General features: G+C 38.8%; 1 protein-coding gene across 2 annotated transcripts; it reads left to right on the top strand.

Annotated features, from left to right (window-relative positions):
• The first annotated feature begins 25,166 nt into the window (after window positions 1-25,166).
• Window positions 25,167-56,874, top strand: gorab (golgin, rab6-interacting). Of its 2 annotated transcripts, XM_072273951.1 has the most exons (6): window positions 25,167-25,355; window positions 42,796-42,906; window positions 49,150-49,516; window positions 50,330-50,431; window positions 50,880-51,020; window positions 55,226-56,874. In XM_072273951.1, exons 2-6 carry the CDS (start codon window positions 42,882-42,884, stop codon window positions 55,686-55,688), a joined length of 1,098 nt encoding a protein of 365 aa, XP_072130052.1. In that variant the 5' UTR covers window positions 25,167-25,355; window positions 42,796-42,881; the 3' UTR covers window positions 55,689-56,874. The 2 variants fall into 2 exon arrangements, with proteins under 2 accessions (XP_072130052.1, XP_072130051.1); XM_072273950.1 differs by lacking the exon at window positions 42,796-42,906 and having other exon boundaries at window positions 25,168-25,355.
• Window positions 56,875-72,089: the final 15,215 nt, after the last annotated feature.

Raw genomic sequence — 72,089 nt, 5'->3', positions numbered from 1 at the left:
TAAAGTCTATCAAATCCAATTTACGTGCCTCTTCTGCTAATTGACCTTTAGTTTTACCACACATGCTTTGGATTATAATGTAATAAGGACAGAAAATGCTCGAAACAATCATCATATTAGGCAGCATCTGTGTGAAGTGAAAAAGAAAACAATTCAGGTCAAAGACCCTGCCTCAGAACCCTTCTCTCTGGTACAGTGGTAAGGCTAGTAGTGTTGCAGCCTCACAGTTCCAGTGACCTTGGTTAAATCTTGATCCGCAGTACTATTTTAGTAAGATTTCCATGTTCTCCCTGTGATCTCATGCAGACATCACAACATCTTGTAGGTCAGTAGCTTAACTGGCCACTGTAAATTGCCCTTAGTATGTGAACAAGTGGCAAAGTTTGCAAACACGAATACAAAAAAATGGTGTTAGAACGGTATTAAATGGGTGTTTAATAATTGACACAGTAGGAAAAATGGCATGCCTCTATGTTGCATCTCACTATAAGGGGAAGGGAGAGAAGGCAAGTTAGCTTCAAGTTGCAGAGAAGGTGGAAGAGGGATGAAGAGGACAAAGGAATATCTTGATAAGGTGAGGTCAGGGTTGTCATTATGTGAAAGTTTTGTAAGTTATCTGGTCATGGGGCAGTTAGAGAGAGGAAAAAGCTTGAAGCAAAAGCTGGAGAAGAGGGAAGCTGATAGGTTGGAAAAAAACCAGAAAAATGAAAAGATGGAAAATTCAAATCTATCAGATGTTCTCAGCATGCCAGGGTGTGTTATAGAGAGGGAGAGAATCTCAGCCAATATCACATTTGGATAACTTATAACAGAAATGACCCATTCAGATAAATAGATACATTATGAAATTTTACATTTTGAGTTTATCCAGAAGACTGCAATGTGCCCACGTGGAATGTGAGGTGCTATTGCGTAGGGGGCCATATAGTTATGCCAGTGGAGAAGGTATTAAACTAATTAGCAACAGGGAGCTCCAAATCCTGTGGACTGTGGACAAGAGAGAGAAAGGCAGTGGGTGGAGGCAGGGAAGAAAGGAATGGGGGTGAGGTAGAAGAGATAAATGGAAAGAGAGGAAAGGAAAAAACATTGCAGCTTAGTTCTAAATTTACAGCAGGGGAAAATAGTTTTAAGATGAGACCATGAAATAGTTAGTCCTGGGGTCAATCCCGAAGATTGAAGACCAAAGTCGGTAAGTTTTGAAGTTGAGGCCCGATGGTTGAAGCCCCTGGGTTGGCATGTCCAGGCTTTGGAGTCTCAATGTCTGTGAGTCCAGGCCAGGGATGACCCTCCCAAGATGTCGAGTACCAGTGTCCAAGATCCATGTCTGGAGTGAGGTCAGAGTCTGGAGTTCAAAGTCCCAGGTGAGTCCTGGGGTCGTTGCCAAAACATCGAAGCCTAAAGGCTTCAAATCAGTGAGTCCATAAGTGGAATTCCAATGATTGAAGCCCCTGGGATGGCAAATCCAGAAGTCAGAAGATCAACGTCTGTAAGACCAAGCCAGGAACCGGAGACTGGAGACCTGGAGGCAATATGTCCTGTGGATGGAGGCCAGTCTTATGTGTGTGAGAAGGACAAAAGTGGTTTGCCTTGCTGTTGTTGTTTTGTCTTGTTGCAAATGTGTGTTACCTTTGCTGCTTGAGTAACTCTGCTGACCAATGTGAGCATGCTATGTTGGGGATGGTGATAGTTGTGAGCTGCAGTCAGCACATCCTTTGGAGGTGTTGGTTGGTAACACAAAAAGACACATTTCACTGTATGTTTCAATGTACATGTGATAAATAAATGAATCTGAATCTGAATTATTCTTCCCAACAACATCATGTTGTGAATTATTTGTTGTTCTTTAACAACATTAACTGTAATAATGTTCTGAATATTTATACTAAACAAAATGTCTACACTAATAATTATCACTTTTAAACACTAATTAAAGCAGCAACAGTGAGTTGAATATTGTTTATTTTATTTTTCAATAAAAATCATTCCTCAAGCGTTTTAGAAAGGCAAAATTCTAATCAAGTCAAGTTATGATCTTTAGCTCAGCTGGCTTCAATATTCTCAATAGTAAAGGACACAATTGTCCTTCAAGGTTTTACTTGAAAGGAAATGTGTAAGGCAGTAGTTGTAGGTTAGAGAACTTAAAAACAGGAATAAGAAAAGGCCAGCAAAACCTCATTTAATCTATTATTCTTTGAAATCATAGCCATTCTAACCTTGGCATCCACATTACTCTACTATTCATTCTTCAGACTCCTTGGCTTTCCTGTAATTCAAACTTCTGTCAATTTCCACCTTGAATATAATGGAAAGCCTTCACAACCCTGGAGTGCAGAGTTTCAAATTGTTATGTCTCTGATTGAAGAAATTCTTCCTGTGTCCTTCTGAAATTAGTGTACAGTATCTTTATTCTGAAACCACCCCCACCAGGGGAAACATCTTCTCTGCATCCACCCTGTAAACCCTCTCAGAAACTTATTTGTATCAATAAGATTCTTTTATTCTTCTATATCCCTCTAAGTATTCACTCAACTTTTCTTTATTTTAGAATTAAACTTGTGAACCTTTTCTGCACTACCTCCAAAGCAAGCAAATGACTCCTCAAATATGGGAAACAAAATTGTATGATCTCAATATCAACATGCAAAATTGTATGTGAAAATGTTATAAATAAAGTTCTCTAGTTTTGACAAAAAGTTGCCGACACAAACTGTTGATTGTTATTCTTTCCACAGATGCTGCCTGATTTGCTGAGTTTTTTCCAGTATTATTTCAAACATCTGAAGTTTTGTTCATTTTTATTCCTTGATGTTACATTTGAAAGTGTTTTCAATAAATGCAATATTCCATTATTAACTCTAATTAGTTCATGTACCTGCAAAGTAACTTTGTGTTTCACATACAAGAATTGCCAGGTTTTCTTTTACTGACATTCTATAGCTTTACTTAACTTAAATACAATTTGTTCTTTCATTCTTCCTCCAAAAAGTGGATAACCTCACATTTTGTTCCATCGCCCAGTCCCTAATCTATTTTAAGTACCCTGGCTGGTTCCTTGTGCTGTCCTCGTAATTTATTAACCTATCTATTCCATATCATTAGTAAATTTGCCTAGAGTACACTTGGTACCTTCATTCAAGTCATGAATTGTAAATAGCCAAGATTCCATCACTGATCCCTCTGGCATCTCTAGCAAGTCGTTGTCAATATATAAATGACCCATTTATTCCAATGTTCTGTTTTCTGTCAGTTAGGCAATCCTCAATCCCTGAATTACATCCAACCCTTATTTTGTGTGATACCCTTTTAAATAGCATCTTATTGAATTATCTACTGTAAATTCAGCTGGTTCCCCTTAATCCATTATGCTCATTACATCTTAATAAAAACTTTGGCAAATTTGCCAGACACAATTTACCTTTCATAAACCTTGTTGACTATGATTGATTCTCTTCTGATTTTCTAAATGCTATGCTGTTACTTCCTTAATAATGGATTCAATATTTTCTCAATATCAGCTGTTAGGCTAATTGGTCTATAACTTCTTGCTTTCTGACTCCCTCCTTTCTTGAATAAGGGTGGTACATTTTGAATTTTCCAGCCTGCTGGGAACTTTGCTGAACCCAGGAAAATAGCTTATTACAGTTTCCACTTTTCCTGTAGCAACAGCCTAGGATGTAGGTCATCAGGTCAGGGGCACTAGTCAGCCTTCATTCCCCAGAATTTGCCTGGAAATTTATTCTGGCAATAGTTTTAAATTTCTCTCTATTGCCTCTTAAGGATCTATTATTATTGGGCGTTATCACTGTCTACTGCTGTAAAGATTGATCCAAAATAATTATTCAGAATCTCTGCCATTTCTTCATTTTTCCATTATTGAATTCCCACTCTCATCCTCTGGGCAGCCAATATTTATTCTGTCAATTTTTATTAAATATAGCTGTAGAAGCTCTTAATGTTTTACTTGGTAGCTTACTATCCTCTCTGTGAATTTAATTAATAATCTTATGGTGAATTCCAAAAGTTTCCCAATCCTGTGACCTCTAAGTGTTCTTCATCACCCTTTCTTCAATTTGATACAATCTTTAATTTCCTTAGTTAATTGTGGATGATTTATTCTTCTTGTTGAGTCTTTTTCCTCAATGAAATATACCTTTGCTGAAATTTATGAAATATTTACTTGGGTATCTGCCACTCCCGATCTACTGCTTTACAATTTAACCTGTTTTCCCAGTGCACTTTTGTCTTCATACCATTGTAATTGTCTTTATTTAAATTTAGTGCTCTAATTTCAGATACAAGATTCGTGTCATTAAACAGAATTTGAAAATCTATATTTTAATCACTGTATCTTCAGGAATTTTTCACTATGAAATTAATAGCTTATTCTACCAAAAGGGCTTGTGCTCTCATTTACACAATGTTTTACGAATTTGTCATCAGGGCTACCTTGTCAATTTGTCATATCTACATGATTATAATTTATTTATCTCTAAGTAAATAAAATAATTTGCCTTGAGAATTATTGTGTGCTTTCACATTAAAGAAATGCAAACAATAGCTGACTCACAGTGCTCTTTCTTAAGAATAGGTATAAGCTTTGGGACCTGGAAGTATCCTTTTAGCCATTACAATCCGTGGGTTGATATTGGTTTACATTTGCAGTTATAACAAATGATAGTGAGGATCTGGTTTTACAATCAGTGCACCTCTAACTGTCTGGTTTCTGCATTTTAGACCAGAGCCTAAACCATCATTGAAATTTTTTAAAAGAAAACTGGGACATAAAATCACTCTCCAGGAACAGGAATATTTTTTTAATGGACAAGAAATGTGCTTTTCATATCCTAACCTAAAATCTGGCAGCTTCATTTTTTCTGATAAACAAAACTGAACGAATAAAGGTCATCTAACAAATTGCTAGTGGTTAAATCACAGCATTAGCCGCTCAGTCCTAACAAGTCAGCCTCAGGCATAACGCTCTTTTAAACAATAGTTAATTTTTTAAGAGATTACCTCATTTCATTGGATCTTAGACCAGTAGTTTGGGCGAAACATAAACACTCTTATGTCAGCCTGTCAAGACAGATCATTTTATAATTTAGTGGAGAACAACAGCTCAAGGTTTCACATCAGTTGACTTATGATTACTGTGTTATTATATTTATTCAATGGTTCTGTATTGACATATATAGCATGATGCATAGATAATTATGAATATGAATTAATTTAGATCAGCTGTTCATGAAAGCATTTCATTTGGCAGTAATTGCAATGTAGTAAATATTTGGCATTCCAGTTTAAAGTGAACTTTGAGTCTGATTAAGCTGTTATATTTCTGCTAGTTTTAACAACAAACATTAGTAATAGGAAAACTTTAAAGTGGTGGCCAATTATAAAAAGCACAGACTTAGTTCAAACAGTAAAACAGCATTTTTATGTGGGAAATATTAATGAACTGCTAATAAACTGTTGGACTACATAAAAGAAGAAAGTTCTGAGTTCACACTATACTCACTCAGTGTGTTAAGTAATGCAATTGCTGTCAATGCCATGCCAAAACTGACCTCAAGTGCCATGGACCTGCCAGCCTTATCAACAGGCTCAATAGGAAGTGCATAGTCAACAGGAAAATCACGCTCAGCAGTGGCAACTTCCCAACATGAACAATTAAAACTTATTGAAAAAATGGCACTTAAACATGATACTGTGTATAATCACATAAGTATTACTCACAAGGAGTGGAACTTCAGAACGTGAAGCACTGTATTCTTAAATTGTGGTTTTTATTGTTATTTATTTTTACTTAATGACTTCAGTGCAGTTGGAAGTTCCTGTGTGTTTGAGGAAGTGAAAATTTCTGGGAATAAATGTAAGATTTATTATTGCTTTAGTCATATGGTAAAACTGTCACAGAAGACAAATTTCGGCTCATCTGGGCACATTTCCACAATAGTTTCCAACCGATTATCAAGGTAATGAGAGAAATCACTCCTACTGCTTACTTCTTCAGAAACATACAACTCTCGATCACCAGAACAGACTGACAGAGAGGTGGCATTTGACTGTTCTACCAAATCTGAGATGAAAGGAAATGCCCTAAATATTCAATCATAGTGGGAAAATGAAATGCTTATTTGAGACCATACATTATATCCAAATACAGCATCCCAAGCCCTACCTTTTCCAATAGACTTTTCTTTAATAAGGGAAGACTTCTGAGTTTCACTGACACAACCATCATTGTGGGCCAAAGGGCCTGTACTGTGCTGTACTGTTCTATTCTATCATCTTAAGAGTTAAATTTTAATTAGGAACTGTGGTCTCATCTGTGGATTTTCAGAATCTATGTTCTTTATGATGTGGTACATTTCATGGCTCCTCAAAGTCTCTCCTCTGCATATAATCTTCATTGGATCCATGGTAGAGTATTCATCTTTCACGTGATTGGAACCAGCTAAGAGATCCAGAATCACAGAACTACAACATGGAAGGATGCACTTTGAGCTCTAAAGTGCATACTAGATCTATATCAGACAAACTGACAAGTCCCACCTCCCTATAGCTCTACAAATTCTTTACTTTCAGATGCTCATCCATGCTCTTTTGAGTGCTACAGTTGAATCTGCCCCTAATGTATTCCAGACCCAACCATTCATTCAGCAAAAAAGCTTCTCATCATGTAACTATAACCATGGCTTTTATGATAAAAACCACAAGAGCCATTATATCATGGAAACATAATTATCGGCAAGTAACATACCTATCCAATTGGACATACTTTACCACCTTTTCATTATCAGTAAGTAAAAAAGAAGGAAATTCCAATGAAACACATGATGAGAACATCTCCACTGTAAAAACTGCTATGTGCAGGGGAGTCTATTGCTCCAGCTAATATGATTTGCATCCTTAGGACAGTGTATAACTTTTTTTGAAAAAACAACATACATTTAAGGAATTTTTCCACTGATCACAGTGCTTTTACCTTTGGGCAGCTGAAGCTATTTAGGACATGTGAATGAGGAGATATCTATCAATTAATTCAGCAGTTATGTAAGTAAATGTGCTTCAAAATAAAATTCTAAAGTGATCCCTGTTAGAACAATTTTTGAGTTTAGCGCATTTACATATAGCAAATGTCTTTGGCAACCAGTCTTCACATCTGAATATGGATCGTGGATTTAATTTGGAGTGCATCTCTGAACAACGGGTTCCTAAAAGCAGTGAATCCAAGACCAGACAATGCTGATTAAAATTCATTTGGATGTCTCTGGTGGTGTGAACCAGGAGATGTAAAATTTGTGTGTCATTTCAAAGAAAGCATTGTCAATACTTCGTAAATATGGAATTGTCCTTTGACAGTTAGCTCATAAAGTATCAAGCCCCACGTTGGGCCAGTCAGACCTTTCAACCAAAAGCATCTCCATATGATGCTTGCTTTACATTGTTTTGCAAATTAAAAAGCTGCTTCATATCTACCAGTACTTTTCTCTAGCGACCTCACTCACACAACTACCCCCCCCACTTAATTTATGAAATCATCCATGAACCCTAGTGTAGCAGTTTTTTTCCAACTACATTGCATTGTTTGTATGAGAAATAGTATTTTTTTAAACCATTCCTAAGTTTATGTTACTTGTCAAAGCATCCATTTCCTTGGTCTGTTGCCATGTTTTAAGTGAAAGTAGACCTCAAGTGCTAAAACTGGTGATTCAGAGCTAATATTGGAATGTGATGCAGGGAAAGTGAAATGGAATGAGAGTGGACCTGCATTGTGCATAATATGTTATGATTCACGGAGGTTCTAATCAGAAGAAATTTATTTTGAAGTGGTGGTTTGTGCAAGGTGGTGTTTTGTCTAAAGAAAACATAATATCCTCTTTAGTCTACCATACGAGTAATGCACACTAATGTACATCAGCAATGATATCTGTAATCATTTGCTGCAACTGACAGAACTTGAGCTCAGAGTCATTAAGACAGCTTAATTAATCCAGGAGGAAATCATATCTTTCAAAATCAAGAAGTGATCTGCATTTGGACAGTGCCTAGAATCACAAGTATATCATTCGAAGACAGTACAGTATAGCATGTACAGAAACTCAGCCAGTGATGGAGAAACCTCAACCTTTGACCTCGCCCAACAAACTCAAGTTTTGACTGCTTGTGTAGAAGTGAATAAAGACTGCGGAAGACAGTCATCAGAATGCTAGAAATGCTGTAAGATATATTTCATTCCATTCTTGGAAGATCAAACAGCAATCCAATAACTAAAGAGGAATTCCTTTTGGTCACATTAAGAATTAATATTGAGATATTATCTTATTTCAGCCAAGGGACACTGAATATGCCATTCATTTCATGTGTATACCCAGACATTAATCCTCTGATTCTTTTTCTGAAGGAGAGCACCATTATTTTTCTTCAAGATTAAAGTGAATACTAAACTCAGTTTTCTGATGTTAGGATCATCGTTATGGTTTTTCTCTCCAGTTTCTAGGGCTTTGAAGTGTCCACCCTACACCAACCCTACCTTTGTAGTAAAATATTAACACAACCACAATATGCAGGCTGAAAAGAATATAAAATCCCAGCATGTTAAAATGAGGCTTGAATTCTACTAACTTAGTAATGTGGCTCAGAGTTAATTAAAAATGAAAGAGAAGCTGATAATGCCATAAGATGGATTGGTCTGTTTCCTTTCTCGTTGCTCAAGTCTGTCCATCTCCCCAGTTTTGGCAGAAAGAAACCCCAATAAAAAAGAATATTGCCCAAATAGACAAATGTAAACTCCAATATGAAAGTCAATATACACACAATCAGAATGTGGTTCCATATCTCACACAAGTCATAAGACCATAAGATATGGGAGCAGAATCAGGCCATTTGGCCCATTTTTCATCATGGCTGATCCAATTTTCCTCTCAGCCCCAATCTCTTTCCTTCTCCCCATATCCTGACCTTGCCTGACCAATCAAGAATCTATCAACCAATGCCTTAAATATACGTTAAGACTTGGTCACCACAGCTGCATGGGGAAATGAATTCCACAGATTCACCATTCTCTGGCTAAAGAAATTCCTCCTCATCTCCATTCTAAAAGGGCGCCCTGCTATTCTGAGGCTGTGTCCTCTGGTCTTAGACTCACCCATCATAGGAAACATCCTCTCCACATCCACTCTATCAAGGTCTTTCACCATGGAATAGGTTTCAATGATATCATCCCCCATCCTTCTGAATTCTAGTGAATACAGGCCCAAAGCCATCACTCTTCATATGGCAAGCCATTCAATCCTAGAATCATTTTTGTGAACCTCCTTTGAAGCTTCTCCAGTTTCAGCACATCCTTTCTAAGATAAGGAGACCACAACTGCTCACAATAATCCAAGTGAGGCCTCGCCAGTGCTTACTAAAGTCTCAACATTACATCCTTGCCTTTATACCCAAGTCCTCTTGAAATGAATGTTTACATCACATTTGCCTTCCTCACCACAGAGTCAACCTGCAAATTAACCTGTAGGGAATCCTGCATAAGCATTCCCAAGTCCCTTTGTGCCTCTGTTTTTTGTATTTTCTTACCATTTAGAAAATAGTCAACCCTTTCATTTCTTCTGCCTCTGCTTTATTCATGCTAGCATCTTTCCTGTAATATCATGGGCTTGTAGCTTGTTAAGCAGCCTCCTGTGTGGCACTTTGTCAAAGACCTTCTGAAAATCCAAGTACACATCAACCAATTCTCCTTTGTCTATCCTACTTGTTATTTCTTCAAAGAATTCCAATAGTTTTGTCATGCAGAATTTTACCTCGAAGAAACAATGCTAAGGCCTACTTTATCATGTACCTCCAAGTACCCTGAGACCTCATCCTTAATAATCAACTGCAACATCTTCCCAACCACTGAGGTCAGAATAACTGGCCTACAGTTTCCTTTCTTCTGCCTCTCTCCCTTCTTGAAGCGTGCAGTGACATTTGCAATTTTCCAGACATCCAGAACCATTCCATTATCTCGTGTTTCTTGAAAGATCATTACTAGTGCCTGCACAATCTCTTCAGCTATCTCTTTCAGAATGCTAGGGTGTACACCATCTGCCTGAGGTGACTTATCTACTTCCAGATCTTTCAGTTTCTCAAGAACCTTCTCTCTAGTAATGGTAACTTCATACACATCATGATCCCTGACACCTGGAACTTCCAGCATACTGCTAGTGTCTTCCACATTGAAGACTGATGCAAAACTCTTATTCAGTTTGTCTGCCATTTCTTCGCCCCCCTTTACTACCTCTCCAGAATCATTTTCCAGCAGTCCGATATCCACTCTTACCTCTCTTTTACACTTTATGGGTCTGAAGAAACTTTTGGTTTCCTCTTTAATGATACTGGCTAGCTTCCTTTTGTATACCATCTTTATCCTCTTAATGACTTTTTAGTTGCCTTCTGTTGGATTTTAAAAGCTTCCTATTCCTCTAACTTTCCACTAATTTTTGCTCTATTATATGCCCTCTCTTGGCTTTTATGTAGGCTTTCATGTAACCTAGAAACTCTTCAGAAAGAAGGAGACTTATGATGCAAAGTTATGAATTTTTTCTACATTATTAACACAAATTTTATTTGCTCTGGTGCAATATATAATTCAGATCCAAAGGCTGTCTCCTCAGATGAATCCTTGGAAATTTTGCCTCTCAATACCATGACAGATTAGATGGTGATATTAATGGAAAGAAAATACAATTGACTAATTCTTTAGTTGACTAAAGTAAAGCAAGAGGATTTTATAGAGGAACAGATAATCCATCAGTTTCTTTCCCTTTCATCCAAAAATGTGTTGACTTCAACTCAGGAATTCAAAGATTCTGAACAGGATCTTGATTGCATGATAACGAACACAAACCATCAGTCATCTGTCACCCAGGCCACACTACAGGCCGCACTATAGCATCTCACACAAGAAAAACACCAACAGTAGCAGTGTCTGAGAAATGTCAGAATGCTAAATATATTGTTGGCTTTTGTAGCATTTCTGGTTTACAATAATTGCCTTACTATCAGTGACAATTTGTAAACAATACAGTCTTTCATGTAGCAAACCAAGTGAGGACGAACTTTTCATATTTGTGAACTTTATCAAAAAATCTATTAAAATGTCAATAAAAATAACATTTTAAACTGACGTTAATACATTCTTATCAAATCATAAGCTTCCCTAGGCTATTAATTATGCAGGAGGTGAAAAGGAACTGTGAATGCTATACTAATCGGAGATTCCAACAATGTAAGCACTTTGTACATAAAAATATGTCACTGCACAATGAGGTCTTGGCCTGAAACGTCGACTGTACCTCTTCCTAGAGATGCTGCCTGGCCTGCTGCGTTCACCAGCAACTTTGATGTGTGTTGAGGAAAAAAAGGTTTGTTTCCACTAAGATATTGTCAGTTCCAGCTCTAAACTAACCTTTTCTGCAGTACAATTCTCAACTCTACCCACGTTTTTTTCAAAGCTCAACTTCTTATGACCAACTTCTGTGTTCCTAAGTCCTATTTCACTGAATATTTGACAACAATACCTCTTTTGCTGAAGATATGTTAACTGATAGCTCTTTCTCTCTTTCTACAGTCATACCCTACCGAAAAACCAGTTGTGATCATCTCTGTTCCTTGCAAACTGCCACATCATTCCAACTCCTCTTTCTGCTTTCAAGTCTTGTAAGCCTATCTTTCCTGGAGCTCTTGGCACAAAACCCTCCAACCAGGTTATTAGCTTTTCCTCTTTTTCAAAACAACTACCACCAAAGTCATGAATGACATCTAAAGTGATTGCAGTGAATGTTTTCCATCCCAATTTGTCATCCCCAGTTTGCATACTTAGCCATAACTGACCACTTGATCCTTCTCCAATAACTCTTCACATCATCTGGCCATGTACAACTATAATCATCTGTTATATTTTATTATTTCTACCCATGTCTATAATAATAACTCTCGTCACTTCCCGAGGATTTATTCATGTACCCATTTCTCATCTGTGTGCTGCTTCTCGAAGCATCATTCAAACAACACAAAACCAGTCCATGCCTGCATGCAGCTTGACCCTGATGACTTCAGAACATCTGGAGCAGTTCAAGAAGACAGTTCACAAACACTTTCCTGACCATGCACAGATCCTGAAAATGAACTTTAAACAAAGCTATATGACATACAATAATGACACCTAGTTCTGTTTTAACTCTCCTGACCTGTGTCCTTAAATTGCCAACCTGCTTGTTGAGTAAATGTGTTGGATGAGCAGAAATTTCCTTCTACCAAAGATAAGAGACATTGTCATTAACCCCATTGGAAACTTAATTTTTCAGACACCTAATCCATTCCTTCTCTGTGCATTGGTCCAAACCAGACCAATTGCAGCCTTGATTTCATGTACAATCCAAAGACATCTTCAAGTCAGACTCACGTCTGCTCTAAGATCACATACTTGCACCAAGCACAGCGTTCGCTCCTTCCTTGTCCATGTTGTTGCCAAAACACAGGTGCTTTTCTAGATCAAATCTTTATAATCCTACTCGTATTCTTAGTTAATCTTCTATCTCACAAAAATGTATCCTTCAAAGCATTGCTGCCTACATCCAAAGTTCCATCGAGATCTACTCACTCATCACCTTTTTGTTTATTGATCTACATCAGTCCCCAGATAACATTGTATGAACTTTAAATTTCTCACCCTTGTTTTTAAACATCCTCATGGTCTCTTTTTTTTCTCATCTTCATCCACAAGATTATTCTTGCTAAATTGTTTACTGAAATAACAGGTTTGGCTTCTTTTTCTTATCTGGAATTTGTTCAGAATATATATCATGCATATTTCCACACTTTCAAATTAACTTTTACTAATTTTCAACTTAGATTTTCACTTCTTTGAATAAACATTATTTGGGTTTTACATCTTTAAGTAATATTCTGCGTTCACCTTATCCACATAAATGTATACATAAATATAACTTTGTAAAATTTCCTGCATCTTACATCTCTTATGAATTCACATTAATTTCCTACATTTTAAAAAAATTACCTATCACCTTTATAATTGTGATCACATCTGCACCTCCATATTTTAATCTATACATTTGACATTTGGCTGTCTGCATTAATATAAAGCATATTAAAATTTGAACAGAACACTTTCATGCCACATAAAAGTTATATTCTATTGGTATGGTTGCGTTAAATATACATTCCACCGTTTGGTTTATGCTTTCAATTAATTCTCTGAGAAAAAGGACCATAAACCGGCAGGGGATAGGTGCAACCAGGTACACAGTAAAGTTGGTGGGTGAGAGGGAATGAAGTAAGAAGCTGAGAGGTGATAGTTGGGAGAGGTATAGGGCAGAAGAGGGAGGAATCTCATCAAGGAGGACCGGGAACCATGGGAGAAAAGAGAAGGAGGATGGGCATCGGAGGGAGGTGATCAACAGGTGAGGAGAAGAGAAGAACCAGAATAAGGAATGGAAAAAGAGAGAAAGGGAAGGGAGAAATAATTACTGAAAGTTAGAGAAAATGATGTTGGAATCTAACCAGATGCAATATGAGATACTGCTCCTCCTACTTGAGTTTGGCCTCGTCGCAGCAGTAGAAGATGCCATGGCCGGACCTGTCAGAATGGGAATGGGAAGTTGAACTGACGTGGGTAGCCATTGGGAGATTCTTCCTTCTATGGTGGACAAAGCGAAGGTGCTTAATGAAGCAGTCCCTCAATCTGTGTCGGGTCTCACCAATGTAAAAGAGGCCTCACCAGGAGCACCAGATACAATAAACGACTCCAACAGACTGACAGGTGATGTGTTGCCTCTCCTGGAAGGATAGCTTGTGGTCCTGAACGGTGGTGAGTGAGGGGGTGTAAGGGCAGGTGTACACTTGTCATGTTTGCAGAGATGAGTAGACAAAGAAATCCCATGGAGAGTGATCCTTATGGAAATCAGAGAGTTGGGGGGAGGGTTAAGGGATAGATGTGCTTAGTGATAGGAGCCCACAAACGTTACAGAGAATTCTGTACTTGATACAGAGGTTCATGATGTGGACAAGGGGAATCCAATCCCTGTTATGATGGCAGGAGTTTGGGGTGAGGGCAGGTGCGTAGGAAATGGAGGAGATGTGGGTGAAAGCGACATTAGTGGTGGTAGAAGGGAAACCAGCTTACTTGAATAAAAAGACATCTAAGATGTTCTAGAATGGAAAGCCTAATGCTAAGAACAGATGCAACAGAAACAAAAGAATTGAGAGAAGGGAATAGCAGTTTTACAAGTGACAGGGAGAGAAAAAGTATAGTCAAGGTAACTGTGAGAGTCAGCATGAAGATGGAGAGATTGAGAAAGGGGAGAGAAGTGTAAATAGGTTTGAAGGGAGGGTGGAAGTTGGAGGCAAGGTTGATTAAACTGATAAGTTCAGCTTTGGTGCAGGAAGCATCACCAATGCAGTTGTCAATGTAGCAGAGAAATATTTGGGAAGCTTTACAAGTGAAGGCTCGGAACATGGACTGTTCCACATAGCTGACAAGAAGGCAGGTACAGCTGGGTTCATGTGAGCTTGCATGGCTACAGCTTTGTTTTGGAAAAGGTGGTATGACCAAAAGAGAAATTTTTGAGAGTGAGGACCAGTTCTGCCAGACGGAGGAGTGTGATGGTGGAGATCTGCTGTCCAGAAAGACACAGAGATATTTAAGCCCTTTCTGATGGGGGATGAAAATGTCTAGGGACTGAGCATCCATAGTGAAAATAAGGTGATCAGGACCACGGAACTGAAAGGGATTGAGGTGACAATGGGCATGTAAAGTATCACAGATGTAGGTAGGAAGGGATTAAGGCAATGAAGACAAAATGGAGTCAAGGTATGCCTCCATGAGTTCGGTAAGACAAGAGCAGGCAGAAACAATGGGCCAACCAGGATAAATAAGTTTGTGGGTCTTGGTTAGGAGGTAGGAAGGAGCAGTGCGGGGTATGGAAACTATGAGGTTAGTGACTGTGGAAGGGAGGTCTCCAGAGTCGATGATGTTGATGATAGTGCTGGAGACAATTGCTTCTTAGTCATGTCATGTTCAAGGAGTTAGTAAGGGGAGGTGTCTGAGAGCTGCCATCTAGGCCCAGCAAAGTAGAGGTTGGACAACCAGATTATATCAGCTGCCTTCTCCTTACCTGGTCTCACATATCACTTGCCAGCTTGTATTCCTTCCCTCCCACCACCTTCTGCTTCCTTTCTTTCCTGTTCTGACGAAGAGCCTCAGCCCAAAACGTTCACTATTTATTTCTTTTCATAAATGATTTTCTGATTTTCCCCAGCATTTCATGTGTGTTAATAGCACATGCTAATATTGTGTTAATGGCACACATGTTAATGGCTCAGTCAGATATGGAAGATAAGGCAGTAAAATCTGCTCATGTAAATTGATATTTAGGAGTCACTTAATCACCAACCATATCGATGGAATCGGATGCACGTCAGCTCTGACAGGGTTTGCAGGTCATTACGGCTTACATCATGAATGGCTGTTAAGTTTCACTCCCACATGAGCTCAACACCTTTTATGCTCGCTTTGAAAAGGAGAGTAAAACAACATCTATGCATCTTGTGACCAAGATCTCTGTCTTGGTCGCTGACATCATAACGTCTTTCAAGAGCCTCACCAGCATTCAGGAAACCTTCAAAAGGCAATATTTCAAAAAGATGGTATCCATCACTAAGGACCCCCATCACCAAGGATATGCCCTCTTCTCATTGTTACCGTCAAGGAGGAGGTACAGGAGCATGAAGACACACTCAATGTTTCTTCCCATCCACCATCAGACTTCTGAATGGACAATGAACCCATGAACACTTCCTTAGTATTTATTCCCTCTTTTTGCACTACTTAGTTAGGTTTTTTTTAATATAAACTTCTTACTGTAATTTATAGTTTTATATTATTATGTATTGCAATATACTGCTGCCACAAAACAACAAATTTCACAATATATGCCCGTGATATTGACCTGATTCTGATGTTTTTGGCACTTAAGGATCCATCTAGGAAATGATTTAGTAGATTAATGTAGGTTACTATATGGTATAGTAGCTACTCATTTCTGGTAAAAGATTTGAAGGCAGGGTTTGGGGAGTTGAGAAAACAATAACAATGCTTGCTTAATAGCTACTTAATAGCACAGAAAAACAATGACACACTATCTGGAAACCTTTTCATGGAGAATGAATTCACATTATCTTTCGAGAGAGAAACAAAAGTTCAAATCGTCAGCAAGTATAAACGATTTAATAAAAAGGTCCATAGACTGTGTATCAGGTGGTTTCTTTCACTAGCAAAACAACTTCATAATCACCAGTGAAATACTTTTTACAGGAATATGATGTATGAAACTTCTAGTCCAATTTTGCATCACTGACATTGCAAACAGCTCCAAAGGAGCTATTGTCCCTGCTTCCTTTGCAAAATGTTAGAGGCATCCATTAGTCTTGCGAGACCATGGATCTGCGCCTGGAAAGTCTTCACTCTCCAGGGCGCAGGCCTGGGCAAGGTTGTACGGAAGACCAGCCATTGCTCATGCTGCAAGTCTCCCCTCTCCAGGACACCAATGTTGTCCAAGGGAAGGGCAAGGGCTGATACAGCTTGGCACCAGTGTCATTGCAGAGCACCGTGTGGTTAAGTGCCTTGCTCAACACGTTGCCTCGGCTGGGACTCGAACTCACGATCTTCAGATCACTAGTCGAATGCCTTAACCATTTGACCACTTGGATACACTTTATTATTTAAGAACTCTGTCATATTAGGAATAGATATTATTTATTCCATCTGAATAAGCATTCTGAATAATCCAAATCTGCAATCTTCATCAAATCTCATTTTAATCTTCTTTGTTACAAGGAGAACAATCCAATATCAACCTCAAATTATCCCCAGAACTCTTTGCAATATCGATCTATTCCTACTCTTCTTCAATGTTCAATATGTAAAGAAATGCATCCTGTCATCAGTCCTCAACTATACATTAACTAAACAGAAAATGAAAGTCAATGAGACAATGGGATTTAAATGGGTTGAAAATGAAATATTTTGAATACATATTTTGTCAGAGGCACTATCTGTAATACAGGTTCATCACACATATGTACCGATGCAGCCATTCAGCATGTTAGATTTTCATCAGCAATGATCAGGGCAAACTCATCAATGAATTTCTCTGCAGCTTTGTGTTCAGCAGAAACTTTACCACCACAAACCTTTAAAAATTTAATGCCATACCTTTCTTTTAATTTCTGCAACCAACCTGTTGAATATTCTCAATATTCACAATGGATATCCCTTTATCCGAAATTCCAAAATCCGAAAAACTCCAAATTTGATATTTTTTTGAGTGCTGAAATGACATCATAAATAGTTAATTCCACAAGGTACTGGGAAAATTCTCAGGTGATGTGTGGGTCTCTACACACCACAGACACTGCTGAGAAGTGACCTCATGTAGGTAATAAACAGGTTAATGAAAATTTTTTAAAACACTGCATGAAGTGAAAATGAAGAACTTGATCGTGTATTGAAAGTTTAGATTTGTCAGCGTCAGAGTGAGCATTTGATGCTTAACGGTGTGATGATCATGAAGCAAGCAAAAATCTACCACAATGAACTGAAATTGAAGGTAATTGTGAATGTTCAGTAGGCTGTTGCTGAAATTTAAGAAAAGGCACGGCATTAAATTTTTAAAGATTTGCAGTATAAAGTGTCTGCTAATCATGAAGCAGTAGAGAAATTCACTGATGGATTTGCCAAGATCATTGCTGATGAAAAACTAACACATTGAATGACAGCATCAGTATAGATGTGTGTGATGAACAAGTATAAGACAAAGACTGCTTATCCGTTGCATATAAATTCAGTCAGGAATGATGACGATCCCAAACTATCTCATTATATTTTCCAACATCCTAAAGGATCTGAAATCCAAACATTTCCAGCCCCAAGCATTTCGAATAGGGTATACTCAACCTATATTTGCATCCCACATATTTCAGGAAAGATTAAGTGGGCATAAAGTAGATGGAATTGGTTTTAGAGAGATCAAAGAGTGCGTAACAAATCCCCAAATGTCAGATGTCAGAGCTCTGGGAATAGCGAGGGCAGCAAAAACTGTAAAACCAGTATGGCATTTTGTGGTTAACAGGCTAATGTCACATTGTTAAAAGAACTGTGATAACAGAATGCATAACAGACCTATCTTATTTTGGAAAAAACATAAAAGCAACAGCAAGGTGTATTCCTCAGACTTCCTTAAACACTTACAGAAGGAACAATGTGACTTGGTTGTAGTTCTAATCTGGCTACAGTAACACCGTTACATTTAAGGTTAGATTAGATTCAACTTTATTGTCTTTGTGCCAAGTACAGATACAAAGCCAATGAAATGCAGTTAGCATCTGACCAGAAATGCAAAGAATAGTGTTATTTACAAAATAACTGCAAATAAAAAGTGCTATAGCACACAAATATAAAAGTACTGAGACAGTACAATATAGGTGCAATACTGCTTAGCGCTGTGATGTGAGGTTCAGCAGGGTCACAACCTCAGTGAAGAAGCTCTTCTTGTGCCTGCTGGTGTGGGAGCGGAGGCTCCTGTAGCATCTACCGGATGGGAGGAGAGTAAAAAGTCCATGTTTAGGGTGAGATGCATCCTTGATAATGCTTTTCGCCCTGCCCAGGCAGCACTTATGGTAGATGTTCTCAATGGTGGGCAATTGGGTGCCAATAATCCATTGGGCAGTTTTCACCACATCGTGGAGTGCTTTGCAGTGCAATACAGGACAATTGCCATACCACACTGAGATGCAGCTGGTGAGTATGCTCTCAATGGTACAGCGGTAAAAGTCCATCAGAGATGAGCTTTCTTGATGCTCTGCAGGAAATAAGGGCACTGTTGCGCCTTTTTGACCAGGATGCAGGAGCTCAGGGACCAGATGAGATCCTCGGAAATATGGACACCAGGGAATTTGAAGCTTGATACACACTCTACTACAGTTCCGTTGATGTAGATGGGGATGTGAGTGTGGCTCCTAGCATGCCTGAAGTCCACAATGATCTCCTTGGTCTTCTGGGTGTTAAGGGCCAGATTGTTGTCGGCACACCACGCGGCCAGGTGCTGGACCTCATCCCTGTAGGCTGTAGGTTATAAAGCAGGTAAGTTATCACACAAAAATCTTCAGCTTAAGCATGTCTATAAATTCTAAATATTTACCCAATTCACAGCATTTTGGGAGGCACTTTTTTCCCTGCCCTGTTCATTGGCATTGACACAAATACACAATCTGAATAAATTATTTGAGGCGAAGCAGTTTCAATTTCCCTTTCTGATAAAATCCATTCAAAGTTGAGGCTGGCAGCACATTCCTCTCTGCTTACGTGTCTGTTGTCAATGCAGGTGTCAAACACAATGTGCCTTGTCATGTTAACATTTGGAGCGTGCAGGCGTAGTCAAACTAGGGAGGGTTGTGGTTGGAGCAAACGACTGAGCCTGCTGTTGGGAGTTGCTCTCAGGCCGGAAGAGTGGCTGAGATGGCAAGAAGCAGCAGAGAAGATGGAGATAACGAATAGGAGGTGGTATTGAATGATAGTTGTATGGAGGAAGAAGAATGGCTGGTTTCTGGGAAACAGAACAATAAGCAGCTGATTAGGGTTTTGTTGAGATTTGAATTTGGACCTGTTTCTGATATCAATGCAATTATACTAACAAAGGATTCGAGGAAATCATTAGGAGCTATTGTGGATGCAAAACCTTTAAGAGATTGGGCACTCTTAGTATTTTATAAAGATCGTAAGCAAAGTGAGAAAGTTTTGGGGTTAAAATCTGTGAGAGGAATAAAGGAATTATATTGAATGACAGCTGCTTAGCCTTGAAAAGTTTATTCAGATTGTGTATTTGTATCAATGCCAATGAACAGTGCGGAATAAAAAGTGCCTCCCAGGATGCTGTGAATTGGATAAATTGGGGAGTAATCTCTGGAGTGTCTCTAGAGGTATCCATGGACCAAGTTATAAATAATTTAGCCAGCGTTGATTAAATCTGATGGAAAAAAAATTTGCCAGAGAAGGTTAGTTTAGGTTATATGAGTTATATGGTTTAAATATATGTTTTACTCCCTCTGAGATGTTTTCAATGCCAAAAGTTTGGCCTTGTAGCAGTTGTGTGTAAGCATAGAAAGAGGTGTGGTAGATGTGGGGAAGAATATGATTTTGACAATTGTGGAGAAGTCATTAGGTTAAAATATAACAAGTGTGGAGGAAACATAGCTCTGCTTATGCAGGGTGTCCTGTATGTAAGAAAGCTGTGGAAGTGCAGCGTGGGGGGAAATGGGCATGTCATATGCAGAGGCTCAGCAGAAAGTGAAGGCAGTGTCAATGGGACCTATTAATATCCAGAATAAAATATATATTAAAGGCACTGTATAAAGTGCATGATTGTATTAAAAAAGGTTTTGTTGATTGTTGATAAATGCAAGTTTGTCAATTTCATGGCAGATGTGGTAAGTTGAACAGCAGAAATTAAAAGTAGGACAGAAAAAATAAAATTATATTAAAACTGCAGAAAAACATCTAGAGATAAGAGATTTAACTCTAGAAGCTACTAACAATGCCTTACAAGGAGGAGAAAATAATGCTCAGACTCTAAGGTGGGGGGGGGGTTGTTAATTTTTTTCGAATCCTACAATGGAATGCTGGAAGCCTGTTAGCTAATGATCAAGAATTTAAGAAACTTATTGAAGATTTACCAAATAAACCAGATGTTATATGTGTGCAGGATACCTGATTGAAATAGTATCTAAGCTTTAAGATACAAGGTTATGTTGATATAAGACGCAATTGGAAAATGAGTAATATAGGGGGAGTGGCTACCTTTGTCAAAAATAGAATAGTACATGGAGTTATGGAAATTGCACTTTTTTATGAGTTAATTGTGGTTGAAATTTGGGGAAAGGATAGTAAAGTATAGACAATAATATTTTTAACCCTTGTGAAAGGCTAACTTCTGAGATATTGGAAAGAGTGGGTGGAAATGAGAAAGATAAGGTTATATGGTGTGGGGATTTTAATGCTCATAGTACTATATGGGGTTGTAGTGATGCAAATGTCAGTGGGGTGGCAGTGAAGACTTCCTGGTAGAAAAGAGTTTGATGTGTTTGAATGATGCTAGGAGTACAAAGATAAATCTATTTAACAACACTGTTTCTGCTGCAGGCCTTACATTGCTATCCAAAGATATAGCAAGGGTGTCTAACTGGGAAGTGTATAATGATACAACAGTGGGAAATGATCATTTCCTCATTATCTGCACAATGGGAACAGATGTGTATCAGAGGCAAGGTTCTCATATCTCTAGATGGAATATTAAAATGAAAAATTGGGATGTATCTGATGATTTATGTGAAAGTAGACTTCTGATCACTTGGTTTTGGAGGATATCGAGTTGAGTAGTAATACCTTGTGCTCTGTACTCCACTCAATAGCTAAGGAATCAATTCCCAGATCATTGGGAGATAATGAAAGAAAAGCTGGTCCCTGGTGAACAGATGAAGTAAATGAACTGTGAAGGAGTGGAATAAATCTTTTAGGAAAGCTAGGCAGTGTCATACTTCTTCATCTTTCATACAATATGAAAGAGCTCAAGCTATAGTTAGAAAAGTAGTGAGAAGGGCAAAGACACTGTATTGGAGAACATATTGTCATAGCTTTGGGAAAGAGATCCAGGTAGGGGAAGTTTGGGGTATGATACAAAAAATGAAGGCAATTATTAAACTTAATACAATACTGGTTTTGTATAGTGGGAAGAAGGTTGCAGTACTGACTGAAGAAACTACTAGCAAAATATATGTCAGTGTACATAGTTTGGTCAATTTAAGTAGAGAGGTCTTATGGCATAGCGGTTTTGACCAGCAATCCTCAGATTGCTGAGGAAAGAGAATGTTCCAGTTTCTGCTTGGATGCTGAATTTACATTGTCTGAACTTAAAAGTGTGATTAATAGTGGTGGTCAAACATCACATGGGAAAGTTGATACTTGCTATAACATGTTTATACAGTTACTGGTTTCAAAATTCTTGAATACAATATGGGTTGAAGGGCGATTTCCTGCTTACTGGAAATTAGTGGTTGTTATCCCTATATTGAAATATGGTAAGGATCAATCAGGTCCTTATAGTTATAGACCTATTTCGTTAACTACACATGCCTGTAAGATAGTGGAATGAACGATTATAGCAAGGTTTTTTTTTATTTTGTGGAAGTAGTGGAAAATTAGCTGTATACCAATCTGGATCTCATAAAGGGAAAATGAACATGGACTCAGTGTTAAGTTGGCAATCTGATATTGGTAAGGCCCAAGTTAAAGCAATTTTCTTTGATGCAGAGAAAGCTTATGATATGTTATGGACACAAGGGTTGTTGCTTAAACTGAAAAACAATGGGAATAGGCTGTAGAATGTTCAATTAGATTCAATATTTTTAATGTGATAGGAAGAATCAAGTTAGCATAGGAAGAATATTTTTAAAGACATGTGAGATAGAGAAGGGGACTCCACAGGGAGGGCCTGAATTTCAGCATTACTGGTAGAAACGGGTGAAGTACTTTTACATTTACACAAGTTGCAGTTAGCAACATTTTATTGGGTTAGCATAAGAGGACATAAAGCTGGTCATCCAATATTGGCAACATTAGTAGAGTGCTGAGAGCAGTGTATCTGGAAGGTCTTCAGTTTAGGGTGGATGGGAAATGAATGTGAACCCCTTTGTGTTGTTTCATAGTTTTTCCCTTTGTCTACGGTAGATTTGGGCATTCAGGTAAAGATCAAGATGAGGAGCGATTGTATATCAGTGGCACAGCAAGTTCAGTAATATATGCCAGGCAGATGAGGTTTTTTATATATCTACACAGATGGTTCATAAGATCCAGTGACAGGTCATTCAGGAGTTTCTGTTTATGTTCCAAAGTTTCGGGTGACTATTAAGAAAAAATTATTGGATGAAGTCTCAGTATTCACATCTGAGATGGTTGCTATCACTTTGGCCTTGGATTGGCTCGAAGAAGTACGCCCTGATTACGTACTTCTGTGCTCAGATTCGCTCTCGGTTTTAACATCTATTAAAACAGGTCAGCCATTCTTCTTGAGATTGTACAACATTTGTTGAGACTGCAGGGTCTAGGCCTGTGAATACATTTCCTATGGGTCTCTGTCCATGTTGGTGTTGAAGGAAATGAGGTGGCAGACATTCTAGCCAATACTTTATTATGTAACTTCAAAACATTAAATTAATTCAAAGGAATTCACAGGAGTCCAAAAAGAGTGAGTGTAACTTCATCTTTACTTTAAGCAAGGTGCACCTGTATCACGTAGTTGCAAGATGATGTATGCAATTAATGTATTTTATACATAATCCATAAATAATTATTTAAATGAAAAATGCTTAAACTATATATATAAGATTACTCAAATATTATTCGTATTAAATACACAATACTCCTTCCTGCTTAGCTATAAACAACTTAATATAGCATGCATCTCAACTATATACACAGTATACTATATAATACAACTACTATATACAGACATCCACAGCACAATCAATTTTAAATTGTCCCATTTAGGCCAAAAGGTTTAATCGCTGTGGAGGCTTTCTTACTCTGGTGGGATAACATCCTTCCTGACAAGGAGGTCACTCTGCTTGGCAGGTGAGACTTGTGGCTGTGGAACAACTTTAGGTTCTAGGGTCTCCTCCGTGGTGATTGTAGGAATTGAATCTGAGACCGCAGGTAGTGGTTCTGACAGCTCTGGATGCCTTTCTTCTCTTTTTCCTCCTAGTTTGCGCATCTTAATCTTGGGATGATCCATATAGTTCACTGGAATATTCTCTTATTAATCCTTCTATTGCTCCCTTTACAACCTGATCTCTCCTTGTGGTTTCCTCGACCACAACATCATCTGACGAACCCTCTGTTTTCAAATCTCCATTGACTCCTTTCTTTTAGCCCTTCCATTCATCCAGATGGGCTTTGTTTTTTGCATCTACTTTTACAAGCAGCCTTTTGTCTCCCACTTGAAGTTCAAGTAATAACCTCAATACACACAAAGTAGATTTTGATTCTTTATACTCACAAAAGCGGAATGCTTGCAAATTTTCTGAAGTTCCTTGAACTACCTTCCAGCTTAAAACTAAGCCGCATTTTGTAAGTAACTGTCTGATTATCATATCAGAGGCTTTCTCAGAAATGCTGTCTACAAAAACTGTTGTAGCTGGACCACTGCTTTCGTCAATTTCATGCTTCTTCTAAGCAGCATGATCCTTTTTTTGGTCCAATATCCATTACCCCACAGAGGACAAATAGGTGCTGGTACCAAGCTCTGTGCCTCTGGGTTGGAAAGCTTATTGGACAAATAACCTATAATTAATTATTTAAATGAACAAGAAGGCTTAGTCAAGATATATATATATATATATATATCTTAAATATTATTGAAATATTAAATAGACAACATGACAACATACATAATTACATAGTTGATCATTAAGGATATACATGTAGTGGTGAATTTGCATAAAGGGGAGGTGAAAACCATAATTAAAATGTCTGTTCCATCACTGTGACCACAAAGTTAGGATAAGGAAGGGAATGGATATCATTGACATAAAATGCAGAGGATAATGGGAACTCAACTGGGAGATGGGTATAAAAGGGAAGAAGTTACACTCAAACATTTACATATTTGGTACACCAGGTTGAATAATTCCTTGTTCAGAATTATTATGCATGATGCGGGCATTTGTTGAGAGTGCACTTGACAATGTCGCATATATTGTTTGAATGCAGTTCCTATGAGGTGCAAAGGAAACCTCTAATTGCTGAATTAATATCTTTGGGAGAGATACAGTTTAACATGGAAAGTTCGTTAATATATCATTGCCATTGTAATATATTTAAGTATTTGACTTTCTGAAAAGCAGTAGAGTTTCTGAAATGTTCTGAGATTTTTTGGGAGGTGTGAATTTAGTGGGTATACTTCCCGTCTCTTTGCTCCGAACTCCAACTCAGTAGGTGGCGATAATGCACCTTACGTTGTTCTCCCAAAAGCTATGAAACTTTACAAGAAGAAATAGTCGAGCAAGTGCCACGCACTCGTCCCTCTGTACGCATGTGTATTGCTTCGACTCTGAGCGATTAGGCCTTGGTAGTATACTGTGTGCCTGCGGCGGCAGTTTTCCTCTTTGGGTTTATTGTGTAGAAGATATGGCTGGTTGGGCAGGATTTTCTGACGAAGAGGTGACGCGAATAAAGCAGTTGAAAGGTAAAAATGTGCACTTTAACGTGTGAGTTTGCTGATTTGTTAAAGAACACTCCTGAAGTCGCTATCAGTTCTGAATGTTTTATCCATGGACTTTTCCTATTACTGCATCTTTTTGGGCCTGTGTAGCTACACTGCTTGGAGGGCAAATCCTAAAGAGGCAATACGTTTTGAGCTATCTTGTCTTTTATTTAGCAAAAATAAATTATACCTATATATAATCATCGGTGCTGAAGTTCTGATGGTCCGGCTCAGCGATTTGTACCAAGAGTGGAGGGCCTAATTGTCTGATATTAGAAAGGATAATTACACTTGTGCTGTTCTTTCAGTGTAGCCCATACCATAACAGTGAGCTCGTATAATGGAGGAGAAGGTCTCAGAATAATGTAAGCACATCTTACAACACATTTAAAGGCCGTCAAGTATTTGCAAATGTATAGCTTGATTATTAAACTCGATCATACTTAAAAGTTGTTTCCAGTGGTACCCTTTTCTATGTACTCTAGAATTCTGATTCTTTTGTCTGGTCAAATTCGCACGTTTTGTTTAAAGCGCAATTGGAAACGCTTACGGTACAGTATGACAGTTGGTTACCAAGCTTGTTTGCAAATAAGCGTGTGGGGTTTCGTCCCCTGTGCTCTTCGTATTCCTACTGTAGCGTCTGGAAACTGGGTTAGGAGTTGCTTTGGAAATGTGGGTATTTTTACACGGTCTTTAAAATGAAGAACAGTCCAACTCAAGAACAGAGCCTTCAGACCATGATGATGTGCTGAACTAATTAAACACCGAATACTTTCTGCCTTTATAATCTCCATTTTCTGCATATCCACGTGCATGTTTAATGATCGTTAAACCCCTCTTTCATATTGCCCTCCACGACAGCCACCACTCTAGGGGAAAAAGCTTGCTCCGCACTGTTGCCCTTCTCACTTTAAATATGTGCCCTCCAGTATTAGATGTTAACCCTTGGAGAAAGATGCAGGCTGTTTATTCTATGTATCATAAACTTGAACTTCTGTCTGGTCATCCCTAAGTCCCAACAGTTCCACAACCTCTCCTTATAATCCAGGCAGCATTCAGGTAAACCTCTTCTGCACCCTTTCCTAAGCCACAACGTGTCTTTTATAATCAGGCAAGCAGAAATTAATGTTGTACTCTAGATGCGGCCTAAACAAAGTTTTATGAAGCTGCAACATGACATCCTGACCTCCTGACTAATGAAGACAAGCGTGACATGCATCATTTTTATCATCCTATCAATCTGTGCAGCCTCTTTCAGGGGGCCGTGGAGGTGAATCCCGAGATCTGTCTTTACATTTAACAGTATTCAAAGTTCTGCCTTTAACTGTTACTTTATATTTGATCTCTCAAAGTGCATTACCTCAACAAACTCGATCTGTCAGTTATTTGCCGATCTATATCCCACTGCATCCTTTGGCAACCTTCTATCAGGCCACCGATCCTTGTATCATCTGTGAATTTACTAAACCACCTATCCACATTTTCGTCTGTTAATTATATGCATCACAAATAGAGGTCCCTGTAAGAATCCCTGTGGAGCACCGCAAATCACAGATTTCCAGCCAGAACAAGTCTCCTCGACCACCGCCCTTTATTTTCTATGGCAAGCCAGTTCCATGGCAAAGTCACCGTGGATCTTCTGTATCTTAATCTTCTAGATGAGCCTACTGTGAGGGACCTTAACAAACACACAACTAAAATCCACAGACAACTTCTACAGTTCAACCTTCCTCAGTCACCTTTTTTTAAAAAAATCTCTCAGGAAGGCAAGATTTGTCCCACACAAAGCCATGCTGACTGTTCCTAATTATGCCATGATTTTCCAAATGCTCATAAATCCTATCCTTCAAACTCCTCTCCACTAGCTTTCACTGACATGAAACGCGCCAGTCTATGGTTTTCACTATTTTCCCAAATTTCCCCTCTGAGCAACATTAATTACTTGTCAGTCCTCTGGGATCTTTACTGTGAGTAGGGAGAATGAAAAGATCTTTGTGAAGGTCCTAACAGTCTTGTCTCTTGCCTCGTTAAATATCGTGGCATATTATCAGGCCCTGGGGACCTATCCACTTCACCGTTCTTCAAGAGACCCAAGACTACCACTTTCTTTATCTAAAAATGTCCTAGAGTATCAGTACACTCCACACTGATCTCATTACCCTCTACATCCTTGTCTTGGTAAATACCTATGAAAAGCACTACCCATCAAGAACATATTCCCTTATCCTTGTGGTACAACACTCTCCCTACTTATCCTCTTGCTCTTGATGTATACATAGAATGCCTTGGGATTCTCTTTAATCCTGCTTGCTAAAGGACTTTACATGGCCCACTTTGGCTTTCTTAGTTCCCTTCTTTGCAATCCTCAAGGGTTCTGCTCGATTTTACCTTCCTGAACCTTGTATTTGCTTTTTTCTTCTTGACTAAATTCTACAGTGCTCTCATAATCCAATGTTCTATTACCTCCCAACTTTATCCAAACATCCTTACTGAAACATACCTGACCTGTACTCCTTGCAACTCATCTTTATATTTAAGAGGGAGTTAGATATGGCCCTTATGGCTAAAGGGATTGGGGGTATGGAGGGAATGCTGGTACAGGATTCTGAGTTGGATGATCAGCCATGATCATACTGAGTGGCACTGCAGGCTCGAAGGGCCGAATGGCCTACTCCTGCACCTATTTTCTATGTTTCTATGTTTAAACACTCTCCACTGTGTGATGTGGACTTGCCCAAGATCATTTGTTCCCAATTAATTCAACTTGTTCCTGCCTAATGCACTCATCAGTTGCTGCCCCAAGTTAATACACTCCTGCAAGATCCAAACTTATCCTTATTTGTAGCTTTCTTAAAACTTAAGGAGCTGTATTCACTGTTTCTTAAACGTGCAGGCTGATCGAGTGAATTCGGCTGCAGTTTGGCAAGGTTGGCACTTGTAATATTTAGATGCATTAGTTTTCATATTGATATGGCAAAGGGGTCATTTAGCAAATTTTCCTTCTCTTGCCCTATCCAATTTAATCTTTCTCACAGAATCAGATGTCTTTACACGTAATCCTTGAACCATCAACTTCTCTCTCTACCCTCGCTACCAAGGTGAAGAACCCGGCTTCTCCAGTCTAACCTTGTGACTGCATCTCTTGTAATTAGCACCATACCAGTTAATTCCAGTGAAATTTTGAAAATCAAAAAGTGTATCCTTCCTAAAACTGCATCTCATGGTAAAACAAACTTGGTAATTCAAGGTATGTAGTCATGAGCTGACATATCTTAAATATCTCCTCTTATAACCAATACAAACAATAGGTTTATTTTAGTAATGCTGGAGAAACTCAGCAGTCCAGGCAGCACCTAGTGAAAAGAGTAAACAGTTAACTTTCAGCTGAGACCCTTCATCAGGACTGGAAAAATGAGATGGAAGTCATGAGTAAGAAGGTGGGGGGAGGGGAGGAAGAAGTACAAGGTAGTAGGTGATGGGTGAATTTCTAAATGACAATAAAAGAGGACTGAGTGTTCCCATAATAAAAAAAATGGGGGAGGGGTAAAGTAAAGAGCTGGGAAGTCAATTCGTGAAAGAGATGAAGGGTTGGAGGTGGGGGAATCTGATACAAGAGAACAAAAAACCATGGAAGAAAAGGAAGAGGGAGGAGCACCAGAAGGAGATGATGGGCAGGTAAGGAGATAAAGTGAGAGATGGGAATGGTGAAGAGGAAGGGGGCATTACCGGAAGTTTGAGAAATCAATGTTCATGCCCTCAGGTTGAAGGCTACCCGGATGAATGCGAGGTGTTGTCTCATCATGACAGTGGAGGAGGTCATGGACTGCCAAATCAGAATGGGAAATAAAACTGAAATGGGTAGCCACCGGGAGATTCTGCTTTTCCTGGCGGATGGGAGTGTAGGTGCTTGACCAAGCGGCCTCCCATCTATATCGTGTCTCATTGCTATACAGGATGCCACACTGGGAACACCGGATACAGTAGATGTCTCCAAAAGACTCTCAGGTGACGTGTCGCCTCACTTGGAAGGACTGTTTGGGGCTCTGATTGATAGTGAGGTAGGAGGTGTAGGGGCAGGTGTAGCACTTGTTCTGCTTGCAAGGATAAGTAACAGGAGGGAGATCAGTAGGAGGGATGGATGGATAAGGGAGTCACGCAGAGAGCGATCCCTGTGGAAAGCAGAAAGTGGGGGAAGGGAAAGATGTGCTTCATGGTGGGATCCCATCCTCGCATTTATTTTCCTTGAAACAAAGCCTAGGAAACTATATTGTGATGGTTGAGGGAGGAGTATGTTGAGAATAACACTCCTTGCTCCTGAAGTGTTGTGAATTTGTTAATTTAGCAGGAACATATGTTATTTGATGTCTTATTAAACTTGCAGATTTTGAAGCTTGTCTTTGAGACAGCGGGTAGATAAATTTAATGCAACTGAAAGATTACAAAGTACTTTCATGTTCCACTTATGCAGTCCAAATGGAATAATTTTGTTTGTATAACTGCTTTGTCCGTTGTATAGCCCAGCTTGCCACTGGTTTCCTGAAGGGGAAATCTTACCTGGCAAATCTGTTGGAATCCTTTCAGAAAATAACAGGCAGGATAGACCAAGGAAAATCAGTGGATGTTGCTTACTTCGATTTTCAGAAGGCCTTTAACGGAGTGCTGCACATGAGGCTGTTGAACAAGATAAGAGCCTATGGTACTAGCCCATTTACAGGAAAGGTACCAGCATGGATAGAACGCAAACCCGAGGAAATCTGCAAGGAATTTCAAGCAACACACATAAAAAATGCTGGTGAATGCAGCAGGCCAGGCAGCATCTGTAGGAAGAGGTACAGTCAACGTTTCGGGCCGAGACCCTTCGTCAGGACAGGGTCTTGGCCCGAAACGTTGACTGTACCTCTTCCTATAGATGCTGCCTGGCATGCTGCATTCACCAGCATTTTTTATGTGTGTAGCATGGATAGAAGATTGTCTGACCGGCAGGAGGCAAAGAGTGGGGATAAGCAGAGCCTTTTCTGGTTGGCTGTTGGTGACTTGTGGTACTCTGCAGGGATCAGTGTTGAGGCTACTTCTTTTCACATTGTGTCAGTGATGTTGGGTGATAGAATTGATGGTTTTGTGGCCAAGTTTACAGACTGCATGAAGATACATGGAGGGGTAGGTAGTGTTGAGGAAGCAGAGAGTCTGCAGAAGGACTTAGACAGAATAGGAGAATGGCCAAAGAAGTGGCAGGCAGAATATAGTGTAGGGAAGAGTGTGGTCATGCACTTTGGTAGAAAGAATAAAGGCATAGATTATGGGGGAAAAATTCAAATATCAGAGTTGCAAAGATATTTGGCATCCTTGTGCAGAGTTTTCTAAAGATTAACTTAGAGGTTGGTAAGGAAAGCAACTGTCATGTTGGCATTCATTTCAGGAGGGCTAGAATGTTAAGAGTAAGAATGGAATGCTGAGGCTTTATAAGGCATTGGTCAGACCTGGAGTATTGTAAGTAGTTTTGTGCCCCTCAAATCCAATGGCGATGGAGAAAAGATCCGATGGCGTTTGAGAGGTTCAAAGGAGTTGCAGGGGACTGATTCCAAAATGAAGGGGTATGAGGTGAGTTTGATTGCACTGGATCTGTTCTTGCTGGAATGAAGTGGTGGGGGGGAAGGGCAGATCTTATTGAAATCTATTGAATATTGAAAGGCTGTGACAGAGTGGGTATGGAGAGGATGTTTCTATAGTTGGTGACTCGAGGACCAGAGGGCACAGCCTCAGAATAGAGAGATGTCTGTTTAGAAGAGATGAGGAGGAATTTCTAGATAAAGGGTGGTGAATCGGTGGAGTTCATTGCCCCAGACAGCTGTGGAGGCCAAGTTACTGAGCGTATTTAAAGCAGAGGTTGATAGATTCTTATTTAGTCAGGGTGTTAAAGGTTACCGGAGGAGGCAGATGGATGGGGTTGAGAGGGATAATAAGTCAGCCATGGTGGTAGAATCGTGATGGGACGATTGCTGAGTACTGCTGCTATGTCTTATGGTCGAATCAGTTTTGTGTACCATTGGCTGAGGAAGAATAGTGAACCAGAACAATAGCCCTATTATGGAGTTTCCTTTAACTTAAATGAGCAATTATAATTTCATCTTAATGACAATATGGCCATTTTTTTGAGAACAGCACTGAAATGTCAGTATTGAATATACTGCTGGAAAGATACATTCATTCATAATCTTGTAGTTCTGAAGTGAGAATAATCATTCTAATTTATTTATAGGATTTTAATGAAGTGAAAGATGTTGCCTGGTATAACTGTCTTTCATGTGTGGGGCTGTGTGTACTGAAGAAGAGTGGCTGTTTCAGGAAAAATAAACCACCTTATTTGTTGATTTATTTTAGAGCTGTTAATTTGAATCTCATTTTCCTGGAGTATATGCAGCGCTTTAGGGAGTCAGTATGATTCAGAATTGCAGGGAATTACTTCAATACTCAATACATTATACGTAGCACTGATTGTAGTAGTAGCATATAGGCATCCGTTAGTCTCATGAGATCATGGATTTGCACCTTGGAAGGTTTCTAGGGCACTGGCCTGGGCAAGGTTGTATGGAAGACCAGCAGTTGCCCATGCTGCAAGTCTCCTCTCTCCACGCCACCAATGTTGCCCAAGGGAAGGGCATTAGGACCCATACAGCTTGGCACCAGTGTCGTCGCAGAGCAATGTGTGGTAAAGTGCCTTGCTCAAGGACACACACACTGCCTCAGCCAAGGCTCGAACTAGCGACCTTTGAATCACTAGATGAACGCCTTAACCACTTGGCCACACGCCAACACAGTAGCAGCATACTGGAGGAAAAATAGTAACAACCAGAAACTTAGTTAGCTTCAACTGAAGAAAATCTCTGCAAATTTTATGTTCTTTCATGCCCATGTGAGAGAAATTCATTGGTTTCTAAAATGTTGTCTTGCTCCATCTGTTAGTCTTGCGAGACCATGGATCTGCGCCTGGAAAGTCTTCACTCTCCAGGGTGCAGGCCTGGGCAAAGTTGTATGGAAGACTGGCAATTGCCCATGCTGCAAGTCTCCCCTCTCCACGACACCAGTGTTGTCCAAGGGAAGGGCATTGGGGCCCATACAGCTTGGCACCAGTGTCATCGTAGAGCACTGTGTGATTAAGTGCCTTGCTCAAGGACACAACACGCTGCCTTCAGATCGCTAGTCGAACGCCTTAACCACTTGGCCACGTGTTCCAGAGTGGTAACACATTTATGCTTTTGTGAGGATTAATGGTGGTGGCATTGGGGGTGTGGGGTTGCTGGTAAGGAAATAGGTACCAGTCTGTCTGTCTCCCAGTTTGCTAGCAGAGTCACAATTTAAGGTCTTAGTGATATTAAGGCTCCACTGTATAATGTATAGTGGAAAGCTGATGAAGCAAGATCAAGGACATTAAATATCAGCCACTGCTTGTCTCAATACAAGCAGATTTTCAATGATGACAGATTAAACATTAACATCATTCACTTAAGTTTAAAGTTCAGAGTAAGTTTTATTATCAAAGTACATGTATGTCACCATATACAACCTTGAGGCCCATTTTCCTGTGGTCGTACTCAGCAAATCTATAGAAAAGTAACTGACAGGATCAATGGAAGATCAAACAGAGTGCTGAAGACAACAAACTGTGCTTATCCAGATATAAATAAATAGCAATAAATAACGGGAACATGAGATAAAAAGTCCCTAAAGTGGATCATTATACAAGTATATTTTCAAAGGGGCCACTGGGTTTGTGTATATTTCAAAAGTGCTTCAATTACAAAATAGGAAGGAAGCATCCATTCATTTTAGAAGATACTAAGTTGTGCATGCACTTCATTGAAAGTGACTGGGAAACAAAAGGTTACTGCTCCTGAATCAGGTTTATTATCACTGATATATGTGGTGAGAAGTGTTATTTTATGGTAGCTATGCATTGCAAGACATGAAAATCACTATTAGTTACAATAATGTAAGAATAAACTTTTAGTAAGAAATTATGAATATTTAATGCAACTATAATTAGTCTTTATTGAATAACTGGACTGAATAGTGTAAACAAAAAAATCTGAAATGGCACAGTAAATTATTTCATTTTGCAGCTTTTCAGAACAAAAATCAGCTTTGTTTTTTTTTTCTTTTTGTAAAGCTTTGGGTCCCTGGCAAGTGGAAAGAGAAGAAATAATGGGACAGGTATAACACCTTTGGTTGTATGGGAAAGTACCACTTGGCAGGCTGGTGACAGAAGAGCAAACTAAGGAATCACAAAAGGAGCAATTCTTTTGAAATGCTTGTTCCTATTGGTAGAATCTTGTTAGAGCTGGCATAATTTGCAAAGAGTGCCAGTGTTGTAACTAAACTGGAACAGTTGATGTGTTGATAACCTTGCATTTTTCTTTAATTCTGATTTTCAGCATCTGTATTTCTGTATCTAAAATTCATATTGCCATTGTAAAGTAATTATAAGATGCCTTTTCTTACTAATGGCAGACTATATATGAGGTCACGCTCACATCATTGGGTCAAATTTATTTTTAAGTTCTTGGTTTAGTCTGGTTGCAATTTGAAACTGATTACTTAATTCCAAGTGGCTCTCAGGATCTGGAAATTGTGAAAAGAGGTGTTAAATTTTACCTAAATTACTTTTTGGGGAATATTTCCCTTTGTTGAATTTGATACGAGTCAGTGCTCCTTAGCCCACTTTTCTCCTGGCATCTGTTCATATGATGTAAAGATTAATTTCAACTCCTATTCTGACTGCTTTGTTGACAGAACTCTTTCCAACTCCTTTCTTCTGTTTTTCTTCCACAAATTTGTGGCTTTCAGAATACAATAGTGAGGTTGCCTGTTCGCTTTAATGTTTTTTTTATCTTTGGTATTTTAGATTAACTTCTTGACTTGGAAGGTAATTCCCTGGGCAAATTACTTAGAGTAAAAGTAAATGCATTTGATAGTGCACTTTTGCTAAATTTTGGCCAGTCTGGAGTTCTCATATATTAAGAATACTTCGCTGGTTTTTTTTCTTGTTGAATTTTGATAACTTGCCAATAAGAAATGAAAATTCTAATTTCTAATCCCGTGGGAAAGCCTGGGGAAGGAAAGAACTTCCAGTGTAGCTCAAGAGATGAAGTTCAGGGAAATGAATAAATATGCAGGGTTTTGGCAAATAATTACCAACAGGAGTAAAGGCATAGAGGTGAGATTAAGGATGTGCAAATTATACATTTAAGTACAAAAACAATCCCTTAGGGCAATCCCATTCATCAGATGACCTATAGGCAGATGACCATTTTTTTGCATATCATCCTTGGTGGATTTGCATACATTTCTTCCATCCGCTGCCCCACTTGCAATCATTTCAATGGTGATTTTCAAACCCACAGTATTTTACAAGTATTGCTGCTGATATACTGATGGTAAGCAAAGCTGAATAAATTGACGTTTATCTGACATTGGGAGAGATCAATCAGTGGTCTACTCTGAGTATGTTTCCTGTGAATATACACAAAATTGAAACTACTAATCCATTGAACGGGGAAGTGAGATGATTAGTAATGGAAACACAACTGTATAATGGAATTACTGAAATAAGGGTTAGACCATAAGACATAGAGCAGAATCAGACCATTCAGCTCATCACGTCTGGTCCACCATTTGACCATGTCTGATTTATTTTTCATCTCAACCCCATTTTCCTGCCTCTATCAACCTCCACTTTAAGTATACCCAATGGCAAGGTTTCAACAGGAATCTGACAGTGAATTGCATAAATTGACCAACCCCTGGCTGAGAGAATTCTTCATAATCTCTGTTCTAGAGGAACATCTTTCTATTCTGATATTATGCCTTCTGGTCCTAGACTGTCCTTCTACTGGAAACGTCCTCTCCATATCCACTCTATCAAGGCCTTTCAATATTCGATAGGTTTCAATGAGATTTCTTCCCCCCCCCCCCACCAATTCTTCTAAATTCCAGTGTGTAAAGCTTCAGAGCCATCAAGCCCTCTTCATATGTTAACCCTTTCATTCCTGGGATCATTCTTGTAAACCACCTCTGGACCTCTCCAATGCTAGCTCTTAGATATGCAACCCAAAATTGCTCACAATACTCCAAATGTGGTCTGATTGATGCTTTATAAAGCCTCAGCATTATATCCTTGCTTTTATATTCTACTTCTTTCAAGATGAATGTTAACATTGCATTTTTACTACCTATGCAACCTGGGGAATCCTGCACTTGGACTCCCATTGCCACTCCTTTGCCCATTCTCCTAATGTGTTCCAAGTCCTGCTGCAGACTCCCCGCTTCTCAACATTATACGGCCCTTCACCTACCTTTGTATCATCCGCAAGCCTGGCCACAAAGCCATCAGCTGCATCATCCAGATCATTAACATATAACGTGACAAGTAGCAGACGCAACACAAACTCCTCCAGAACACCTCTAGCCACTGACAGCCAACCAGAAAGGACTCCTTTTTTTCCCACTCTGTGCCTCCTGACAGTCGGCCAATATTCAGTTCATGCTAGTATCTTTTCTGTAGTACCATGGGCTCTGACCTTATTTAGCAGCCTCATGTGCAGCATCTTGTGAAAGGCCTTCTGAAAATCAAAGTAAACATCATCCACTGACTCCTTTTGTATCCAGCCCGTTACTTCCTCAGAGTTCCAACAGATTTGTCAGGCAAGATTGCCCCTCAAGGAAACCGTGCTGATTTTTGTCCTATTTAACCGTGTGCTTCCAGGTAGCCCTAAACCTTATCCTTAATAATGGATTCCATCTTCCCAGCCACTGAGTCAGCCTAACTGGCCTATTAATTTCCTTTCTTCTGTCTCCTTCCCTTATTAAAGAGTGGAGTGACATTTCAATTTTCCAGTCCTCCGGAACCATTCCAGATTCTAGTGATTCTTGAAAGATCACTACTAATGCCTTCATAATTTCTTCAGCTGTCTCTTTCAGAAACCTGGGGTGTAGCCTATCCTGTCCAAGTGACTTATTTACCTTCAGACTTTTCAGCTGCTCAAGCAGCTTCTCCTTAGTGATAGCAACTACACTCACTTTTCTCCCCTGACACACTTTTGAATTTCTGGCATACTTACGGAGACTGACACAAAATACTTACTAAGTTTATCCGCCATTTCTTTGTCCCCAATTAACACCTCTCCATTGTCATTTTCCAGTAGGCTTCTGACCATACTTGTCTCTGTTTTACTTTGGAAACATCTGAAAAATTTTTTGGTCTTCTGCAACAGACGAGAGTGGGGGACAAACAGCTCACTGGTTTCAGTGTTACAATCTGCAGCATCGCTTATTTGAATTCTCCTGACCTGAGGACCCTCAGACTCGCTCACCATAGATAGGTAGATAGAGGGAGAGAGAGATCAAGTGCAGAGACCTTCTTTTGACAGCAGCATGTACCGCCTTCCTGCTCACTCGATGTTTCAATCTCCCATGATGCTTCAGTCAGCAACATTGGCGAGGAATCTTCGCCTGCAGGACCTTGGCACACGGCCTCCAGGCTGCACCTGGAGATATTGAATCGCCAGTCTGCTTGGCAAGTTCAGAGAGCGAGAACTCACAGCTTGGGAAGAACGTAGTTTGACTGCAACTGTGAATCACGGACCCCGACAGGATTCCAGCCATCTTGAAAAGGAAAAGAGACATGAGAAGAGAAGAAATTTAACTGTTTCACGGACAAACTGGAAAAAATTCCCCTGGTCCACAAAAACCTCTGGCACCATCTTTAGCTCCTCCCACTTTAGCACCTGCTCTTGAGTTTTAAAAGATTCCCACTAATTGTTGTGGGCACATGGCCAAGTGGTTGAGGCATTGGACTAGCTACCTGAAGGTCGTGAGTTCGAGCCCCAGCCGAGGGAACGTATTGTGTCCTTGAGTAAGGCACTTAATCACACAGTGCTCTGCGACGACACTGGTGCCAAGCTGTATGGGTCCTAATGCCCTTTCCTTGGACAACATTGGTGTCGTGGAGAGGGGAGACTTGCAGCGTGGGCAACTGTTGGTCTTCCATACAACCTTGCCCAGGCCTGCGCCCTGGAGAGTGAAGACTTTCCAGGCACAGATCCATGGTCTCGCAAGACTAACGGATGCCCGCTAATTGTTGCTTTATTGTATGCTCTCTCTTTTGCTTTTATGTTATCTTTGACTTCCTTTGTCAGCCATGGTTGCCCCATCCTCCCTTTAGAATGCTGCTTCTTTGGGATAAATTGATCTTCTCTTCCAACTTACTTACAGAAACTCTGGCCATTGCTGTTCTACCATCATCCTTGCTAGTGTCCTCTTACAGTCATCTGTGGCCAGTTCTTCTCTTGTGTCTCTGTTGTTCCCTTTTGACTGTAATACTGATACATTATTTTTGCCCCTCTCCCCAGTGATTTCTATCATATTATGATCACTGACTCTTAAGGGTTCCTTTACCTTAGGCTCCCTAATCAAATCTGGTCCATTACACAACACCCAGTCTACAATTGCCATTTCCCTAGTGTTCCTAAAAAGCCATTTCATATGCATTCTACAAATTTCTTCTCTTGTAATGCAGCACCAACCTGATTTGCGCAATCAACCTGCATATTGAAATCCCCCATGACTATTGTAACATTGTCCTTTTTACATGCCTTTTCTATCTCCTGTTATATTTCATACCCTACAACCTGGCTATGGTTCAGAGGTCTGTATGTAATTCCCAACAGGGTCTTTTTACCCCTGCTGTTTCTTGATTCTATCCACAAGGAATCTACATTTTCTGGTTCCATGTCACTTCTTTATAAGGATTTGATTTCATTTATTTTACTAACAAAGTCACTCCATCCCCCCTGCCCACCTGCCTGTCCTTTTGATATCATGTGTATTCTTGGACGTTAAGGTCCCAGCTGTGATCTTCTTTCAATCAATCATGACTCTGATGCCCATAATATCATAGCTGCACTACAAGATCATCTACCTTGTCTCGTATACTGCATGCATTCAAATATAACACCTTCAGTCCTGTATTCACCACCTTTTTTTTCAATTTTGTTTCCATGTTGCCTGAAGTTAAATTCTTATCCCTTCCTAAATTTTTAGTTTTTTTTTTATTCTGGTGACTTTAGTAACCTCCCCTACACTCTCCTTCCCTTTTGCTTTATCCATACTTTCCCGACCCGTTGAACCCATGCTACTATTTAAAGCCCTATCCACAGCCCTAGTTGTGATTCACCTGGTTCCAGCATGGTTTAGGAGGACACGTCCCCTTGTAACAGCTCCTTCCTTCCCCAATACTGAGACAAAGGTCCCACAAATTTAAAACCAGTTCTTCCACACCAGTCTTTCAGCCACACATTTATCTCTCCGAAACTATTAACCCTGTGCCAATTTGCACATGGCCCAAATATACGACTTGAAAAGTAGGTTCTTAATTCTTTCTGGGATCTTAGACAGTTATCCCTTATTTTCTAATCCATTACACCCAAAGAATATATCTGATTACAAATGTTCCCACTTAGTAACAACACGTTACTACTTTACTCTTATTTTTATTTTTGTAAATTTGTAAAGTTCTATCACAAATTATTGTGTAAACATTAATTCTTCCTATTTCCTCTGGCAGTGATAGTCCTTAAATGGACTTTTGCATCTCAGCTCTGGAGCTAGAGAAAGTTTTGTGTTAGTGAATTTTACCTTTCAGAGATTTAAGAGATGATGATTAATTTTATTTGTTGCATGTACATCGAAACATACAGTGAAATGTGTTGTTTGCATCAATTGAAGTTGGTGGGGATTGTGTGTGGCAACCGGCAAGTGTCGCCTGTTTCTGGTGCCAACATAGCTTGTCCCCAACTCACCAACCTTGACTGTGCGTCTTTGGAATGTGGGAGGAAACCGGAGCACCCGTATGAAACCCAGGTGGCCCCAGGGAGAACGTACAATCTCTTACAGACCACAGTGGGAATCGAACCCCTATCTCATAGCTCGCGCCTCTCTTTCCCAAATAGCTGTAAAATAAGGGTAAAACTGCATATCTTTAGGTAACAAATGAGGCATAAGGTAAAATGGGTGGTCCTTGAGCTCCTTTGCAAAATACCTGAATTTCTGTATCATGAAGTACATACAAGTGTTCATCTAATCCTGGCCCTGATGTTGAGAATTGCCCATCAAGCCTTAATATGTATTTTTCAAGAAGTCTACGTTTTCTGCTTTTGCTTGCCCCAGGAATGTAAACAAATAAATTAACAAACGAAATCGAACTTTATTAAATTCGTTTTGACTTTCCGTGTTCCCTTTTTTTTTAAAAAAAAAGGTAACCACGGAATCTGTAAGACTGGTGATGTTTGCTGTAATTATTCTCTGAGGACCTCAGGTCAAACTTGTAGATTTGAAAAGCACGTGCATAGAAGTCTCCCCACAGCAATAACCAAATAACCATAAGTAACTTAAAATGGAACGGATGCCTGTTAGGTTCCCATCTGAACAAATCGTACGTATGCATGTACTTGAATAAGTAGCTTAATTCCTCCCTCAAGCAGGCTTCCGGAAGACCAAACTATTTAATTGTAGAAAGATTGTGCTGGGTTGTGACCTCTAAGCAAGGCTGACTTTGATTTATAAGTAATCATAGCAAAGGAGCCAATATCAAGCAACACACATCAAAGTTGCTGGTGAACGCAGCAGGCCAGGCAGCATCTGTAGGAAGAGGTGCAGTCGACGTTTCAGGCTGAGACCCTTCGTCAGGACTTCGGCCTGAAACATCGACTGCACCTCTTCGTACAGATGCTGCCTGGCCTGCTGCGTTCACCAGCAACTTTGATGTGTGTTGCTTGAATTTCCAGCATCTGCAGAATTCCTGTTGTTTGAGCCAATATCAAGCTAGGCCTTAAATAAAAATACTTCTAGTCACAAATATCTTAGCCTGTTTTACTGAAGTCAGATGTGTCCATGAACGAATATGGAACGTTAAAACACCGTCAACAAACTTTATACTTGGATATGTTTTTAGAGAGATTCTTAACAATAAGGATCAGTATGGGCAAATTTTACACCATATCAATGAGTAATTTGAACAATTTGCTCAGTATTGTTATTGAATAGGCATCTTCATTAATTTTAATTAGTCCTATTTTTAGCAAGTACTTTATATTTTCAGTGTTTCAAATAATGGAACAATTATTTATCCAGCAAGAGTTTGCTTTGCTTCCTCTATAATCATTCCTGTTTGGAAGTAATCACTTCAGTAGAGATCTTGTGCATAGATAAAATAAAATAGCCTTATTCTCTTTGCGTAGTACTACATTTGAGTTGGATTCTGATTGAAGGATTTAAGATTAGCTTAGATTTTGAAAACTTATGCTCGCCTGTGTGAAGATTTATGCTTGGAACTTAAATGGTCTGTATTGAAGAACGATATCCTATTCATTTTCTCGAATCAAATTACATTTGTAATAGAATTACTATTATTCACATTAAATAAAAAAGGAAATTGAATATCTTACAAACTTCATTGAGTAAGATAATTTTGTATTTCCCTACATTTTAGTTGGGCAGTTCTCTAAGCTACATTTGCTGTGTGTCCATCTGCAATGACATCTTTGTCCTATTATTGATGGGCAGTTTTGTTTCAACCACCAGATGTCAGCAGTTGGCTTAGTTGAGATGATATAAATAATATCCTGGAGAATGGAGAAGTTAGATGCACTCTCAGTAAGGAAAGGTACGTCACATCCGGAGTTTCTCCGGTTAGCAGACGATTTCCCTCCACACCTCTCTGACATAGTGGGGATTCGCGTACGTGGCATGTTACAGCAGTGGTTTGCCATTGCCTTCTGCCAGGTAAGTTTTCAAAGAGATCACCAGCTCGTAACCCTGCACAGATGGAAAGCGTGCAGAGGAGCCAGCTGGCTGGATTCAAACCTGGGACCTTTCGTCCCAAAGTCCGACGCTGATGCCACTATGCCCCCAGCCGGGTCGCACTCTTAGTATTCGATTGAATATACATATTTATGGGAATTGATAGCTAAAGTAAAGTAATTGCCTTATCTACATTCAGAAAACTAGGTTAATGTTTGTTTGGTTCAAAAGATGTCTGATCTTCAGTCCTTTCCTGCATTTTGTAAGGAAAAGTGCAAGTACCAAATTTCAGATCATTCTTATCCACCATTTGGTAAGCGACTCAGCACAATTATTCCAGGGTAGCCTCGTAACTATTATTTGCCAACTGCATCTGACATCTATGTCAAACAGGAAAAAATGCCTCTGGAAGGGCAAACTTTGTGTAGATGCTATATTATCTTGCTTCTCTACACCCTTGCATGCAGAATTGACTGGTAGCAATATGTCAGTGACTAACTTGGTCTTCTTCCTATCCAAGTCCCACTATGTCGGTGGAAGTATGGACTTGCATATTAAGCATGTGCTGTTTGATGTGGTAGACTAGCATTCATTTCAGGAATGGCAACTTCATTTTTGTTACTATGTTCATGATAAAAATATATACTAGCCATAACCAGTCAGGCAAATGAAAACAATTAGAATTCCAAACACACAATTATAAGATAATTGAAATTGATGAGGAATTCTCAACTTTCAATTACACTGTGAAAGCAAAGCACCTTACTTAGGGTAGGCATGTACTGAGTTCATCTTTTCAGATAGATGTTAAACCCAATTGTGCAATGTACATCTAATCCTGTAGATCCCTTTAGTAGCTGTTGATAGATTTTTATATTTTTCATTATTTATATTTCCTGATCAAAAGTTTCCTAATTAACCTTAACAAGTTTATATTGACTGCAGTCTCTTTACTATCAGTTCACCATATACTGTATTTCCATAAATCCTCTTCTCTCTTGTGCCCATTATAATAAATTCCTGCATTTCCCTCCCCCGCCAAACTATCCCCTACCATCCCAGGGGCAACTTGTAGAAGCCAGTTTGCCGAACAACTAGTGCATTTTTGGAATGTGGGTAGAAACCAAGTACTCAGAGGAAACTCACTTAGTCACAGGGAGAACAGAGAAACTCTTCACAGCAGCAGTGGTTAGAAACCAGGACACCTGAGCTATGAGACATTTGCATGACCTGTAGCATCACTATGCCATCCGATCAATGCATAATGCAACTAGCTGAAACAAAAAAAAGTTGTTGTACGTGAGGCACCTGAAAAGTAAAGTAACAATAGGTAATACAGATATTAGAAAAAAGAGTTACAGGGAATTATAACAGTTTATTATCACCGGCATGTGTCGTGATTGTTAACTTAGCAGCAGCAGTTCAATGAAATATGAAAGAAAAAATATATATAAATAGATCAATTATAATAAGGATATAAATGTATATTGAATACATTAAAATGTGCAAAAGCAGAAATAATATATATTAAAAAAGTGAAGACATGTTCATAAGATCAATGTCCGTTTAGGAATCGTTTGGCAGAGGGGAAGAAGCTGTTCCTGAATCGCTGAATGTGTGCCTTCAGGCTTTGATACCTCCTATCTGGCAGTAACAATGAGAAGAGGGTGTGCCCTGGAAGGTAGGGATCCTTAATAATGGACGCTGCCTTTCTGAGGCACCACTCCTTGAAGATGTCTTGGGTACTACGGAGGCTAGTACACAAGATGGAGCCGACTATTTTTACTACTTTCTGCAGCTGCTTTGGGTCCTGTGCAGTAGAACCCCCGCCCCCCCATACCAGACAGTGATACGGCTTGTCAGAATGCTGTCCATGGTACATATGTAGAAGTTTTGGAGTGTTTTAGTTAACAAACCAAATCTCTTCAAACTCATAATGATCTATAGCTGCTGTCTTTCCTCTTTTATAGCTGCATTGATATGTTGGGCCTGTGATAGATCCTCAGAGATATTGACACCCATGAACTTGAAATTGCTCACTCTGTCCACTTCAACGAGGATTGGTTTGTGTTCCCTTGTCTTGCCGTTCCTGAAGTCCACAATCAGTTTTTCATCTTAAGAATATTAGAGTGGCTCATATGAGAATATGCAAAAAGTCTTTATAAAGACATAGTATTTTGCCTCCCACGTGCCAGAATTTGACTATTGCAATAGGTTCTGGAAGGTGAACAGACAAAGCTCAAGATCTGCATTGGTAATAATCTCTTGTTCATATGAAGGAATCTTAGGAAGTTAGGAAAGTGATTGAGCAAGAGCTACAATGGTGATAATTCCATATTGCTCTGTGTATAAGCCTCAGGAAGGGTAGAAATAGGGTACCTCAGCCTTGTACAGTATTGTGCAAAAATTATACATATATAGCTAGTTTGTAAATCTGGGGGAAGCAACGGATGCTGGGAATGGCGAAGGTGGAGCGCCATGGGAAAGGTGGCAGAAAAGGAGTGCTGGGGTGGGAGGTGGTGCAGATGCAGACACACCCAGCCCTGAGATACCAGGCAAAGTAATTTGAATCCAAGCAAATGGTTTATTGGTCATTACAGAATGCCTCTCTGGTGCTTCCCACTTCCCTTCCCCGCCCCCTTCCCACTCCGAACACAATAGAGACTAATATCAGAATCATCTCTCACGTTTGTCGTGATATTTTTTGCAACAGCAGCTGTGCAGTGTAATATATAAAATTACTATAGTACTGTGCAAAAAGTCTTGGGCACCCTAGCTATATGTATGTGCCTCAGACTTGTGCACAGTACGGTGTGCAGCTGAAAATATGGTACAGACAGTGGGGCTTTAGAGCCGAAGGTTATTGGAACCAGTTCTGGGTAGGGCAGATCATGTACAGACCAGACATATTTCACTCAGTACAATGTCTCTGCCTGGAGGTTTGCAGGTGTTGTGGGATCAAATATGGCAGAGTATAGGTGCAATAATTACATGAGTTGCATCAAAGGGGGAAAAGGTCCAACTGGAATTGGCAAAAAGGAATAGCACCAAAGTAGACAGAACTAGAATTGGAGTATAAGGAAAGCAAAGACTTGAGTTTTAAAAAAAATAGGGAGACTGAAAATTAGTATGAGAGACGGGGACCACATGATAAAATATAAGTTGTCTCAAAAGTGTTTTTATGGGCAGATACAAGTAGTGAAAGTGTAGAGGAGCATACACTGTTCAATAAGGTGGAGTATGAATAACTCCAGCAATTACACACCAGCTGGTCAAACCTTGGTATCAACAAATGTTTAGAAATATCAGTCTGGCACAGAAACAACAGTCACCTGGAAGAAAATCAACTAAGACAAGCCAGTATGCATTTGTTGAGGATAAATGAAATAGTATTTTTGAAATGGTAATGAATAGAATTGATGAGGGGAATACAGTCAAAGTGGTTTACATGGACATCATGAAGAGTTTTGATAAGATGTTTCATAACAGTCTTTAACAACAAAATAAAATAATCTTCCATAAAGGGGCATGGATACAGAGTAATAGACTGGAAAGTGATGGTTGTTTTACAGATTGGAGAAAGGTAAATAGTGGCTATTTAAGAACTCAGACTGGAGGTCTCGGGCGTTTTCTTTGTGTGTCACTCCTCACTGCACATACACGGCTTCTCTGGAGAGAGTGAGGAGCACTGAGTTTCTGGGAGTGCACGTACAGACTATCTCACCTGGTTCCTCAATGTCACTCCTTTGGTCAAGAAAACAGCAGCTTCTCCATTTCCAGAGGAGGTTGAGGCGAGTGAGGCTCCTCCCCTCCCCATTTTAACCAGGTTTTATAGGAGCACCATTAGGAGTGTCCCAATCAGCTGTTTCGCCACCTGGTATGGGAAGTGTAAGACATCTGACTGTAAGCCCCTATATAGGCTGGTGAGGACTGCTGAGAAGATCATTGGAGTCTCTCTTCCACCCATCAGAGGTATTTATCAGATAGGAGGCACTACAGCATTAGGACAAGAACTGTTGGGATGGGAAATAGCTTCTTTCCCCAGGCCACAAGACTACTGAAGTCCCTGTAACCACTCAGGTGTCATCGTGCAGTAAGCACCAGTAGTGTTATACTGTTTACTTTTTAACTTGTGAAATAAATGCACCTTATTATTTGTTAATATACTTTGTTATGTGTGTGAGTTATATGTATTGTGTTGTGCACCTTGATCCGGAAGATGTTGTTTTGTTTGGTGGTATACATGTGTACAGTTAAATGGCAATAAACTGCACTTGAATTTGATTTGCCTCCAGATTGTCACTGATCTAGTTAAGATCTCGGGAGATCTTCCCAACACAGCATCTGGACCTATGATCCTCAACTCTCCATACTATGCATCTGCTTCCCCTTCAAAATGTGCTTGCAGGACTACCTGGACAACATTGCTGTTGTCTCACCAAATAGATTCAATAGGATTCAATCGGTACATTTAATATCAGCGAAATGTATACAATACACATTCTGAAATTCTTTTTATTCATTCCTACCTTGTTTAGTTCCCACCTTGACTCTGCCCTTTTTTCCACTGGTTTGATTCTTTCTCTCTTAGTATTTGACAGTTTCTTCTTCTGAACCATCTTCACCATAGACCTTCAGTCCCTCTATATCTCTCCCATTCTAGAATGATATAAAGGCCCTGTATTTCACTGAATACAAGTCCAACCAGTACTCTTCCACTAGCAATCTCATTTACCAGGCTGAACGCGTTCTTTAACTCCACTCGCACTCTCCAGATCAAAGGTGTAGCCACGGAAACTGGTATTGGCCCACGCTATGCCTGTCCCTTTGTGGGATATGAGGACCAATCTTGGTTTTACTTTAGTCCCTCAACTCCTTTTCCAGTAAAGAGTTTCAAAAATGCATTACATTGCTGCCAATTTCCACTCTCCTCTCACTTTCAGCAATGATCCTTCCCCTTCCGGATTTCTCTCTCAGCGGAGTTCGTGGCAAGATACACTACAAACCTCACAACATATCTTGGTTATACTTCCTTCAATCCTACTTCCTGTAAGAACTCTATTGCATTCTCAGCATACTTCCATCTGTTGTATATGCCTTTGTGATTAGAGTTCCCACACAGTGAATGGATTTAAATATTCATGAACTCTAGGTGTGCAGAAGAGGGGTGGAAACCAGTAAAATAGCTAGGGTGTTGGCAGTGAATATGCTGGAATGGTCAAGGACCATCTTTTTATCTTGCTAACTGCACTTAGTCGAGATGAAGTCCCTTCTTTTTATTTGAAGGAAGTGAGGGAATAAGTTTTGGCAGCTCTGGCCATAATCTTTGAATCGTTTTCAGAATCGGGTATCTGAGGACTGAAAAATTACTAAAACTAAGTGACAGAGGGATAATAAGAAAAATGAGGTTAGAGGTGTGACCAAGTGCCAGGTGATTGAAGACATGGAAAAGAAGTGGGTGCTGCAGTGTGGATAGAAAATTAGCTAAGTAGAGTAGGTATGATTTTAGCTTGGTTTGGAGAGAAGTATACTGTGGAATTTCCTGAAGTTGATACCCAGAACTGCTGCTTTTCTTGAATTTTGGAATGGACCATATAATTTCCAAATTTGCAGATGAAACAAAACCAAGGCCTAGTGAAATGTGAGGACCAAAGTACTACATTTGAATGTATTGACAGACTGATAAAGTGGGTGACTAGATGATATGAATCTCTTGCTGAGATGTGTTAATGCTAAATTTTAATATGGGGACTGAGAAGTGGAAATACATACTCGAGAGCAGAACATTAAAAGCTTCAGAAGAACTGATGTGTTGATATGTACATGGGTCATTTAAAGTGGTAGAGCGGATGCGGGGGGGGAAGCATAGTGAGTCCTAAGCTTTGTAACTAAAGGCATGGATAATGATTAAAAAGTCATACGTAATAACATTCCATTAACATTTTATAAACTAAACTGATTTGGCCACAACTGAAATATTGAAGCCTTTCTAGGTGGCACACTTTGTAGCTTTTGCATCTTTCCTGAGAATGTGGAAAAACATTTGAAATGATAGCACAAAATGCTGGAGGAACTCAGCAGGCCAGGCAGCATCTATGGAAAAGAATAGTCAATGTCTTGGGCCAAGACCCTTCCAGGGATGTGTAATAATGATTTTTTTTTAGACAGGTAACTTAACTCTAGAGTGTACAACTAGAAGTAGTAATGGAGACAGATTCGGTTGTATCATTCCAAGAAATGGATAAATAGCAAAAGGGAAGGAATTTCCTGGGCTGAACAGAGGGGTAAGGAAGTGGGACCAGCTGACTTGCTCTTGCAAAAGCCAGTGCAGGTACATAAACAGAACTTGAATACCCATCTTTAAAAGTGGTGGAATTAATTTGAAATACGATTTATGGAAAAACTACAAGATCTGTGGTTATAAAATATTAGAGGCAAGGAATTTATCCTTTTAAATCACTAATCTGTGTGCTGGTGTGTTTCTTGGGCTAGAGGAGAATTGATGGGACAGTAGAGTTGTGAAGGCTTTCAATCAAGTAGCTAAGGAGGAGAATCATTAACGTGGCATAAGCTCTGAAACCAGATGGAACAGACTTGAGATGTTTGGCAAAATTGGTAGGAAATATTCTTTGAGTGCAGAATATTGTAATCTGGAATGCAAAGCTCAAGACTGCCGGAGAGCAAGCTAAGTAATTGTTTATAAAAAGAAATTGGATATGTAATGAAGGCAAAATAGCTGCGAACCAGTTTTAAAAATTAGAAAGTATATCAGGTTGAGTGTTCATATCATAGACCTTGGCACATGCATGATGGGCTTATCATATGATCTGTGAAGCCCATAAAAATTGTATTGCAAGGCCTGTGGTGTTTAGACTATATGTTCTTTATAAGGCTCGCAACCACTACTGCCCGATTGTGTTCCAGTCCACAATGTAGAGCAAATACAAGCACGTATTTTCTGAGTCTTTGTCCTCCATTCAGAAGTCCCATGTGGGAGACTATTCCAGACACCTCATGGTGCAGAAAGTTCTTCATTGCTGTTTGTCTGTTTGCAATCTTGTTCACGTTTAATCAAAAATTAAGAAATGTGGGTTTCTCTGGTTTTTTGTTTTTAATTGTTTATATTGACATAAAATTAAAATGTAGAATTTGTGGGAATGGCTTGTAAGTACCCTCATCTCTCTACCTGGCTACAAAGCTCTCCCCCTAGCCCAGAGAAATCCTGGCAGTAACAAACTCAATGCTGATAACTGGCTATTGAGCTTGATACCACAGGGAAATACCCAAGCATCAGCATCTCCACAGCAATCTGTAGAGCAAATCTTTGCTTTGAGAGAGCAGTGGGAGGCAGGAATTGACTGTGGTGAGGGCAAGACTCTGTGCCAGGGTCTCAACATGGCAGCATTCAGCCCCCCCTCCCCCTCTCTTGGTGCTGATTTCTTTGCTGCTTTCATTCCAGAGGACCTAGAAGTCAGCGAAGTACCAATGTTGGGTGAATTCAGAATGGAACTAAGATGCAGTTAAACAAAATAATATAGCACATTGTGGTAACTATAGATATTAATCTGCTAATAAACATTCACTATACATAAAGTTAGGGTGTGCCTTGTAAACTTATAAATGGCCAAGAGTCTAAACAAGAATGTGTTTTTCTTTTACCATATCAGTGCTGTGTTCTCCAAGATATTTCCTGTATTTCTTAATATTATGACCAAATTGTGTAATAAAGGCTTAATGTGCAATGTCTGGGAAGCATAAAACTACACAACACATTAATTTGTTCTGTTAAATTAAGGGTAACTATTAATAGAAATGAGTTGTCCTTGTATTTGGTTGATTATTTCAATAGGCATGTGAGTATATCTATTTTTGATTGTACTTTGGGCATGGAGTTAAATTTTTTTTTAAATATTTAATTTTTCAGATCCTTTGATTGTTGAAAAGCCAGAAAAATTTGGAGGAGCACCATCAAAAAACAAAAGTCGTCAGCAACTCCAGAGGGAAAGAGCATTGAACCAGCATTGTCGCAAAGCAAATGGGCACAAGGAAGTTTCTCTCATCCTTCCAGAACAACAACTGGCCAAAGCAAAGATGAATCCTCCACAAGCCATGGAGTCCCCTGCACCTGAGCTGGGACCGAAGCCAATTGTAAAAGCAGCTGATAGACAATTGACTGCACCTGAAGAAAGCTGTCAAAAAGAAATGGAAGAATCTAGTGCCAAAGCATCATGTACATTGCAGGAACCCTCTGTTAAAGAGCTATCAGCAGAACAGATCAAAGGGGTGGAATTGTTAGTAAGTCCAGAAATAATTATTAGAAATAGTGCTTAAATACTCTTGTTGTATCTTGGTAATGTCAAGGTTCAATCCAGCTCTCCACCCCCCCCCCCCACCTCAGAAAAGTCAGAAGAAACATTCGACAATGAGGTTTATATTATGTCTCTTTCTAATGTAGATACAGGAGAAAACATTCCATGCCTTTGTTACTGTCCACTTGGATCATAGCTGATCACTGTCTTGGTTTTGTTTAAAATGCCTTTGTTTCATAAACCTTGCACAAATCCATACAATCTCAGTTTTGGAATTGTGAATTAATCTAGCCTGAAATAAGCCCATTCTACGCCTCTTGCTGTAAAGAACAGTTTCTCATTTTGTCTTCAGCAACCTACATCTAAAATGAAGGTTATCCCTCTTGTTCTGGGCTTCCAGCAGAGGATCTGTCTGGCCAAACATGTATTTACCCATAGCTGCCTCATTTGGATTGCCCATAAGCTGTAGTTTGCTGGCAAATGCATAGCAGATGTATCTATACTTGATGTATGCAATCTGTTTGATTCTCATTTGAATATTTTTACTGGATAGTGGTGTAATCTGCTAAAGCAGTGGTTAACCAGTTTTCAGTGAAATTAAAAGTGTTCCTAATTATAGATAACATCTGTGAAGGAAAAAGGGTAGGCAGCTGAATTTTACCTGCACTTAAGAACATTCCTATTGTATTTTGTGTGATTCTGTTACTAGTTTGAACTACAAGCTGTGACATATTGTATATTATAGGTACTGAGTTTGACCTGTAAAGTTCCTTCAATATGGTTGTTTCTCTGCAGGCGCGAGAGATCACGGCTAGAACAGCTGCAGCTAGAGCAGCGATTAATGGAAGAGAAGAATAAACGCAAGAAGGCGCTTTTGTCGAAAGCCATTGCAGAAAGGTGTGCAATATTGATGAAGAATAAATTGACTTCCTCAGCCCCCAGAGCTTTTCGGACTACTCGGGGAGTTTGAGCTAGTATGAAAACTGGATTTTTAAAACTTAATTAGTATAGTTTGTTGAAATCTCAGGTAACAAAGGTAAACTATTTGGCCACCATCCACAAGGCTTGGTTATATAGGTAGTCTTGCAATTCTTGAAGTGAAAGATTCCATAAAGAATGAGGACTTGCCTATAGTACAGATTAACAAATGTTTCCATATTCCCCTCTGAGTGAAATGTATACTGATTTAGTTAAAGTATACATTAAATGATGAATATAATTTGTGTAACAGTTAATTTTTCCTTGGCTACATTTAGTTTCTTAAGTTAAATGTAAATATAATCTTTTCAAAGGATGTTGTGACTTATATATACTGTGCCTTCCTGACCAATTATCTTCCTCCTAGGTCGAAGCAAACCATGGCAGAAACTATGAAACTAAAGCATATCCAAAAAGAGCTTCAGAGTTTGGATAACTTGTTATCGAATGGTGTTAATGTCCTCCGGAATCGGATTGAACAGTCCAGTTTGGAATATTATCAGGCTAAGTAAGAATTTTTTTTTAAGGGACAGCCTGCAATTAGTTCGATATCTAGGTAATAGTGATGCTGACCACATCAGGTAATTAATTGTTGGTGTTATATCAATAGTTTTTATTCAATTTCTGAATACAGTTCTATTCTTGGCTAATATCAGCTAACTGCATTTCCCACTGAACCATCTGCAATTATTTTTTCGTTTTGCAATGCAGTGGATCCCGGTTAATTGGGGCACATCGGACCAGCACATGTTGGCCCAATTAAGCGGCTGCCCCAATTATCCAAAGTTTCATGGAAATAGAACATAGAGCATAGAAATCTACAGCATATTACAAGCATCTCAGCCCACATTGTTGTGCCGACCATGTAACCTATTCTAGAAACTACCTAGAATTTCCCTACCATGTAGCCCTCTGTTTTTCTGAGCCCCATCTATGAGTCTCTTAAAAGACTATTATAATTAAAAAGGTGTAATAAAGACAAACTACCATTTAATTGAGTAGCACATTAAGTTTTTTAAATGAGATGCAGAAAGAATTAGAACATTACCAATACTACTACAGTACTACAGAAGTGTCTAATAGTTCCTAATAGCTATCGACAGAGGAATTCATCTAGTTAACGTTGCCATGTTCTTGTGCTTGACTGTAAATGAACAAAATCAGCGCAGAAACCTAGTGCAGATAATGGCTGCTTTCATACAATGCTTTCCATGATTGCATTCTCCAAATCTTCATTTTCATTGTAACATTCAAGATGATTGCTGATAACCTTCAAATTCTTCATAGTTCCTAACTTGTTGAGGAAATGATTTCATTTTCATTCCCAGCCAATTTTGGTATTTCCAAGCCTGAATGCTTGAAGCGGTAGTGTGTAAAACCGTTCTGAATTGTCCAACTGCTTATTTCTCACCAACAAATTGCTGCTTTTTGAATACATGCAACTGGTGCTATTTAGAAACTGTTCACTTTAGGCTTGGTATAGTGTCTAACGGCGACACAGGTGCACACAACTGACGCTCGTTACAAACTGTTCAGCAACAGTCTCCTGTCCCAATTAAGTGGCATGGTGTCCCAAATAAACAAAGGGAATCCCAGCTATTTTCTTGATTTGTTTTTATTCTTTAAGAGTTGTCACAGATAAGTAGCTGTCCCGATAAACCAACGGCCCAATTTACTGGAATCCATTGTATTTAAAAGGACTGAGTAGCTTTCAACTATTGATGGATTTTGATCTTAGCAATATGTCAGGAAATTTCTATATTTTTCAGATTGTTGAGTCAAAGTTAACCTGAATATAGCCAAAATAAATATTTCACCATGCAATTATTACAGTTATTAAAATGGATTGCTGTCTTAGGTGGACATTTGCTAAACTTTTTTTAAGGCTACTTAAAAAAAAATTACATTTAGATTAGAAATGTAATAGAAAGGAAATATTCTATTGAAATTTTACACTTGGAACAGTTATGACTTGTTATAAAAGTATCATGTTGGTCCTGCAACACAACTCTTGACGACCTTTACAATAAAAACACATGCTAGTTTACATACAAGTATGTGCTTATATGTATATATATTTCAGTATATTTTTAAAAAACTCGTGCCTATTTTGTTTTCCAGATTTAAATATGAACTTGGACAAGACCAGAATGATAAACTGAGTCCAAGCAATATCAGTTATTTAGATCAAATGAGACTTTGTTTAACTACTTGTCACTAATCACCATTATTTTCTTAAAAAAAATCAGTTATGAATTTGCCAATGCTAGTTCCATTGAGCAGATCTTGAGAAATAAAACTCTTTACCAAAAGAGATGCATTATGCAATGAATCCTATTGTCAGCAGTTCATATGGTCACCCTTTGCCTTACCAGGCAATTAAATCAGGAAAAACCTGTCCCCATTGTTTTCCCCTCGGTTAATAAAGAGAATATGACAGAGTACAAGATGACATTACAGATTTGTCAAATTGATGTTTAAAAGACAATTATTTTCAAGGTAGCTAAATTTCAAGTAGTGCATTTTGATGGGAAGAATCAGATGGCATGTTGCTTGGATCATCTAGGTGGCAGAGTAAACCATCTAGTAGTGTAACTATATAGTATGTATTGCCAATATTTTCTTTTATTTCATTGCTTTAACTCGGATCAGGCAACATTTGTAAGAGAGAAACAGTTTGTATTTTGGGCCATTCAGAACTGGAAATAAACTGTTTAAAGGTGAAGATCAGGAAGAAGGAGAACAGAAAGGGAAATATGAAAGGTGTAATAAAGGTTAATGACAAAAGAGATAGTAATACAGATTTTGATGAAGTGAATTAAAAGTAAGTATATGGCAGTTGCCGGAGGGCTTGAAAGGTGAGAGGGTTTTTGAGAGAGTAGAAAGTGTACGGTGTTATTTAAATTGGTGGAGTGATTTGCGGGACCTCAGAACATCTTTGGCAGACAAGATTGAGGAAAATTGAAGTATTTTGTAAGTATATCGAGGGCAAGAGGATAATCAGGGAAAGATCCGGATCTATTAGGGAACAAATGGTAATCAGAGGATATGGGTGACATCTCAAATAAATTGTTGTCAATTGAGAAGCATGTCATTGTAGTTGGAAAAGTCAGAAGGAAGTATCAAAGATCTTAATGGGCTTTCCAGTGGAGAAATCACTAAGACCTTGTATCCCAGGCTGCTACGTAAGTTAGGAAAGGAAATTGCTGCAGTCCTGGTAGATCTTTAAATCTTTGGCCGCTAGTGAGGTGCCAAATGCTGAAAGACCGCAAATATGGTCCCCATACTCGAGAAGAGTAGCAGGGGAATAAGCCAGGTAACTGCAGGCTCTTGAGTCCAATGTCAATAGTAAGTTATTGGAACAAATTGAAGGAGAGTATTATTCTGAAATTGGAAAGGCAGAGATTAATGAAAAATAGCATGATTTTGTTGTGGATTATCCTGTGAATTTCTCAGAGGTAACAAACTGTATTGATAGGGGCAATGTCATTGATGTAGGCTACCTGGACTTCACTTAGGCCTTTGTCAGGGGCCCACACGTCCCTCGTGACAGGGAAGACTAGTTCAAAGGTTGTACCTCACGAAATACGGAGCAAATTGGATCCAAAATGGGAAGAACAGGGTGATAAGTAGAGCACTTTGTTTGTAATTAGAATCCTGTGATTAGTGGTGTACCACAAGGAACACTGCTGGGATTCCTACACACTAACAATTCAATTATGAACGTAGGGGGTTTAACGAGTTTGTAGATGACACAAAAGTTAGTAATGTTGTTAATGAGGATAATTGCTGACTGCAGAATAATATTGATCAGTTGGTATTAAGAATAGATCAGTAACAGATGGAATTTAATCCTGATAAGTATGAGGTGATGGAGCATATTACAATAAGAAGCAGCAGAGGTTAATAGCAAGGAGGGAAAACTATATTCAGCACACCAGAAGGATAGGATGAAGAGGGTGAGAGCAGACTTACTGGGATATAAATGGTAGCCAAGGACAGATATACAAAATATGTTTCTTTGTTGTAACTTGATGAAACTCACTGCAGGTCTATTCACAATTTTAAAAATAATTTTAAATTAAGCACCATTATATTTACTATCAGTACAATATTGCACATAATGTATTTATGAGTCAGCAATCCTGCAATTTGAAGACGGGATTGAGAGATTAATTTGTTTAACAAGATACTGTTCTTGCGTTAGTGTTGCCGTTAATCTCTATTATCACATTTTTAAATAATCAAAGATCACGTTCATTGGATGGATTTTCAAGAACACAAATGTTGTCCTATTATATATTGTTGTCACAAACAATTCTATGCTGATACTGAGTTTAAGACTCTACTGTATGACTAGAGAGTGCAGAAGAATTCATTTGAAAGATGGTCATTGTTACCACCCCTGTATGCAGCACATGATGGACAAACTTTGGTGCACCAGCTAATGAGGCAATCGCTATCCCATGTTGATTTACTACAGGCTCATACTGGCCTGCTGGTGAACTCCCATGCTGGTTCCCCACCAATTAGCTTGATTTTTGCTATAAACTGCAGAGGAAGATCTGTTAGGGCTCCTTGCAAAAGAATATTCATGGCCCCTGTGCATTTTGTTGCAACTGTTTTAATGGCTTTAGATGATTTTTCCACAGTATTGCCTTAACAGAGAATAACATGCATCTTGCTCATTGTGTGTCCTTTCCTGGCCCTCAGGAAGAGGTATGATAAAGCAGAAGTGGAATATGTTGCAGCTAAGCTAGATCTACACAAGAAGATTGAACTGAAGGAGCAGCTGACTGAACATTTGTGTGCCATAATCCAGCAGAATGAATTACGCAAAGCTAAGAAGCTGGAGGAGCTGATGCAGCAGCTAGAAATGGAGGCAGATGAGGAGCAACTAGAGTTAGAGATTGAAGTGGAAAACATCTTGCAAAAGGAAGAACTACCCAAGGCATCTGATCAGACCAATACAGGAAGTGAAGAAGCAGCACACCAGACAATTCAAGAGGAGGGCAGCCAGAGTCATACATTTAAAAAGCAGATTGAAAATGAAGTGGAGAGCACTGCTACTTGCAACACAGGCAGGGGTAATTTAAAGGACCCATTTCAAATTCAAGAAACTGAGAAATTGAATCCTCAAGCTCCAGAGAAAATCCAAACAGTTGCTAGAACTTGAATATGTGTTAAGGTGTTCCATAAATAAATATAGGTAAAATTATTGCCAACTTCCATAATATTGTCAATGTGCAGAAACTCAACTCAACTTATTTATTTTTAAGTATGGCTAAATGTTCCTTTTGATTGTAATTTCCTATATTTTACCACCAGTTCAATCTTTAGAACAAAATTTGAATTTTGGATGAAAAATAAATAATATTCAATATATGGGCTAGAAAGGTGACCTGAAGCATGAGACACTACAAGTTTTCTTCACTTGATTAATTACTTGATCCCACATTTTGGTAAACTATAATATGTGCAATATTGTTCTTCCAAACACTGTTTATCAAATGTAACCAGACAAATTTTTGAGACTGGCTTGAGGACCTCTCAATTTTATAAAAGTTTCTTTTAAAGAAAGCATAAATATACTATTGTCATTTATCTCTTGAAATATATTGTCATCTGTCATCAATTTATAACAATACTTCCATTTTTCTTTAAATACTTTCACATAATGGCTTATAGAATTTATCAAAGATCGCAACACCGTATGTAATTCTTGATGAATTGATTACTGACCTTCCATCCTTTTTTAAAATGTAATTATTCATTTGCTTAAAAGCTTTATTACAGTAGTAGATTACTGCAGAATTTACATGAATACACTAAGACTTTATTTTTACTGTAAATATATTTTTATATAATGTTCAATTACGCACCTTAACCAAATCAGAAAGGAGAACAATGAACTGGGTATTTGGAAGCAAGTTATTTTATTGATCTTAAAAATATCAATTCAGTCAATTAGATTCTACTAAAATGAACAAAATCTTGTCTGTGATGTTTATTTAAAGCCTTTGCATTTGGTAACTCGACAATTTTTGATTTTGCATTATCATCAATCATCTTCCTCTAATACATGTTATTCATATCACTATTTGTTGTGACAGGTTGCTGTATACTAATTTGTGTATTTATTCCTAAACCTGCTTAATTGGTTTGTTCCTGGGATTTAAATGGAAGACAAAGAAGGTTGAAGAATATGTACATGATATGTTGCATTTGTACTTGTTCTGAGCTTGCTCACTTAGAACTTGTTTTACTCTATTGGTGCATTGATTCAGAATTGACCTGTAATTACAGATTAGTGGTTCTGCAATCCTTGTAGCTAAAAATGAAAATTTCTTTTTGATCCTGAAGTACGATTTTGTTTGTTTTATTTGTCCACAAATATTATTTTCAGATTGACTTAATTTATAACTTCCACACATGCAAGTATCCATTAGATACTTTACACAATTGTACCTTGGTATTGTCAGAGCTCAAACTAAAGCTGAAACTTGGTTTCATCAGATGTACACATGTAAGTACATCTTTCAATTTTAATATGAATTAGTGGCCTGACGAGTTGTTGTCTCATCCTAAATCACCATTTTCTTGATGTTAAAAAAAGAACTCCCTAAATTCTGTGCAAATTATTGTTTTGCAGCAGGAGTTGGTGTGTGAAATTTAGAAAAATCACTTGATTTGACTTCTAACAATATCTTTCCAAATTTGAGGTTAAGTCAAGTGCACAGCTACTTCGATTTGTGACCTGTTGGTCTTATTCCTCACTCCATACACTTTACACAAAAATTTTTTTGTGAACTAACCCTCTATGTCTAAATTGTCATTTCTGCCTTAATGAATGAAAGCTTGCATTCTATCTATCTCTTTTCCTGACATTTGGATGCTCGTACTTTGAAGCACCCCAGGGAATACGAACCAAGCAAGTACCAAACTAAATAGTTGTATTTTAAACATGCATCTAGAATGAGTTAAATGTACAATTGGATAATTTGGGGATTTTGAGTTTCTTTAGATTTTCTTTTAGATGAGGCAGCTTAAGGTAAAGGAACATTTAGGAGGCAGTGATCATAATATGATAGAATTCACCATGCAATTTGAAAGGGAGAAGCTAAACTCAAATGTATCAGTGTTACAGTGGAGTGAACAGAATGATGAGACGTGAGAGAAGACCTGGCCAAAATTAATTGGAAAGGTACACTATTAAGGATGATGGCAGAGCAGCAATGGCTGGAGTTTATGCGAGCAATTCAGAAGGCACAGGATAGATGGATTCATACCAAAGAAGTAGAAGAATTCTAAAGGTGGGGTGATGCAGCCAAGGCTGACAAAGGAAGACTAAGCCAACGTCAAAACAAAAGAGAGGGCGTATAATAATTAGTGGGAAGATAGAGGATAGGAAAGCCTTTAAAAGTCAATAGAAAGCAACTTAAAAAGCCAAAAGGAGGGAAAATATGAAATATGGAGGTAAACTAGCCAATAATATCAAAGATACCAGATGTTTTTTCATATATATAAAGAGTAAAAAAATTGAGAGTAGATAGCGGACTGCTGGAAAATTAAGTTAGAGAGATAGTATTGGAGGACAAGGAAATGGCAGATGGACTGAATAATTATTTGCATCAGTCATGTGGAAGACATTAGCAGTATGCAAGAAGTTTAAAAGTGTAAGGGGGCAAATGTGAGTGTGACTGCTATTACCAGGGAGAAAGTGCTTGGGAAATTGAAAGGTCTGAAGGAGATAAATCTCCTGGACCAGGTGGACTACACCACAAAATTTCGAAAGATGTAGCTTTAGTAAAGGTCTTTCAAGAATCACTGGATCATGGATCTGGAGGACTGGAAAATTGCAAATGTCACTCCATTCTTCAAGAAGGGAAAGAGGCAGAAGAAAGGAAATTATAAGACAGTTGTCTTGGCCTCAGTGATTGGGAAGATGTTGGAGTCTATTGTTAAGGATGAGGTTTTGAGGTACTTGGAGGCACATGATAAAATAGGCTGAAGTCAGGATGGTTTCCTTAAGGGGAAATCTTGCCTGACAAAATCTGTTGGAATTCTTTGAAGAAATAACAAGCAAGACAGACAAAGGAAAATCGGTGAATGTTGTCTACTTGGATTTTCAGATGGCCCTTGACAAGGTGCTGCACGTGAGGCTGCTTAGCAAGATGAGAGCCCATGGTTTTACATAGTCATAGGCATACTTTATTGATCCCGAGGGAAATTGGGTTTTGTTACAGTTGCACCAACCAAGAATAGAGTAAAAATATAGCAATATAAAACCATAAATAATTAAATAATATGTAAATTATGCCAGGAAGTAAGTCCTGAAGTAAGGAAATAAGTCCTTTACAAGAAAGATACTAGCATGGATAGGGCATTGGTTGATTGGCAAGAGGCAAAGAGTGGGAATAAAGGGAGCCTTTTCTGATTGCCTGCTGGTGACTAGTGATGTTTTGCGTGGGGGGGAGGGAGGAGCAGGTGTTGGGATTGCTTTTTACATTGTAAGTCAATGATTTGGGTGAGGGAATTGATGACTTTGTGGCCAACTTTGCAGATAATACAAAGACAGATGGAAGGGCTGGTAGTGTTGAAGCAGGGAGGTTGCACAAGGACGGACAGATTAGGAGAATGGGCAAAGAAGTGGCAAATGCAATACAGTGTTGGGAAGTGTATGATAATGCACTTTGGTAGAAGGATAAAAGTGTAGATTAGTTTCTAAATGCGAAAATTCAGAAGTCAGGTACTAGGGAGTCCTCATGAGGATTCCCTAAAAGTTAACTTACAGGTTGAGTTGGTGGTGAGGAAGCCAAATGCAATGTTAGCATTCATTTCGAGAGGGCTAGGATATAAAACCGGAGATCTTGGTACTGGTGAGGCCTGACAGAGTATTGTGAGCAATTTAGTGCTTTTTAGCTAAGAAAGGATGTGCTGATGTTAGACAGGGTTCAAAGGAGGTCCACGAAAATGATTCAGGGAAGGAAAGGGTTAAATGAAGAGTGTTTGATGGCTCTGGGCCTGTACTTGTTGGGATTTAGAAGAATGAGGGGGGAATCTCATTGAGACCTATCAAACGTTGAAAGGCCTAGATAGAGTGGATGGGGAGAAGATGTTTCCTATAGTTGGAGGAGTCTAGAACCAGGGGCACAACCTCAGAATAGAGAGGCATCCACTTAGAATCCAGATGAGGAGAAATTTCTTTAGCCAGAGGGTGATGAATCTGGAATCCATTGCCACAGGTGGCTGTAGGGCGCCAGGTCATTGAGTGTCTTTAAGGCAGAGGTTGATAGATTCTTGATGTCACGGCATGAAAGTTTACAAGGAGAAGGCAGGAAAATGGGGTTGAGAGGGAAATGGATCAGCCATAATCAAATAGCAGAGTGGACTCAATGGGCTGAATAGCCTAATTGTCTTATGTCTTGTGATCTTATTGTGTTCCTTGCCTGTCGTGTGATTGGTAAACATTATTTTTGTTTGGGTTGGGGAATCAAGAAATAGAGGAGATTTAATTGGGCAGTCCAATGTGACCAGAGAGTAGTCAGTAAATGAAATGTTGCCAGAGGAAGTGGTTGAGGCAGGTACATTAATAACATTTAAAAGGCACTTGGATGGGTACATGGCTCAGAAAGGTTTAGAGGGATATGAGCCAAATGCAGGGCAGGTGGGACTGGGGTCGATAGAAATCTTGGTCCGCGTGAACTAGTTAAGCCAAAGAGCCTGATTCCATGCTCTATGACCGAGACATTCCTGAGCATTCGATATGGAGTACTTTCACCAAAGGTCCTACAGTAGCTCAGGAAGACTGTTGACTACTACCACCACCTTGAATGCCTATAAGAATGGGCACTACTGAATACTGACTTCACCAGTGATGTCCATGTGCCAGTGAAGAAATGTAAAAATATGATACTTTCTGATCCAGAAGTTGTCACTTCTCGGATCTCTGCCCTTCAATATAATGTTACAACATTCCAGGATCTCAATGATTCAAGTATCTCACATGATAACTATCCTCTAGTACTTTAAATCTAAACCCTAGGATAACACTTTTGCTTTTAATTAGTTTGTCCGTGCTCATGTTCCAATTTTCCCTTTTATCTCTCTGCTCCAGGCATAGAATTCTCAGAGGACTGTTTAAAGCAACTTTTCAATTATCAAGATAGGATTCAGATTATTGATTGTTTAGTCCCTAGGGAATGGCTTTATTTAGCATATGTAGCCAAATCTCCTTTTAAAAAAGCATTAAAATCTAACCACAAGATTTTTTAAGTCCTGAAATCTATGGAGCTGCTTGTTTTCCTCACACTTTGCTTGTTTTTAATAATGTAATGTTTGAATGTATTTTTAAATGTTCCAGTTGAATTCAGAGCAGGAATTTTTAAAAATATGGGATATCTAATATCTTGCTTTCCCCTCCTTTTCTCTAACTTTGTCTTCAGATCAATGATTCCCTTCAGAGATCTGGAATGAAGCTTTCTTAGCTCTGTTAACTTTTCAAATTAGTCCGTCCCATACCAATTGGAGTAGGAGCAAGAGTATGCTCAGACCTCTAAATCTGCTATGCATTTCAGAATGGCTGATTGGATTGTAATCTCAAATTCACATTGGTGTCTATCCATAGTAAGCCGTCCCCCACTTGTTTATCAAGGACCTTTTTATCTCTACTTTAAAAATATTCAAAGATTCTGATTTGGAAGAGAGTACTAAAGACTTACAACCATCTGAAGAAAAAAAAAACTCATCTATCTTAAATGGTCAACTCCTTACATTGAGAACTAAAAACACTACAAGAAAGGAAAAGATGAAATATGAGGGCAAGCTAACTAATAATATAAAGCAGGAAAATAACTTTTTTTCAGTAAAGAATAAAAGGGAGTTAAGAGTTAATATTGGACCTCTGGAAAATTATGCTGGTGAGGTAGTAATGGGGGACAAAGAAATGGCAGATGAATTTAATAAGTACTTTGCATCAGTCTTCACTGCGGAAGACACTAGGAGTGTGCCAGAGGTCTGAGAGTGTCAGGGAGCAGGAGTGAGTGCCATTGCTATTACAAAGGAAAAAGCTCAAGGCCAACTCAAAAATCTTAAGGTGGATAAATCACCTGGATCAGATGGACTACATCCCAGAGTCCTGAAAGAGATTTCTGAAAAGATAACGAATGCATTGGTCATGATCTTTCAAGAATAACTTGATTCTGGCATGGTCCTGAAGGACTGGAAAATTGTAAATGTCGACTGTTAAGAAGGCAGGAAGGCATTTCCTTTTAAGAAAGGCAATTATACGCCAGTTAGCCTTAACCTCAGTGATTGGGAAAGTGTTGGAGTATATTATTAAGTATGAGGTTTCGGGGTATTTGGAGACTAATGATAAAATAAGTCAAAGTCAGCATGGTTTCTGTAAAGGGAAATCTTGCCTGACAAATCTGTTAGAGCTCTTTGAGGAAGTAACAAGCAATAACAATGGAGAGGCAGTGGATGTCATTTATTTTGATTTTCTGAAGGCATTTGATAAAGTGCCACACATGAGGCTGCTTAAGATAAAATCCTATGGCTTTACAGGAAAGATACTGACATGGATAGAGGAATGGCTGACAGGCAGGAGTGAGCAAAATGGATAAAGGGGGCCTTTTCTGATTGGCTGCCAGTGACTACTGGTGTTCCTCAGGGATCAGTATTGGGACCACTACTTTTCATATTGTTTGTCAGTGATTTAGATAATGGAATCGATGGCTTTGTGGCAAAGTTTGTAGATGCGAAGATAGGTGGAGGGGTAGGTAGTGCTGAGGAAGCAATGCAATTTCAGCAGGAGTTAGGCAAATTGGAAGAATGGGCAAAAAAGTGGCAGATGGAATACTGTTGGGAAATGTATGATAATGTATTTTGGTAAAAGGAACAATACAGCAGACTATTATCTAAATGGGAAGAAAATTCAAACATCAGTGATGCAGAGGGACTTGGGAGACCTTGTGCAAGACTCCCAGAAGTTTAATTTACGGGTTGAGTCTGTGGTAAAGAAGGTAAATTAGCATTTGTTTCAAGGGGGATAGAATATAAAAGGAAGAAGATAATGCTGAGCCTTTATAAGATACTAGTCAGGCCACACTTGTCATCAAAGGACATGGCAAGAAGGCAGTTGCATGGGGTTGAGTGGGATCCGGGGTCAGCCATGATAGAATGGTGGAGCAGACTTGATGGGCTGAATGGCTGAAATTCTGCTCTGATGTCTTCTGGTTTTATTTACAATGTAAACTTGTCTTGTGTCTCTGGGAGGAATAATCATCACCATGTGCCCACAGGCAACTGCACAACATTTTCTGTTTCAGTCAAATCCCCGGCTGTTCTTCTAAGCTCCAGCAAGTATAAATCTAACCTCTCTAGCCTTAAAGACAACCTTCCTATTTCTGATATTAATCCAGTAAACTTCTCTAAACTATTTCCAAGGCATTAACATTATTAAATAAGGACAATACCATACACAATACTCCAACCATGGCACTCTCATGGGTCAGGTATAGATAATATCCCATTTCTTTTTCAAGTTTACTCCATTTACCACAGAACATTCAACTTACATGTGGCCCTTTTCTTTCTTTTTAAAACTTTTTATTAATTTTCAGAATTATAAACAATGATGATACAAAGAGATTGGAATAATCTTAATAAACATACAAAAAAGATTTTAAGTAACAGGTATAATAGACTTCCAAACTCGTAATGAAATTGGTCATAAACAGAAAAAAGAAATAAAAAATATATAAACAAAGAAAACCCCCCAAAAGAAAAAGAAAAATAAACTAAATACTAAACCCAGAAAAAAGCAAACAGAACAAAACAGGGCTAGAGCAATATCTTGAATCAGACACGTTCAGTAATGTCGTCAACTCCGCTCCTCTATTCGTACATTTTAAGTTAATAAAGAAGGTTCAGAAAGGTCAAATTACATCATATGAAAATGTTGCATGAAAGGTTTCCAAGTTTCTTCAAATTTAACCAAAGGATCAAAAATATCACTTCTAATTTTTTCGAAGTTTAAACTTAATATAGTTTGAGAAAACCACTGGAATGTAGTAGGAGGATTGGTTTCCTTCCAGTTCAATAAAATAGATCTTCTGGCCATTAAAGTAAGAAATGCTATCATCTGACAGGCTGAAGAAGACAAAGATCTATGTTCTACCATTGGCAATCCAAAAATTGCCATAATAGGATGGGGTTGTAAATCAAAACATAGAACTGTTGAAATAATATCATAAATATCTTTCCAATATTTTTCCAAAAGAGGACAGGACCAAAACATATGAGTTAAAGAAGCCACCTCAGAGTGACATCTATCACAAATAGGGTTTATATGGAAATAAAAGTGGGCTAATTTATCTTTAGACATATGGGCTCTATGCACTACTTTATATTGTATTAATGTATGTTTAGCACATATAGAAAAAGTACTAACTAATTGAAAACTTTTATCCCATTTCTCTATAGGTAGACAAAGTTGAAGTTCCCTTTCCCGTTCATTTTTAATTTTATCAGATATACCTGGCTGTAATTTCATAATTATATCATAGATAACTGCTATTAATCCCTTCCGAAAAGGATTTAAACCTAAAATTTTATCAATTACATCAGTAGGATATGAAGTTGGAAAGGTAGGCAACATAGTATGTAAAAAAATTTATTTGTAAGTATCTAAAAAAGATGGGATCTAGGCAAATTGAATTTCGTAGATAACTACTCAAAAGGCATAAAACAGTTATCCAGAAATAAGTCATAAAAACATGTTATACCTTTTGTTTTCCATATCAAAAAGGCTTGGTCCATAACCGGGTGTTGAAAAAAGAAATTAGATATAATAGGACTTGATAACATAAAATCATTCAGGCCAAAAGATTTACAAAACTTAAACCATATTCACAATGTATGTTTAACTATAGGATTAAACATTTGTTTATTCAATTTAGATAGTACAAAAGGCAGTGAAGTTCCTAAAATGGAAGCTAAAGAAAACCCCCGTACAGAGTGGCCTTCAAGGTTTACCCAATGTGGGCTTGGAGTTATATTCCAATCTCGTGTCCAAAATATCAAATATCGAAGATTAATTGCCCAATAATAAAATCTTAGGTTAGGCAATGCCAAACCACCATCTTTCTTGGATTTCTGTAAATATTTTTTACTTAATCTGGGATTTTTGTTTTGCCATATATAGGAGGAAATTTTGGAATCAATAATATCAAAAAAGGATTTAGGAATAAAAATTGGTATCGTTTGAAATAAACATAAAAACTTAGGTAAAATAATCATTTTAATAGCATTGATTTGGCCAATCAATGATAGAGACAATGGGGACCACTTAGTAATCAGTTGTTTGACCTGATTAATTAATGGTAAAAGGTTAAAATTGAATAGATCCTTGTGTCTCTTAGTAATTTTAACTCCTAAATAAGTAAAATAGTCAGTAGTCACTCTAATTGGAGAATTTCTATAAATGGGAACCTGCATATTTAATGGAAAAGTTCACTCTTACCTAGGTCTGGTTTATAACCAGAAAAACTACTAAACTGAGCAAGCAAAGTTAATACTGCCGGAATAGATTTTCCTGGGTTAGAAATATATAATAGTAGATTATCTGCATATAGTGATAATTTATGAGTCTCATTTCCACGGGTGATGCCAAATATATTAGGGGAGTCATGAATGGCAATAGCTAGCGGTTCCAAAGCAATAGCAAATAGTAATGGACTAAGAGGACAGCCCTGCCTAGTACCACGGAATAGATGAAAAAAAGGGGATCTTTGATTATTAATAAATACGAAGCCAATTGGGTGAGATATATCAGTTTAATCCAAGATATAAATATCAAACTAAAATTAAATTTCTCAAGGGTGTTAAATCAGTGTGTCCATTCAACTCTGTCAAAAGCTTTCTCAGCGTCCTATATGGCCCTTTTATAGCCTCTTTATGTCCTCTTCACCACTTGCTTTCCAAACTATCTTTGCATTACAGGAAATTTGGTAATTATGCATTCCAGATTGTTTGACTGTCCTGTATGCTATTTGTAACTTCTTGTCACTCAATAAAAGGTGTATTTATGTCTACTGTTTCCATGTTAGTTGGCCAGTCTTCTATCTATACCAGAATGGCAGCCGTCGCATTATGAAGTCATCTGCAATAATCTTTGATGTAATATTTCATCAAATATCTTATGACAAACTTAGTACTTCCACCAGTTCCACTTTACCAACCCTGCAGGTTACTTCAATGGACTCCAATAATTTGATCAAATGTGATTTCCCTTTCACAAAACCATATTATCTGACAGTGCCAGATTATCTTGCACTAGTTGAAATTTATTATGCTGTCCTTGGGTTAAATCCTTGTTCTTGCTCCCCTTATGGCCTCACCAAATTTATTCTTCCCATTTCCCATTTTATATTTCCCATTTCTACCACTAAGTGCTAGCCATGCTGATTCCATGTTAAAATCAGCAGCAGTTCCTCAGACTGCACAGCGGTGCCACATGGCTCCATTAATGTGGGTTAAATACTGATTATATGAGAAGAGTTTGCATGTACCTCAGTACTCTGGTTTAGTCCCACATGTCAAACATAGAGTTTATCGGTCATGTACTTTGGAAGAGGAATAAAGGCGTAGATTTTTTTCTATGCAGGGAGGGAATTCAGAAATCAGAAGTGCAAAGGAATATTAAAGTCCTAGTGCAGGATTCCCCAAACATTAACTTACAGGTTAGGTCTGTAGTGAGGAAGGCAAATGCCATGTTAGCATTCACTTTGAGAAGAGTGCCATGTAAAAGCAAGGATGCAATGCTGAGGTTTTATTGATGTGGTCAGACCACACCTGGAGTACTGTATTGTGAGCAGTTTTGAGACCCATATCTATGAAAGGATGTGTTAGCATTTGAGAGGGTCTAGACGAGGTTTACAAAAGTTATCCTGGGAATTAAAGGGTTAACATATGAGGAGCATTTTTTTTGGCTCTAGGCTTGTACTGGCTGCAGTTTAGAAGCAGGTGTGATCTCATTGAAACTTAACATAATGAAAAGCCTAGATATAATGGATATGTTTATGAAAGTAGGAGAGTCTAGGACCAGAGGGTGGTGAATCTGTGCAATTCATTGCTACAGACAGTTGTAGAGGCCAATTCATTAGGTATATTTAAGGTGGAGGGTAATAGGTTCTTGGTTAGTAAGGGTGTTAAATGTTACATGGAGAAGGCAGGAGAATGAAGGAAAATAAAACAGCGAAGCAGACTCGATGGGCTGGGGTGCCTAGTTCTATCCATAAGTGCATGAAGACTGCTTACTTTTACTTCTGAAATGATTGATTCAGTTCCTGTCGTTGAAACTATCATTTCCATTCTAAAGTACTCTTTACTTCTTTCAATAATCTTGAAGTCATCCAAAATGCTACTGCCCATTTCTACTGTGCATCAAGTTACAGTTTCTCATCTTTTCTTTGCTGACTAATCTACAAACTTTGTAGGTTGATTGCCTATTAGGCAGATACATGAAATTATCACTTACTTTCAAATATTTCTATGGTTTTGCTCCTCCTGCATAATCTGCTCCAACCCTAAAACCTCTCCAAGATGTCCAAGCCCTTCTAACTCCAGTTTTGTAATCACTGAATTTGTTGCAGCATTGGCAGTCGTGCTGTCAATTGCCTTCTCGAAATCAGATAGTACTGCCACAGGCACCACTAAGATCACTGGTGGATGTGCCTGTCACTGGCGATGCCGGAGTCTTTCTGGTTTTCCCATTTGTTTCTAAACTGAAGAGTCAGCAATCTAAACTGGCTTGTAATACTGGCATTGGTTAGTAATAGTAAATATTTAGCAACCAGAAGTTAGAACTGAAAATGATTCGAGATATCTTTTACAATAATCTCTGCTATCCAGCAGTTTTGTAATGAAATTATCACAGTTCTGATTTGGAGGTACTTATAATCTTGTCTAAAAAGGAAATATTGAGCCAAATTGTCCGTGGGAAAACTAACATCTGGCAAACTTAGCTGGCTGTGGGACAACCACTATAAATATTCCCCACCCCTAAAAAAGAAATGTTTATCTTTAAATTTACTCCCCCTTGATGAAAGTAGAACAGTGGATGCGGTGTCTATGGATTTCATTAAGGCATTTGATAAGGTTCCCCATGTGAGATTCATTCAAAAGGTAATGAGGCATGGGATCCAAGGAGATTGTGCTTTGTGAATCCAGTATTGCTTTGCCCTCAGAAGGCAAAGTGTGGTTGTGGATGGTTCATAGTTTGCATGGAGGCCGGTGACCTATGGTGTTCCGCAGGGATCCATTCTGCGACCCCACCTCTTTGTGAGTTTTATAAATGACCTAGATGAGGAAGTAGAAGGGTGAGTTAGTAAGTTTGCTGATGATACAGAAGTTGGAGGGTTGTCAGAGTTTACAGCGGGACATCGATAGGATGTAGAACTGGGCTGAGAAGTGGTAGATGGAGTTCTACCCAGGTAAGTGAAATAGTTCATTTTGGTTGGTCAAATTTGAAGACAGAATATAATATTAATGGTAAGACCATTGGCAGTGTGGAGGATCTGCGAGATCTTGGGGTCCATGTCCATAGGTCACTCAAAGCTGTCACGCAGGATGACAGTGTTGTTAAGAATGCGTATGGTGTGTTGGCCTTCATCAACAGTGCGATTGAATTCAAGAGCCATGAGATAATGTTACAGATATATAAGAACTTAGTTGGACCCCACTTGGAGTATTGTTCAGTTCTGGTCACCTCACTACAGGAAGGATGTGGATGCTATAGAGAGAATGCAGAGGACATTTACAAGGATATTGCCTGGATTGGAGAGCATGCCTTATGAGAATAGGTTGAGTGAATGTGGTCTTTTCTCCTTGGAGCAACGGAGGATGAGGGGTGACCTGATAGAGGTGTATAAGATGATGAGAGGCATTGATCGTGTGGATAGTCAGAGGCTTTTTTCCAGGGCTGAAATGGCTAACATGAGGGGGCATAATTTTAAGGTGCTTGGAAGTAGGTACAAGGGAGATGTCAGGGGTAAGTTTTTCACACAGGGAGTGGTGAGTACCTGGAATGCACTGCCAGCGAAGGTGGTAGAGGTGGATACAATAGGGTCTTTTAAGAGATCCTTAGATTGGTAAATGGAGCTTAGAAAACAAGAGGGCTATGCGGTAGGGAAATTCTAGGCAGCTTCTAGAGTAGGTTACGTGGTCAGTACATTGTTGTCCAAAGGGCCTGTAATGTGCTGTCGGATTTTTTATTTCCTATGTTCTCTTGCAGCGTTAATTGTAGCAAGACTTAAGTCATCAAAAGCGCTATCTTATTCATGTTATTTGTACCTTACTGTATGTGAATGGAAGTTCATGTCAGTGATTCTCTACTACTTTAGTCAGTACTGTTGAAAAGAGGCTGCATTGGCCACCCAGCATATCGTTCAGTTAGGGAAAAGCACATTAGGTATTAAAATGATGAGACAATCATTTTGAAAGAGTGTACCAACCAAATCAATTCACTAATGGTATAATGAAGGATAAAATTAAACTTGTTTGCTGCTAGAGAGAATGCCCATTACTGAAAAGAAGCATGTTTGCTCTCACCCCTCCAAAAAAAAGGCAGTTGTGGTAACAGTTTTAAAGTGCAGGGTGGTTTTATAATTATCACATTGCAGTTAAAAATATGGTGTTGGTGCAACATTTTAGTCAGTTTTAATCTGGACTAGATTAAGGACATCAGAGAAGCAGTAAAGAGTTGATGTCAATTTAACTGCTTGATATCACTCTTACAAATATCACCTTTTTTACCTTTTAGCTGTTTAAAGCCAATTATCAAATTGTCATGTTGTGATTTGAACTCATTTCCTGGTTTATTAGTCCAGGCCAACTGATTGCTATTCCATTAACATAGTCATTATATCACTTCATCCAACCGTTAGAACTAAAGAATATCAATCAGCCATAGCTTGTTTCCTGTTGTAAGACCATAGCTAATTGTACCACAGATCCATTCAGTGACTTGTGTCCCATTGTTGATCTGATATCAGTAACATTTTTTGGGTTAGGTGTTCCAGATGTCTACTCTGTGTGAGTGGGAAAAGGATTTATTGATCTCGCTCTGTGATGGCCTAGCTCTGGACTGAGTAGCTTCAAGACTTTGTATTAATTTTAAAAAGTATGATGGAATTAACTTGTTTTCTTACTTGCTAATTCACTGAGAGCTTACAAGTAGCATAGCAGAGGAATGACCCCTTTTCATTTTGGTAGTCAGTAATTATTTTAAGCATAATTTAAGCACTCCCTGGGTGAAAAGACATAATGTACTTCATCTTCTGAACCATTTGAGAACCATGCCTTAACTAACAGACTCAAAAGAACACCCCCTACTGTACTTCCATTTCACACAACATCCATCCTCCCGGCCTCTCTACACGAGGTCGTCCAATTATGCCAGTGATTTAGGAATTATGTAAGGTTTATTGCAATGGGTTTCAACGCCGCAATGATTGATATTGATCCGACCCAGATTAGGATGCTTAAACTCTGATTTGATTAATATTTAATATCCATCGGAGAGGAACCATCTAGCCAGCGCCAAATTGGATTTAAACTCGGGTACTGCGTTTGAGATTACAACATTTTGGCAGGTTGAAATAAAATACTTATCTGTGGAATTATGTGAAAAGAAAATAGGAACACAACCTTAAAAGGACTTGTTCTTTGCAGCCTACCCCTAAATAGGGTGAATTCACGGTTACATAGATCTGCATCATCTGCAGAGAGAAAGTAGCTCTTTCGCTCGGCTGACAATTTAAATTACGCCATAAGAATTTGATCAGTATTAGCCCCGAAATCGGTGCGTTTAAGGCACGATATTTAACAAGTACTCCATTTAATCAGAATTAGAGTTTAAACATTTTTTAAAAATATCAATGACAGCGCGGCATTTGAAAATTACAGTTAATATATCCCACCTCAGCAATGTGTAATGAAATGAATTTGCCAAATGCGTAATCTGGACGACAGATTGTACACTGCGCTTTTACGGGGATTGTTGTCCGGTATTATTTTTTAGTGTATAGCTAAATTATGCGCGCATTGTTCTAAAAGAGTTAACAAAGCCCATGTTGCACCTTGTAACCTGGACACCTCGAATTAATAGGAATACAATATCTGATACACTGAAACACATAATTGGAGACGAGTAGTTTTCTTTGCCTTGGTTATTCTTAAACTAACAATATCAAAGTGAAATGTGTTTTAGGCTGAAGAAACAGTTGATCCAAGCATGTGTTAATTTCCAGTAAACACATTATACTGCAGAATGTAAAATTGGGATTTTCAAATTAAGCGGTTGTTGTCACTAGTTATAGAAGCAAAAATTGGTTTCAAATAGTTTTGAAGAAGCGGGACTTCGCAGTAGTTGCAGGGATAGTGCTGTTTAGAACTATACAGCCCCGGATTACTCAGTTAAACTTGATTTATCAAATCTTTCTCTAAAACCGTGTTTATTTCCGCCTATTTAAGATACCGGCCGAAATTTGTATTTCAGAGTTACTCTCACTGCTGGCTAATTTAGTATTCAACTTGAAATAGGCGAGTATATTCGCCGAAGCATGAAATTGCATGTATATTTGCACAAAATAATGTATAAAGATAATTGTTCCATTCTTTATACTACAGGATGACAATGGCAGTTGTGATTCTATGGAGTACCATTTACTGATTTGTCTAAAATGAACAATATGGAATTAAAATACAACAATGGCGGCTTGATTCAAATGATGGAATATTATGCTTATCTTATTCGCCACTTAGGAGTGATAATTATAAAATGGTCGGATTGTGCGATCGATTCCGATCATAATAAGGATCTGAGTTTTTCCAAATATTGTGTAGCAGTATGAGTAAAAGATGGTGTGTACGAATGCTGAACATATACCAAAGCATTGCTACAGAATACCGAATTATGCTGTCAGGATCTCTGTTCCAATGATGCTTTTACTTCGGCCCGAATGGCCTGTGGAGAGTGAACGAGTTTACAGTACAGGTTGTCGATGTCAGACTGGTCTTGGTAAGTATTCCAAGGTGTCTCAGATTGCTGTATTCTTCATGAACTGAGACTTAGTTACTGTACTTTAGAGCAACACACAAAATGCTGGAGACAGCATCTATGAGCGTGAATCAACAGTCGACGCTGCGGGCTGAGTTCCTCCTTCTGTACTGGAAAGCAAGGGTGGGGGGGGGGCGACGACGCCAGAATAATACTGTACTTTAAATGTTTCTAACGTCCAGACTGGCGCCCCCAAAATACTTAAAAATATAGCACTCCGATGGAAGATCTGCGCGCAGATTGAGTGAACTCAGCCCGCTATTCTGAAGACTGTGTTGACAGCGCGACAATAAAATTAGGTTCTTTCAAGTCAAAATCAGTTCTGGATCAGTAAGGATCGCAGATTCTTGTGCGCAGTATAAATATAACTAAGAAATGGAGACGGGGGCGATCAACCTCTTGTGTCTAGAACGGCATTTTTAACCTAATAATCCCCGGTTCACTGTTCTCCGGGGC

This window comes from Mobula birostris, chromosome 12, assembly GCF_030028105.1.
Source record: "Mobula birostris isolate sMobBir1 chromosome 12, sMobBir1.hap1, whole genome shotgun sequence".
Taxonomy (NCBI): Eukaryota; Metazoa; Chordata; class Chondrichthyes; order Myliobatiformes; family Myliobatidae; genus Mobula; species Mobula birostris.
The sequence above is the reverse complement of the archived record's forward strand: the minus strand, read 5'-3'. Positions and strand labels throughout refer to the sequence as shown.

Excerpts from the sequence above, each read along its gene's own strand:
- gorab (XM_072273950.1), top strand. The coding sequence starts at position 25,298 with ATGGCTGGTTGGGCAGGATTTTCTGACGAAGAGGTGACGCGAATAAAG. Across the intron at positions 49,517-50,329 it reads CAGATCAAAGGGGTGGAATT|GCGCGAGAGATCACGGCTAG; the intron begins GTTAGTAAGTCC and ends GTTTCTCTGCAG. Across the intron at positions 51,021-55,225 it reads TTGGAATATTATCAGGCTAA|GAAGAGGTATGATAAAGCAG; the intron begins GTAAGAATTTTT and ends CCTGGCCCTCAG.